This window comes from Gasterosteus aculeatus, chromosome 4, assembly GCF_964276395.1.
Source record: "Gasterosteus aculeatus chromosome 4, fGasAcu3.hap1.1, whole genome shotgun sequence".
In the NCBI taxonomy this organism is placed as follows: Eukaryota; Metazoa; Chordata; class Actinopteri; order Perciformes; family Gasterosteidae; genus Gasterosteus; species Gasterosteus aculeatus.
Window position 1 is genome coordinate 17,846,666 of NC_135691.1, and position 71,348 is coordinate 17,918,013.

The 71,348-nt window shown below is 44.6% G+C and overlaps 3 protein-coding genes and 1 pseudogene across 9 annotated transcripts in view; 2 read left to right on the forward strand and 2 right to left on the reverse strand.

Moving 5' to 3' along the window:
• Window positions 1-14,039: 14,039 nt before the first annotated feature.
• Window positions 14,040-14,740, reverse strand: LOC144406158 (uncharacterized; annotated as a pseudogene).
• Window positions 14,741-25,308: 10,568 nt separating this feature from the next.
• irf2b (interferon regulatory factor 2b) lies at window positions 25,309-35,141 on the reverse strand. 4 transcript variants are annotated; one of them, XM_078102103.1, is made up of 9 exons: window positions 34,894-35,141; window positions 32,901-32,993; window positions 32,720-32,819; window positions 31,712-31,888; window positions 31,547-31,593; window positions 31,055-31,175; window positions 29,477-29,629; window positions 28,663-28,700; window positions 25,309-27,968 (listed from the first exon to the last, which is right to left on the reverse strand). In XM_078102103.1, exons 2-9 carry the CDS (start codon window positions 32,985-32,987, stop codon window positions 27,702-27,704), a joined length of 990 nt encoding a protein of 329 aa, XP_077958229.1. In that variant the 5' UTR covers window positions 32,988-32,993; window positions 34,894-35,141; the 3' UTR covers window positions 25,309-27,701. The 4 variants fall into 4 exon arrangements, with proteins under 4 accessions (XP_077958229.1, XP_040030501.2, XP_040030502.2 ...); XM_040174567.2 differs by lacking the exon at window positions 34,894-35,141 and adding an exon at window positions 34,317-34,613; XM_040174568.2 differs by lacking the exon at window positions 34,894-35,141 and adding an exon at window positions 34,368-34,548.
• Window positions 35,142-47,354: 12,213 nt separating this feature from the next.
• On the forward strand, window positions 47,355-53,988 carry LOC120818253 (caspase-3). 3 transcript variants are annotated; one of them, XM_078102111.1, is made up of 7 exons: window positions 47,355-47,511; window positions 47,612-47,771; window positions 49,147-49,268; window positions 50,840-50,968; window positions 51,611-51,789; window positions 52,696-52,816; window positions 52,887-53,988. In XM_078102111.1, exons 3-7 carry the CDS (start codon window positions 49,151-49,153, stop codon window positions 53,102-53,104), a joined length of 765 nt encoding a protein of 254 aa, XP_077958237.1. In that variant the 5' UTR covers window positions 47,355-47,511; window positions 47,612-47,771; window positions 49,147-49,150; the 3' UTR covers window positions 53,105-53,988. The 3 variants fall into 3 exon arrangements, with proteins under 3 accessions (XP_077958237.1, XP_077958235.1, XP_077958236.1); XM_078102109.1 differs by lacking the exons at window positions 47,355-47,511; window positions 47,612-47,771 and adding an exon at window positions 48,020-48,176; XM_078102110.1 differs by lacking the exons at window positions 47,355-47,511; window positions 47,612-47,771 and adding an exon at window positions 48,087-48,203 and having other exon boundaries at window positions 49,145-49,268.
• Window positions 53,989-60,312: 6,324 nt separating this feature from the next.
• LOC120818408 (caspase-3-like) overlaps window positions 60,313-71,348 on the forward strand; it is a 21,597-nt gene continuing 10,561 nt past the window's right edge. Inside the window, exons 1-7 of one of the 2 annotated variants that reach the window (XM_078102104.1) lie at window positions 60,313-60,449; window positions 60,550-61,114; window positions 62,095-62,216; window positions 63,714-63,842; window positions 64,425-64,600; window positions 65,083-65,203; window positions 65,274-66,154. In XM_078102104.1, the coding sequence (XP_077958230.1) occupies window positions 62,099-62,216; window positions 63,714-63,842; window positions 64,425-64,600; window positions 65,083-65,203; window positions 65,274-65,512 (783 nt within the window). In that variant the 5' untranslated portion in view covers window positions 60,313-60,449; window positions 60,550-61,114; window positions 62,095-62,098 and the 3' untranslated portion in view covers window positions 65,513-66,154. Of the gene's footprint in view, window positions 60,450-60,549; window positions 61,115-62,094; window positions 62,217-63,713; window positions 63,843-64,424; window positions 64,601-65,082; window positions 65,204-65,273; window positions 66,155-71,348 lie in introns of those variants that run through there. The other variant, XM_078102105.1, reaches the window with a different exon arrangement.

A 71,348-nucleotide genomic window follows, 5' to 3' on the forward strand; every position in this document is an offset into this window, starting at 1 on the left:
GGTGAAGGTGTCAAGGTGGGTCGACTTTTTTGGCAGGAAGTGCTCCCCGGGGGGCTGCTGGCGGTCTCTGTACAAGCCTCCTGTGGACAAACGGACAGGGGACCTCCAGTGGAGGGTTGTGCATGGAGCCATAGCTACCAACAAATATCTGGTACACCTGGACCCGGGAGGGGGGGACAAGTGTCCTTTCTGTCCTCTGCCAGAAACCGTCTACCACCTGTTTGCTGAGTGCTCCAGACTGAAGGGACTATTCAAACGTTTACAGGCATGGTTTCGGGGCTTAGGGGAACAATTCTCTCTACCTCTATTTATTTACGGACCAAAATATTCTGCTCGCAAGAAGAACGTTCACACTCTGCTAAACTTCCTTTCAGGAATGTCCAAACTGGCCATTTGGAAAACGAGACAGAACCGTGTGCGTGGTGGAGGGTCGGAGGACGCAAATCTGATGCTGACAGGGCTGCTGGCCACTCGGCTCAGGGTGGAGTTTGGCTACTACAAACTGACCAACAACACCGAACTCTTTGTTACCATTTGGGGTCTGAAGAACCTCCTGTGTTCAGTCAGCGAGAACGCTCTGGTCATCCATCTGTGATTTATGTTGTTCTCTTCACATGATTTAGGCTTGTTGTAGATCCTCATTGACCGTTTATATGTAACCGTTTAATTTTAACCGAAATGATGTAATAAAAGACCCTTTGAAAATCAAAAATCTCTCTCTCTCTCTCTCTCTCTCTCTCTCTCTCTCTCTCTCTCTCTCTCTCTCTCTCTCTCTCTCTCTCTCTCTCTCTCTCTCTCTCTCTCTCTCTCTCTCTCTCTCTCCCTCTCTCTGAGAGGGTGCGTGCAGGTGGTGAGCTGAGAGCGTTAGCGTGTTTCATGTCGGTTTTTTTCGCAAATAATTGACAGCTAAAGTCAACGTTGTGTACGCGTTGTGGGAATGTGCAATTTGAATGTATCTGCAGCGTTTCGGAGTTTGCAGGACGGCGTTCTGCACGCCGCCATGGATTTCGGCAGGCTGACGCGGAAGCACGGCGTGAGGATCGCGCTGAGCCCCTCGTACTCGGTGGAGGACTGCAGCCTGGCCGTGGGGAAGCTGGTGGGCCACCGCAGCGTGAAGTCCGCAGCGCGCATGAACAACGCGGTGGTCATCTTCCTCGACAGCGTGGAAAAAGCGGACGCGGTGGTGGTCAGCGGGATCGCGGTGCGCGGCGCGCTCGTGCCCGTTCTGCCTCTCTCCACGCCGGCGGTGAGAGTGACGGTGTCGAACGTCCCCCCGTTCATCGGGGACGAGGCTCTGGTCAAGGAGCTGTCAAAGCACGGGAAGGTGGTGTCTCCCGTAAAGAAGGTCTCTTCGGGGTGCAAGTCCCCGCTGCTGAGACACGTGGTGTCACACAAAAGGCAACTCCTCATGGTCCTCAACAACAGGACCAAGGAGCTCAACCTGATGTTTGGAGTCGAAGTGGAGGACTTTGTGTATGTGGTGTTTGCCACTTCTGACAATATGAACTGCTTCAGGTGTGGCAGAAAAGGACATCTCGCCAGGACATGTCCGGGAAAGGACTCTGCAGAGGGTGCAGGAGAACGAGGTGTGGAGGATCGGGACAGTCAGGGAAGACAGGAGAAGACAGGTGGGGTACAACAGGAGGGAAAGGAGGCACAGGAAGAGACAGGTGGGGTCAAGCAGGCGGCTGAGAACGGACAGCAGGGGACTGGTGGGGTCCAGCAGGGTGGGGAAGCGAGTGATGGGGGCCAGGAAGGGACAAGTGGAGGACAACAGGTAGGGCGAATGTGTGGGGAGGGGCCAAGGGAAGTTCAGCGGGAGAGTGAGGTGTGTGAGAGGGGAGAAGATGGAGGGTGTGGTGGAGTCCAGCCGGCCTGCCAGGGGGGCGACAGAGTGACTGAGGGGCTGATTGAGGCCCAACGGGTGGGCCAGGTGAGTGTGGGGGTGAATGAAGAGACAGGTGGTGTCAGACGGCTCAGCCAAGAGAGAAGGGAAGGTGTGAGTGGGGTTCAACAAGTGGTTCTGGGGGGTGAAGAAGGGCAGGAGAAGCTGGAAAAAAGTCAAGAGACACGTGCTGAGGAAATGCGGTCTGAAAGCAGCGCCGAGGACATGGAGGGGGAGGAGGAGGAACGTAAAGCCCCCCTGAAGAGAAGGAAGACGAGGAGCAGCGGAGGAGCCTCTCGAGCCAAGAAAGGGTCAGAAAACAGAAGGAGCACAAGAGGGAAAGCGGGTGAACCCGGGTCCTCTGCTGACTGGGATTCCACTGACAGCGCCTCTTCTGGTGGGACGGTGACCAGCAGGTACGGGGTGGGGAGAGTGAAGCTCTTCCTGAAGGTAACAAAGAACATGAAGGGGGTGGACATGGAGGAGTATTTCTCTGACCTAGAGAAGTTCTCTCGCACTGCTCGGAACGGTGTGAGCAAAAAGGGTAGTGGGAGATACACCCAGCAGGAAGTCTTCCGGATGAGGAAGATCATCCTGAAGATAAACAGGGGAAGCGAAGGTGCTTCTGTGGACTGAGTGCGGCGTCCATCCGGTGGAGGAGGATCCTGGCCGGCTGACGCAAGAGGAGATGCTGGTGGGGAATGACTGAGGAGTGGAGCCAGCAGCCAAATCGACGGGCAGCTCAAGCTTTTGAATCTTTCAGCGTTGTCGTGTATGTGACATGTTTGTGCGTTTTAAAGAAAATAAAGGTTTTTCAAAAAATCAAAAAAATCTCTCTCTCTCTCTCTCTCTCTCTCTCTCTCTCTCTCTCTCTCTCTCTCTCTCTCTCTCTCTCTCTCTCTCTCTCTCTCTCTCTCTCTGAGCGGAAGGAGTGCTGAGTGTGCGGAGCGTGAGGTGAATTGTTTGGATGTGTTTCCTATCTGTTATCTCGTGTATTTTTCGGCGTGGTTTCTGGTGTGGTTCGTGGGGTGAATGCGTGTTGGTGTGTACGTGTGACTTTTCTTTCTTTTTATGTGTTTTTGTCTGCGTTTGTAGCCGGTCGGCATGTCGGACCTCACGGGGCTGACGCGGAAGCACGGCGTGAAGCTCGCGCCGGGCTTCGCGTGCTCCGTGGAGGACTGCGGTCTGGCCGTGGGGGGGTTGGTTGGGCACGGGAGTGTGAAGTCCGCCGCGTGGATGAACCGCGCGGTGGTCATTTTTGTAGATAGTGTCGAGAAGGCGCGCGAGGTGGTGGCGAGCGGCGTGGTGGTCCGCGGGGCGCACGTGCCCGTTCTTCCGCTCGCGGTGCCGGCCGTCAGGGTGACGGTGGCGAACGTTCCGCCGTTCGTCCCTGACGGAGTGCTGCTGGAGGAGCTGGCCAAACATGGGAAGGTGGTGTCCCCGCTTAAAAAGCTGTCCTCGGGCTGCAAGTCGCCTTTAATGAGGCACGTGGTGTCTCACAGGAGACAACTCCACATGGTCCTCACCAAACCCCAGGCCCTCGACCTGGTGATTAAGGCGAGGATCGAGGGGTTTGACTCGCCACATCGGACGATGGGAGGTGTTTCCGTTGCGGCGGAGAGGGACACCTGGCGAGGGGTTGCCCGGAGAGGAACCCCTCGTCCGCTCCGCTGGATGTGGGGATGTGTGTGAGAGGGGGTGAGGCCGAGCCGGTCGGTCAGGTGGATGAGGGGGTGACAGTAGGGACGGGTGAGGGGGTGAGTGTGGCGATAGGTGAAGCCCAACCGGTCGCTGAGGGGGTAAGTGTGGCAACGGGTGAGGGTCAGCCTGTCGGTCAGGTGGGTGAGGGGGTGACTGTGGGGATGGGTGAGGGGGTGAGTGTGGGATTGGGTGAGGGCCAGCCGGGCGACCAGGTGGGTGAGGGGGAGACTGTGGGATTGGGTGAGAGCCAGCCGGTCGGTCAGGTGGGTGAGGGGGTGACTGTGGGGATGGGTGAGGGGGTGAGTGTGGGATTGGGTGAAGGCCAGCCGGGCGACCAGGTGGATGAGGGGGAGACTGTGGGATTGGGCGAGAGCCAGCCGGTCGGTCAGGTGGGTGAGGGGTCAGAGGGGATGAATGTCGGAGTGGATGGGGGGTTGAATGTAGCCCAGCGGGCAGGTGTGTGTGACCGAGTGAAAGAGGGGATGGGGGCACTTGGTAGTGGGGGAGCTGTTCGAGGTGGAACCTCGGACAGCGAGGAATATATGGAAGAGGGGGGGGTGGACTTTAAGGCCCCCCGCCTGAAGAGGAAGACGAGGGCCAACAGGGGAGGCTCTCGGGCAAAAAGAGGGGGGCGCAGAGGAAAGGTGGGAGGTGTGGAGTCAGGGTCCTCTTCAGGGTGGGCCTCTGAAGACAGCGTCTCCTCAGGGGGGACGGTCACCAGCAGGCACGGGGTGGGGCAGATGAAAGCGTTCCTGCAGACCACCAAGAACCAGAGAGGAGTGGAGCTGGAGGACTACTTCTCCGACTTGGAGAAGTTTGCGCGCTCCGTTCGACATGGCTGCACGAAAAAGGGTGGGGCAGACTACACCCAGCAGGAGGTTTTCCGACTAAGGAAGATCAACCTCAAGATCACCAGGGATGGAGGAAATGGGACTGAGTGAGGCGTCTGACCGGCGGAGGAGGATCCTGAGCAAGAAGACGGGCAAATGAGATGAAATGATTGTAATTGTTTTTTTTATATAAAATAAAGGTTTTTCAAAAATCAAAAAAAAAAATCTCTCTCTCTCTCTCTCTCTCTCTCTCTCTCTCTCTCTCTCTCTCTCTCTCTCTCTCTCTCTCTCTCTCTCTCTCTCTCTCTCTCTCTCTCTCTCTCTCTCTCTCTCTCTCTCTCTCTCTCTCTCTCTCTCTCTCTCTCTCTCTCTCTCTCTCTCTCTCTCTCTCTCTCTCTCTCTCTCTCTCTCAACACAAGACCATGAGAGAGGACACCAGCGAGCCACCAGAAGCGCTCTGCCATCAGAGCTGCAATGACAGGTCTTTATAGACCTGCACCAGCTGCATCCAATAATGAAGGGGAGGAGTCCAGGTCGGTCGTCTCCAATCGGCTACACCTTGGGTGAAGGGTAGCCATCTTCCCTGCAGATTTCCTGTACATGGAAAGACAGGACACAAACCAACACAAACACCCCCAAAACGTAACAGAGACTACTGTTTGACTTCCATCTTGAACTTAAATGAGTCTGACTCTACGCACCAGAGCAGACCCAAAGCTTTTTCAATGGGAAGCTTGTGTCTGTCTTTTAGATCCTTCCTAATGCTCTGCGGCACTGAACGACTTACTTATCCACTTCTCCGAGACAAATCCACCTCTCTTACAGAGAGCACCGAGCTCTTTGACTCGTTGCTTTGCTCCGTTTGAGCTCTGGGGAGACCGCAAACAGTCATCCACATAAACGTTTTGTTTAACCAATTGAACGGTTTCTGCAGAAAAATCAGAGCTATTATCATCAGCAGTTTTCCTTAGTGCATAGCTAGCGCAACAGGGTGAGGACACTGCCCCAAACATGTGCATTGTCATCCTGCAGACTTCTAGTTCTTTGTTGAGGTCTCCCTCCGGCCACCAGAGAAAGCGCAGAAAGTCTCTGTCTTGTTCTGCCACATTCACCTGATGGAACATTGCCTGGATGTCACCCATACATGCCACAGGTTCTTGTCTGAAATGAGTGAGGACTCCAGACACTGAAATTCGACTCACCACAACAGAGGAAAGCTTCATTTCATCATTACTGCAGATTCCATTTAAAGGCCCATTGATAACCCAGCCCAACACTGTTCATATACCGAATGGACCGTATCCACAACTGTTCACCACTTCCCATGGTTCCAGTAGCGAATGTAAGAGTGTTTCATTAGTATGCGTAGGAGTGTCTCAGTAGTGTGCGTGAGAGTGTCTCAGTAGTTAAATCCTAAACGGCCCCTCGTAACAATGGCCCCTTCCACCACTACACCACAGTAGCCTCACTCACATAATTGGGGACTGAATGGTCTAATGAGTAGGAAAACAAAGAGGAATCATGACCATCTGAGCCACCAGTTAACAACTCATTTGTGTACTCAAAGGAGAAGAAGAGCTTTCCACCAGGATCATCAAAGCATATTGTGCCATTTCAGGCAATTTTAATTTATATCATCGTGGGATAAAAGCTGTTGGGTATAGGCCAGTGGTTCTCAAAACCTTGGGGCGCTACCCTCTGTTGGGGCGTGAGGGACTCTGGGAAATGTCGATTTTTTTATTTTTTTTTATGTAAAAGAAATTGAAATTATTTATTTATATGGCTTTATTAATCCCTCATGGGGAAATTATTCTCTGCATTTCACCCATCCTTAGTTATTAAGGAGCAGTGTGCTGCTGTGAAGCACTGGGGCACCGTGTTCTCTCCATAGTTTGCATGTCTCAGTGTCCTTGAGCAAGTGCATGCTCAAGGACACTGAGACATGCAAACTATGGAGAGAACACGGATCGATTCGCACTGTAAATCATCACAGCCCTGTTTAGAGGGCTGTGGGCATTCTGCTTCCCTTTGCCACGTCCTACCTCCATGAGATCGACTTTTCTGCTGTGGCCTCTCTCAAAACAAAGTATTGATTAAGGCTCAACATTGAGCATGAATGGTCGATGAATGAATGGTTGAGTGGTTGTATCACGTCTACAACCCTTTTTTACAAAGATTTGTAGTGGAAAGCAGGCTCATTTCAGCCACTATTCAATACAAGACATGTTAATTAGGCTATTTTTGACAAATATTAGTTCTTTTTTTGCACAACTTTATTTGCTTTGTTCCAACAATTTATTTAGCATTAGCATTTTATTTGTTTTTGACTGAGCAATCTGGTTTACATGAAATTGACTTAAATTTTCTTTATTCTTTTATTAATAAAAGCACACACAAAATCACAAAATGTCATTATTTCAAGAAAAATTCAGCATGGACCATTTTTGTTGGGGCGGTGGGGCCCTAACATTTTTCTTCCTCAAGTGGGGCCCGACAGAAAAAGTTTGAGAACCACTGGTATAGGCAGACAAATAACCAGTCATGAAAGTATGATTTCATGTATCATGCTCTCTCCCTTCTCTCGTCCTACCTCGACAGCCGCACCTACTGGGTAACCTGGCGAGGATCAGTGTCGGAACCTTGTCCTCTTACTACCAGAGTTCCTCAAGGTTCCGTCCTGGGTCCCCCTCCTCTTCTCACTCTACACCAACTCTCTCGGCGCTGTCATTCGCTCGCATGGCTTCTCCTACCACAGTTATGCCGATGACACACAACTAATTTTCTCCTTCCCTCACTCGGACACTGGTGCACTCTCTGACTGACATCGCTCAGTGGATGTCCGCTCACCATCTGAAAATCAACCCAGGTACAGATTCAGGCTCTTGTCATCTCCCGACTGTCCTGGCAGGTCTCCCCGCTACCGCCATTCGACCTCTGCAGCTCATCTAGAATGCAGCAGCTCGACTGGTCTTTAACCTTCCGAAATTCTCCCCCACTCCTCCGCTCTCTTCACTGGCTACCGGTGGCTGTCCCCATCCAGTTCAAAGCATTGGTGCTCACATACCATGCTCTGAATTGATCAGGTCCAGCTTACATCCAGGACATGGTCAAACCCTACATCCCGACCCGCACTCTCCGCTCTGCAAAACTGCTTGTCCCTCTCTTACTGAGAGCAAAACACTCGACTAGATCACGACTCTTTGCGGTCCCTGCTCCGAAATGGTGGAACGAGCTCTCTGAAGACACCAGGACCGCAGAGAGCCTTCACATCTTCCGCCGCAAACTAAAGACACACCTCTTCAGACTCTACCTCGACTAAAAGACTAACAAATTGTCGCATTTAAGTGGCGTTATAAGTACAATTTATCTATAGCAAATTGTAAATTGGCTTATTTGAGGAAATTGCACTTTGTTTCTTGCTCTTCTGAGTTTGTATCCCTATGGTTGAATGCACTTATTTTAAGTCGCTTTGGATAAAAGTGTCAGCTACATAACATATATAATGTAATTTCAGGAATCAGGAAACATTTATTGGCAAAATATGTCAAACATACAAGGAATTTGTCTTGGCGGTTGGTGCGTGACAGTAGACACAAAACAGACAATAGACAACAAGACAGCAGTGCACAAGTAATAAAATAAAATGAAATGCTAATGCAATGGGTAAGTAGGATAAGGCTATGGGTTAGTATAAAATGAGAATAAAGTTAGTTAAAAATTTAAAATATTTAAAAAGTTAAATATTAAAAATAACTATCGAACAAGTGACAAAGTGACGACAATTTGAATATTGTACTACGGTATTTATTGTGCCTCTCATTCATGGACACTTTCCTTTCAGCTTCTGTTTATTCATTTTGTTTATTTTTTCTTCTCCACTTTGCTTTTCTCTGCTTTAAGCTTTGCCAATTCCATTAAGTAGGAATATACTGTAGTTTCTATGGCGACCAGTGGCGAGGTATAATTGATAGATCCATGGTCTAAGGACATCAGCTCCATTTTTTTCCAGTCCGTCTTTCAAGTCCAGACGAGAGTATTTATAGAGTGCCTTTAGCAGGTGTGCAACATCACCAGAAACCAAAACATGCGCAGCAAATCAGTTAGGATAATTGATTCCAAATACAACAGATCTGAGATTGATGATCAATGCTATAGCCTAAAAGTTGACCATCAACATTTTTTTTGTCATAACAGCTGTAGGGATGACAGCTTTGGTCGGTCTATTGTGTAATGCATCACAGGAGACAGGAGTCGACCCAAGCGCAGATTTAATGAAGAACAGGTGTACAGGGGTTAGGCTTAGTCGTATCCAAAAGACAGACGGGAGGTCGATATCCAGGAGCACGGAGAAGGGCAAAGGTACAGTCAGGGATCAGGCAGGAGGCAACGAGGTCTGGAACAAAAAGGGGTCTTCAACGAGAGTACAAAACAGGATGTCCAAATAACGCTCAGAATGTGATAACAATTACACGAGACTTGGCAGAGAACACAGAGGGATAAGGGGTATATAAACAGACCAGCTTGATGGGGAACCAGACACAGGTGTAGGGATGATATTTATTTATTTATTTATTTTATTTTTTATTCTTTTGCTGCAGTGCTCTCCTTCCTTTCTCTTTGCCAGATGGGTGCACTGGCTTTTAAGCCCTGCCGTAATCAATTGGCTTAAACACCTACAGCTGGGTGTTCTGTGAGGCATTCTGGGAGCTGTAGTGAGCGTGGCAGCGGCCGTTTTGGGGCCACCGATCCTGGGTGGGAATGAAGCAGCCTTCCACCACGTGTCCTCTTGTGATGCCATACTCTATTTAGAATCAAATAGACCATAAAGCATGGTATGCTGTGATTGACAGGTTGCTACAATAAAAAAAACATACTGCGTCACTCGTTTCAAATTCAAAAGTGGTCTTGTCTGTTTTCTGGTTGTAAAAGCCACCAGCAAAAGTACATAGTATATCTTATGTAACAAAAAATGGACAAATAAGTCCTGTAGCTTTACAGTAAGGCAGCGGTCCCAAGTGAGTCCTCATTTTGGGATTTTAACGTGGCCAGGTTTGCGCTGCCTGCCCGGACATACAAGTGTCTTACTCTGCTGGGAGTCTAGTGAGTCCAATTATGGGTTAGTCCTTTTTGTTGCTACACTCCTGTGATGGTGAATGGGAGTATGTTTTGTACATTTTACCTTAATATTTAAGTTTGCATCACAGATTGACAACTTTCACTATACACAGAAATGCAGTTCTGACAGGCCAGCGTCAGCATCAGGTCGAGCTGGATGTACTGGATCTAAATCATATTAATGGGATGTGCGTCATTACAATGGGGAGGAGAGTTTGTATGGCCTGGCACACTACCACAGGTAAAAAAAAGTGCTGGTCTGAACCCAGAAATCATTGGATCAAATTTATACGATGTTATGTAGAATGGAATCTTACTTCAGGATCTCAGTAGAATCTTTAGAATCTGCCAGATAAACGGGACTCAAAATATGTTTATTCTATTCTAACAAAACCCAGTGCAGTGAAAAGTGTATCACAAACAAATATTCAACTGAACATGTGGTCTCCTCATGCTGCCCAGTTTGCCCGCAGAGACACCTGAAAATGTCAAAATACCGTGATTACCTTAAATGATTTTAGCAGTCATCTTCCTGTGTATCTATTTTTATACTACTACTATTCCACACAGCAGCTAGGCCCTTTAAACTGCACTTCCACACTTTGTCATAAATGTGAAACATAACTCGAATAACCCTGATTATTCAAACAATGGAACGAATAAATAACATAAATATTATTATTAAAAGTCCCTAATTTATGTTCTGTCAGGTCCGTTGAGCAGCAACATGTTCACTATGTTACGTTGGACAAGGCAGTCATAACCACAAAACAAAAAGTGAAACAAAACAACCACAGAATAAGACTCATATCTGAACTAGAGGCCTATTTTTTCCTTGCCCTGTCATTAAATACATTTTCATGTTTACTTATTGCAGCCAACATGCGTACACCCATGTAGGATATGCTAAGTAATGAATAGGGTTTGATATTGTCGCAAAGGGACGAAGGACATTTTATGTGACCCAAGTCTCTGCTATGTCAGCACTGTTCTTGCGAGTATGTCTGTTTGTGTGTATGGTACGCGACTGTGAAAAAAAATTACAGATTTTAAGTTGTGTTTTGGATTGAGTTTTTAATGGCCAACCACATACATTAGTTTTCCTGCGGAAGTCTTATCTGTAATAAGAACATTGAAATTAAAATTCATTAACTCAAACATGAAAACATTGTTCTCCACTTTGGCTTGCTGACCTAACCCACATTGACGAGGTAAAAGTGCACAGCTAACCTCTGACTTGAGAGAAAAGTGGTCAAAACCTCGATCTGAACAAGCAGCCGTGCAAAGCCAAAAGAATCAGATTAAATCAAATTAAAATCAAGAAGGATTTAATAACCAACAGAAGCAGGTAAAATTACAAAATGAATGACGTTATTGATAGTGCTATGTTCCGGATCAACCGCCCAGTCTGCCACACTCTCCAGTCTGGTCAAGAACTCCAGTTGAAACGGCCGATTGTCCACGAAACAGTGGCTGGCTTTGAATTGTCAAGTTTGCTTAGGAGTAGTAAAAGTATGAGGAACAGAGGAACAGCTCGGGTTAATGTTTGCTGTGATATATGACAGGGACTAAGGGGGGAAGACAATGGAATCCAACTGCTTTCCTCCAAACACGCAATTCAAGCCAAAAAGGGGATTTGATACTTAAATAAAAGAACAATTAAAGAAACTAAATGAAAAATGAACCGAAAGTTGGTGTTAGTTTAACAATTTGGCTTCTAACTGCAAATCTGAAAAGCAAAGCTTTAGCTGTGCCTTATCCACGGTAAGTGCTAGATCCCACACCAGTAGACCCATCCTCCGCCAGCTCTTCTTCTTCATGCTTAAACCCACAAAAGCTCAACCTTGGCTAGCAAGCAGACTACTGTTGTCTTCCCCAAACAGCCTTGTTCTCACTCCAGGGACACACACACACACACACACACACACACACACACACACAGAGTTGACGTTGAAGGCCCTGTTTCTAATGAAGTGTGCTTGCTGTGGCGAGAGCTGAGGGAGGCTATAATTACCTGCCGCTCTTCAAACACTGCTGTTTGGAACACAAAAGGTGCACGTACGCTAATGCACATTAGTACACATTCAGAGACACAAACAGGCTAGCAGACACTTTATACTTCTACTGGGTGCATCAATCTCTAGATAAACTGCAGGGGAAGACAGTGCTTCACACTGTAAGTACTGTATTTTTGGCTTGGATATAAGAAGGTTGACGTCCATCCTATTTATCCAATTTGAGTAGAGTAGTTCTTTTGAAATTAAAACTTACACTCATGTTCATGTTCATATTTCATTATGACAACAGTTTGCACGTCAAAAGATTTTAATGTTAACCATACAAATAACTACATAAATGTTTTCCAACCCTTTTGGTAAAGTGCCTTAGGTCACTCCTGCATTTCTGGGATTGGTGTTTCACACTTGTATACAATACTCTGCTTCATTTGGTTCAGGTCAGGTGGGACGGAAATAAGAGATTGGTGCATTTTAGTTTTGGTCTGCTTCCTTGACACACAAACATTTTACAAACAAACACGAGTACATAGTAGTGGGTATGAACTCCTACCGGCTAACAACTAACTGATTGGTCAGTTTTCGCGAGAGTCATTCTGCGTCATCACGGACTCATGTTGGTGGATCAAATTCTAGTAACCGCATTTGAATGTTTCTGATGAATACACTATGCTCCTCACAGTGAGAGGTTCGCAGAGCCTTGAGTGTGTGTGTGTGTGTGTGTAAACCCTCTCCCTGCTGTGCCCGAGGGAGGACACGGTGGCTGGGAGTTCTCTTGGGGGCGGCCTAAAGACAAGCCGGGACATGAGCTCAGGAAGATCGCAGATGGGCTGTGAATTGCGTCCGTTCATCTGAGGAGGAGGGGAGCTGGAATCAGCGGTCCAGGCGACAGGAGACTGGGAGCCGGACTCGGGGGCACCGGGGTTGGGAAGCAAGGTGCCCCGGGGGCACTGGCGACCGGAGAAGGGGTGTCGTCACTCTGCTTGTAACAACAAGTGTTAGTAGACAAACTATGACACTCCAAGTGTTCCAGCATAACACGTAGGAAAACAGACCAACATCAGTATCTGCCATGCACTGCCCTGGAATTATACATCATATCCATGAGCCCTTTGACCGGTCAGCTCCTTTACAAACTTTGCAAACTACATACGTCATTCCCATAGTCTTACAGAAAGCTCATCTGCTATTTAAATTCAATCCTTTCTTCTATTTTAACAAACTGCTGCAGGCTGTCTATACCCTTGATTTAAGGCTGTTAGCTGTCAATTATATATCATTCTGAATGCTAAAGTGGCATTTAGGAGACATATCTCAATCCAGATAAAGGGAGACAGACACGCACACAGATGGCCTTGTTCTGTAATGCTGGTGCCTTCTGTCAGATGAATAATGCTCTCCTTCTCTTCTCTCTCTGTCTTAGTCAATATGACATGCTTGAAATCCCTGTTTGGTGTTTCAACAAAAGAGATTTTTCTGTCAACAATGAGAAAGGAATTATATGCTTTACAAATGTAGAGCCAAAATGCTTCTTTGGAGCGGCAGTGACTTGTATCACTGAGGGAGCAGCCGGTGGCACAGGAATGTGCAATGTTTCTGGCTGCCTGAGTGTGTGTGGGTTTCGTGTGTGTAGGTTATAGCTTGACAGGTAGGCCTTAATGGTAGTCTTGCTAACTTATGTGATTTGAGCCAGTGGAATAAGTGAAATGCTAGGAATTTAGGATATGCTACCATCACATTGATATTTGTAAAAGATCTAGGGAAAAAGTCTGAAACATGGTTCTCCTCTGCTCATTTTCTCTGGGAGGTGAGCAATTCACTTCTCAACCCATTATACGTATATCCGCACCAACTATTTTCTATGTAGAACTACACACACACACACACACTCCAGATGCATCTGCTTTTCTGTATTGACGAACTTCAGCCAGCCTGCAATGAAAGATGTGGTGGGGGAAGTGTCAAGAGGAAAAGTAGCAAGTAGTAACAAGTAACTTGTAGCCACAAAAAGTGGTTAGAAGATCAAGACAGACATAACGAACAAAACACGCAAATAAAGTGCAGAAACAATTTTTTTGTTTTGTTGTTTGGTGTCAATGGAGTGATTCAATTGAATTGACTTTGCTGTTTTTTTCCAAGGCTCTAATGGAAAACGATTGAAATTTGCCAATGACCAACAAAGTCAGTATCTGGTGTGGCCACCAGCTGCTTAAAGTACTGCAGTGCATCTCCTCCTCATAGACTGGACCAGATTTGTCAGTTCTTGCAGTGAGTTGTTACCTCACTCTTCCACCAAGGCACTTGCAAGTTCCTGGACATTTCTGGGGGGAATGGCCCTAGCCCTCACCCTGCGATCCAACAGGTCCCAGGCGTGCTCAATGGGATTGAGATCCGGGCTCTTCGCTGGCCATGGCAGAACACTGACATTGCTGTCATGCAGAAACTCACGCACAGAATGAGCAGTATGGCTGGTGGCATTGTTGTGCTGGAGGATCATGTCCGGATGAGCATGCATAAAGGATACCACGTGAGGGAGGAGGATGTCTTCCCTGTACCGCAAGGCATTGAGATTGCCTGGAACGACAACACGCTCAGTCTGATGGTGATGTGATATACCGCCCCAGACCATGACGCCCCCCCCACCTCCAAATCAATCTCGCTCCAGGGTACAAACCTCGGCGTAACGCTCATTCCTTCGATGATAAACACGAATCCGTCCATCACCCCTGGTGAGACAAAAACATCAGTGAAGAGCACTTTTTGCCACTCCTGTCTGGTCCACGAAGGTGGGTTTGTACCCATAGGCGGCGTTGTTGCTGGTGATGTCTGGTAAGGACCTGCCTTACAACAGGCCTACAAGGCCTCAGTCGAGCCTCTCTCAGCCTATCGCGGACAGTCTGAGCACTGATGGAGGGATTGTGTGTTCCTGGTGTGACTCGGGCAGTTGTTGTGGCCATCCTGTACCTGTCACGCAGCTGTAATATTCGGATGTACCGATCCTGTGCAGGTGTTGTTACACGTGGTCGTCCACTGCGAGGATGATCAGCTGTCCTTCCTGTCTCCCTGTAGCGCTGTCTTAGGCGTCTCACAGTGCGGACATGGCGATTTATTGCCCTGGCCACATCAGCAGTCCTCATGCCTCCCTGCAGCATGCCTCATGCACGTTCACGCAGATGAGCAGGGACCCTGGGCATCTTTCTTTGGGTGTTTTTCACAGTCGGTAGACAAGTCTCTTTAGTGTCCTGCGTTTTTAGAACTGTGACCTTAAATGCCTACTCTCTGCAATCTGTTAAGGTCCTAACGACCATTCCACAGGTGCATGTTAATTGATTGATTATAATTAATTGAACATGCATGGAAAACATTGTTTAAACCCTTTACAATGAAGATCTGTAAAGTTATTTGGATTATTACAACATTATTGTTGAAATACACAGTCCTGAAAAAGGGACTTTTTTTTTTTGCTGAGTTTATAACCTGCAGCTGTTTGATGTTTCGTTGACCCATGCTGATTCAAGTGTTTTTGAATCTGAGGTACTAATAGCGTGCAATAGTGTCTCTTCTTTATTTAGGCCAGGTACTGGGTAAAAAAAATATCTGGACTCTTTGTTGTTGCAGCCCTATTTCATTACGGCTGATAAGGTGCGATACAAATGAACCAAATAGACTCATGCATATTTAAATGTGTTAAACACAATGTGCAGAATCCCAGCCGAGATTGACGTAATTATTGCCTGAATGAGTTCTGTGAAGCCAATCTGCCAGCTATCTTGGCTAAGTAGCGCACCGCCGAGTATTGTGTTGTCCATACAGGTGATAAAAGCTTATTAATGTAAAACCACACCGGCCAAAGCATGCTGGGTAATGGGAAGAGACAGGAGTAGAGAAAGTGAGGCGGATAAGAGTCACTGAAGAGACAGACATTTTTCTCCGAGTTGAAATCGGTTTGTGATTGCCCGCTCATCGGTGTGTTAGTGAAGTGCCCCGTGTTGCCGGGGTAACAACAACGGCCATCACCTCCATTACTCAGAACACTTTAGGGGGAGGAACACACACGCTCACATACACACACATGACTTACTGAGCTGTTCACCCACCAATCCAAGCTATCAAAGGACGCCAAATCAGTGTCTGCCCAGGGATGGGGACTTTGGGACTATTTTTGGAAACTTCCTGCCTCAAATTTAGCCCGAAACGGTGTCAAGAGAATAGACTCAGAGAGCAGGATCATTAATGAGTGAGTCAATGACTCTTCCTGTGAGACGGTCTGACTCACACCTCTGTGAGCATGGTGATAAGATTTCAGCATCGTGAAAGGTTGATGAAAGGTTTCTTTTCTTCATTATCCAACAAAGAAGGCCTGTCTTACAAAACACAAACAAACATTGTTGACGACTAATTAATAATGATTAGTAGCTTAAAAACTAAAGCCGGTACTCCTCCAAAAGATGCTTTGAGGTAAAAAGCAAATAGTGTGAAGGGTTATGAAAACATTTCCAATGGCTGTGTTGAAACTAAAGCCCATTTTACGTTCTTTACATTTACACCTGATTGCTTTATATTGTTTGGATACATCCTCTTTTTGCAATACCCGGTTCACAATAAAGGTGCCACTTGTTATCAATCATACAGATCGCAGCCGCCAGCTTATGTAATCAACCTGCTTATTTGATAAAATTACTTTTTGTGGTGAAAAAGAGTGGAAACGGCAAACAATTTAATTATTATATTAAGATTCCCATCGCTAAAAAGCATTACTGTAATAATTGATCATTGATCAGAATCTGGTCATTCAAATAAATATTATTTAAAGTGAATTTTAGAAGGCGGCACGGTGGTGTGGTGGTTAGGACTGTTGCCTCACAGCAAGAAGGTCCTGGGTCCGACTCCGCCCAGTGGCCTTTCTGTGGGGAGTCTGCATGTTCTCCCTTGCGTGGGTTCTCTTCGGGTACTCCGGCTTCCTCTCACAGTCCTGCGGGATGCTCTGTGGATCAGGTTAATTGGTATTGTTAAATTGCCCGTTTGTATGTGAGTGTGAATGGTTGTTTGTTGGCCGGCGACCAGTCCAGGTTGTACCCTGTCTATCGCCCAAAGTTGGCTGGGATAGACTCCAGCCCCCACCACAACCCTGTTGTTCAGGATAAGCGGTTTGAAGATAGATGGATGGAGAATTTTAGAGTGAACCTGGCATAATCCCATGGTCTGTTTTCTCTGCATTAATAATACAGCTGCCAAGAAGGTCATGCTTTCAGTTAGAGAAGTTTTCTCAAAAAGTAATCTACAGATATTTATTTTATAAATTTCCTGCAAAGTTGTTTCCTGTAACAACAACAGACTTGAAGACCAATTCACCAAAAGGATTGAGTTCGGAACCAAGCACGTCTCAGTGCTCCAGTGCGATTTGCAGGTGTTTATTTCAGCTAATATGGAGACATTTGTTGTAAATTAACCCTTTGCTACGTAAATCAGCCTCAATGCAAAAACTCTCATTATATTATTAGTATTTTGAAATCCGCTACAAAGAAGGGGGTTTCAATTTCCTTTCATAATTGGTTTCAATCATCTGACAGAAATTCACAACTATGGTAAAAACGGGGACCCCGCAGAGTTACATCCACCACTCCACAAGTATTTGTGGAGCTGAACACAGACCGGTGTTGTGGACGCCATGAAAATACCCTCCATGTTTTATGAAGCTGGTTTATGTTTCACGGGCAATTCATTAGAGTGTAAAAGTCACAACAAAGACTTTATGACCCTGGACACCTGTCATGATCTGTATTCACATCCATGCACACACCTGAGTCATTACTTCCTGGCCCAGAGACAGTATGCGAGTTAATGAGGCAACTAGGTTTACTACCTAAGCATACAGACAAAAACACACACGCACACACACACAGCTGGGTGCATAATGTGCCAGATGCCATTGGCTAAACAAACAGTGTGCTGAGTAGGAATGGAAACCAACTTGAGCTCAGTGGCATTAGTGTAATTGATGGCCCCCGCTCTTTCCAAAACGGGATTTGCTCACAGGGTTTCCTGTCTCTGGAATAGAATCTGCACCAAACAATACTAAAAAAAATCACACTTGTTGCAGATTGTTAAAGATGAATTTTAATTGAAATAATGTGAGTGGAGATGTGGAAACCAAATTCAACTAAAGTGAAAGAAAGGAGAGATTTTGAGAGCAACAACTCCAAAAGTAGGATATCTCAATGGCGTCAACCATGTTCTGAGGCCTCTAAATAGTTGCCCAATAGAAATAATCAGTAATCCGACATGTAGGAACAAATGTTGCCACCAAATCTTCAAATTGAACTGACTATTCTGAACCAAGGCCAGTCACTGCCCCCTCCACTCAATGTTGACTGACAAGCCCTTGTTAGATGAGACATGAAAAACCAGCCGGTTCTCAAATACAGCAGCGTGCATTTGAGAACTGGCTGGTTTGACTGTGGTCTGACATGTCACACTACAAGACTCTGCTTGGCGGTAGTTATGGTTAGGGTGAACAAAGTGAAACATAGAGTATAAAAAATAAAGTCCACTGAAAATCAAAAAAAAAAAAGAACGGTGTCTTTACTGTGTGAAATCAGTTCGAATTACTGGCGGCAGCTCGCCACAACCTCGCCGCCGTCCTACGATGTGAACGGCAGCTCGCCACAACCTCGCCGCCGTCCTACGATGTGAACAGCAGCTCGCCACAACCTCGCCAGCGTCCTACGCTGTGAACGGCAGCTCGCCACATCTTCGACAGCGTCCTATGATGTGAACGGCAGCTCGCCACATCTTCGACAGCGTCCTATGATGTGAACGGCCGGTTTTATTAGAACACCTGCACATACACGAGAAGGGAAAACCAAAATGATAGTGCCCAACAAATATTGATTGAATTATTCTAACAAATATGTCTTAGAAATGATTCGACAACATTTCATTAATTGTTGTTACCACAGCTATCCTTGTTCACCACCTCTACTTCTGGATAGTTGGTACTAAAACCATTCTCATTCTTGTCTCCCTCTGTTGGTAACAGTCAGTACTATAACCGTTCTTCCTGTTACCCCCCTCTGCTGTAACAGTAGGTGCAGCAACCATCCACTCACTTACAATCTCTACTGTTTATAGTCAGTACTACACCCATTCTCTCTCCTACCCCCTCTGCTGGTAGTTGTCTGTACTACAATCATTATCATTTTTGTCTCCCTCTTCTGGTAATAGTCGTCTCTATAACCATCTTCTCTCACGCCCTTTGTTATCAGTCCCTAATAGCTCACAGTGGTGCCCCATCATTTATTTATTTTGTGAATTATCTTACTGATTATTAATAATTCTATTGAATTCTATTCTCCTGCAAAATGAAACTTTACATTCAAAACGATTATTTCTTCTCAAAATGGTATTTTGTTTTCAAATGAAAAACACAAACCATCATATAAAAAGACGTTTATAAGAACCAGTTGAACACTGATGTGCTCAATGTAAAACACTATGATGAATGGAAAACACTTCTCCGATCATCATAATGACTTAGGCTTTTTTTTCGTTCAGTGTTACACTTGCTACAGACAGTACATAAGTGTTGTAAAATATTTGAGAATATTGTTTTATACTCAGAACACACAAATACATAGTAAGTAAGTAGATGGAAGGGGCACAAACAGGTTTTGTCCGGGGTGAGAGGGGTCAGCTACAATCTTTTTAGCTCGCTTCAGAGACCTGGAAGCGAACAAGTCCTGCAGGGACGGCAGATTGCAGCCGATCACCCTCTCTGCAGAGCGGATGACACGCTGCAGCCTGCCCTTGTCCTTGGCTGTGGCTGCAGCGTACCAGACGGTGATGGAGGAGCAGAGGACGGACTCGATGATGGCCGTGTAGAAGTGGACCATCATCGTCTTTGGCAGGTTGAATTTCTTCAGCTGCCTCAGGAAGAACAACCTCTGCTGAGCCTTCTTGGTGATGAAGCGGGTGTTCAGGTCCTACTTGAGGTCCTGGGTGATGATGGAGCCCAGGACCACAGCGGCGATGGGGGAATCACATAGGGTGATGAAGGATTATAGACTGTTTGTTATGTATAGCAACTGTCTGATATTCAAAGCACCAATCTGTTATTCATTGCAGCAGGGTGTTATTTGTTGAACAGTCTGCTATTCATAGAAACAGTCTATTAATCATAGCAACAGTCGAGTCACAAGTCCGGCATCAAAGAAACGGTCTGTTATTTAAAGACACAATCTGCTATGAACAGCAACAATGTCATTCATTAGTGCGCTATTTACAACAACATTTCTTTAGTCATGGCAGTCGGAAATTAATTGAAACATCTTGTTATTTACAAATTGATTTATAATAACAGTCTGTTATTATGTACTTATAGCAATTATTTGTGTTATTCTTAGCAAAAATATTCTAGTCAGCAACTGTCTATTATTCATTGAACAGTCTGTCATTCATGGAAATGGTTTGTTATTCATGACAACAGTTTGTGATTCATTGAAAAGATCTAGTATTCACTACAGCTGTCTGTCATTCTACATAACTGTCTGCTATTCAGATGTTAATGAGCCACGGCAAATGGAAATGATAACTCTGTAAACTGAGTACCAGTTTGATTTTTAAGTCCATTAATGATTGTAATACCAGGTGTACTGTATGATGTGAGTGGAAGTCTGGGAAAATTAGTTCCTACATGTTGCTACTTACTAGTGAACCCTTGTAACCCCAATGCACTTTCATTCAAACTCTTAATGGGAATATGGTGGAGTGTGTCAAAATGAAAACAATTTCTACAAAGAAAAAAGGCTGAATAGAACAGAAAAGGAAAGAAAGAGAGTCAGCGGCTGGATTGATGGATAAATGGATGACGCTAAACAACCGTCTGTTCCACCTGATCTGAAAATGTAACCCACACAAACACCTTCCGTGCCATTGGTGCCCGTCTAATATGAGCTGGCAAATCAAAAATGGATGACAATTTTTTGTGACGGCCGTAGAGCCTGGGAAGTGTTTTCTGCCGTCCCTAATGTGGCCATTCGGGTTAGACAACCACTATACAGAGTGTAAAGGCATATGGATGCCTCTGTGCCGTTAGTACTCGTCTAGCATGAGCAACCTGGTAAAAAGTGCTCATTCTAGAATGACCTTCTGTGAAGGTCGCAGAGACTTGTAAGTGGGCTTTGGGTTTGCCCGTCCCTTTGGTACCATCTGCGAGCAGTCTCTGGAGTCTTCATGAGACTGTGCCCTTCAAGCTGGTCCTGTGGTTGCAAAGAAGGTCAACATGCTAGCCTGTAACAGCCAGAGCCTCGTGGTCTTTCCTCGAGCTGGGGCCTCGTCAACATCGAACCCCGCGGGTCAAACTTGGTGAGGCCTATCGGCTCTTTTTGATGGCCTGCAAAGATACGGGCATCTCTGCCAACAAACGGAGTTTTCAAACTGAGATCAGAAGATGCTCCTGAATAAGCATGTGTTATGTTATTGTTCTTCATCAGTCTTCGAGAAGACGAAGCTAATGTGGGTCAGCGTTAACGTTCTCCAGAAGAAGGAAAAACAACATTAAAGAAGCAGCAATGATGCCAGGTTTTGTAGTTCAGCAATTTTCTAACCTTCGACCAGTTGGTGTTAGCCTTCTGGTGAAAAATGTGTGTGCTCCCATCATGCCTTGGCGGGTGTAATATAGGTTTTTTTCTCGCAGCATAGACCCTCCATTGTGTGAATATTACAAACACATAATTTTGAAGCTCTTGTTTGCCACAGATGAGATTTTAAGTTTCTTAAAAATAAATCATTCTGCGTGAAAGAAAGCATGGAATAATCCACCAAAAAAGAATCAAAATAAATGAGACCCAAACACGAAAAAGCTGAAACCATATCTGATATATGCACCGCCTCTGGCGAGCGGAAGCACTCACATGCGGATCGGCGAGTCAGAGGGAGACAAACTGCTCACATTTACTCTGATGTGTTACAGGACTTTTCTGTTTTGCGGTTCTCTTTTTATGCGCCTCCTTCTCCGCCTCTTTCCTCCCTGCTCTCGTTTTCTTTGTATCTCATTTTTACAAGCTGTGGTTGCCATGGTAACTCACATTAATTCATACGGACGTCAAATCAACGCTCTGCTTATTACTACTTACAGTACCGCTCCCGGCCTCTCTCTCTGTCTCTTCCTCTGTGTGTGTTTGTGCGTGTGTAACCTTTTTGACCTTTATTTGTGTCTTGCTTCATATTTAAAGCTGATGTTTGGTTCTTCCATGTTTCTCAATGCAGCTTTCCAGCTAGTGTACACACACACACACACACACACACACTAACTGATGCACATATGTGCTCCTATGATGCAGCAAACACACACATACACACAGAGTGTAGTAAGTCCCCATCCTCTCCCTCAACACACGCACACCTGACTTCATTATCTGCGCTGTACGATCTGGATGTCAGCAGCAGCAACCATGGTAACAAGTCAAAGAGATAGAGAGAGATTCACAGCCACTTCACACCGATGCATCATTAATGTCATTTAACTTGGCCCTCGGTGACACGTTCCATATCCCGTCTGTTTTCTCCTCTCGCTCCCCGTCTCCCCGCTTTCTCTGCAACCCTTCTCTCCTCTTCCGCCTCCTCATCTTTTGCATGGCTTTTCTCTCCCCGGTCTGCGTCTCTCTTCTGATGACTCCTGATTTGTGTGTGTGTGTGTGTGCCGGGACATGTCCTACTGTGGACCCCCAATGAGGCTAATAACTAACCATCTATAAATTGAGTCGACACATTGATAATATTCACTGGTTTCAGACGTGCGCAGTGGAAGAGGATCCTCTCACGACAAATGACTGAGCCTCACATTCTGCACAGCACGTGGAATCCATGATTATTACTTTTTTTTTTCACGCAAATCCATTCCTGCTGGGCCCCTGCACTTCCCTGCATTAATTGCTTTTGGTCTTCTCACATCAATTCTGTTATGATATTTCATTAATGGTGAGATGAGTAAGAGAAGGGAAGAGAAGCACTTGCAGAGTGTGAAAGTCTAATTAATATATTAGAAAGTTAGAAATGCTCTTTTCACGAATTCTTTGATAAATTCTTACAAAAACCCAGGAGTCTGGGCCTTAATGAAAGCCAGCTGTTTCAAATTCAAACATCAATTAAAGTAGCAGACACACAAGAACATATTAGACTATGTTTAAGTTTTTTATAAACTGCATCAGTTTGAGGCTTTGAATGGACAATAAAGCCAGTACATGCGTGTGTCCATGTAGTTTCTCTGATGACGACAAGGAGAGAAGATGAGAGGAGCTTGGTGGATAGATGGTGTTACAGTGCCACCTGCTGGTCACCGGTTGTACTGCAGGAAAGATCAATGGCATGGAGAAGAGAGGGTGAGCCGGGAACTTCAGGGTTGGTGGTTTGAACCCTGGCTGCTCCCTGTCCCATGTCGAAGTGCCCCTGAGCAAGACACCCTGCTGGCAGGCACCTTTACGGCATCCCACTGCTCGCACCGTGTGGGATGAGAACAACCTGTATGTGTAAAATAATACTCGGCAATGAAAGTGGCTTCTTCTTCTTGACGGACAGGCAGGAAAATAAGCAGACAGGAAGTAAAGTGATCGGTTGGGGATGAATCTGTGGTTTACAAAATAAGACGTGAATGAACACTGGGACAGGTTTAGAATTCTTCTGGTATCTCATATTTGTCAACTTGGTTTTACTTCCTTGCATTGTTTTGGGATTGTTGTTATTGACAATTAATTTGTGTCATACTGTCTGTATGAGATGCACCCGGCTTTCAACTTAAAACCATCAGGCTCAATATTAGACGGGCACAACAACTGACCTGGTATCAAAACAGAGTCCCGGCGGGATTTGTGGGATTTTTGTAAAACAACATTTATAACACCCAATGCTGAATCACAGAATGGGTTAATAAAGGGCTCGAAATGTCTTCCTCAGAGCCTCAAACACTCAACGATTTGACAATAGGACAGAACTAAACCCTCACGGAGAGAGCAGGAGCCCACTTCAAGATTTTGAGTCCGTAAGGGATTGAGCCTTGGTTTTGTTGTAAAATCTGAGGTAATGCCAGTTTTGTTAGAAATTCATAGTTTGAAGTGTAGACGACCGCTGACCGAGTGTCTGTATCTAGTGGTACGAATGTGTTGCACAGCTCGTGAACGTATTGTTTCAGCACGTGGGCCGTTTAGAGGAGGACGGCTGCTGGGGGTGAGACTAAAGGTTTTTTTGGAATGGTACACATGTATTAATATATGCACATGTAGACGACACCATGTTATAGAATGAGTTTTTTCCAATTCAAATAAGACAAAACTTCCCTGAAGTACTTACGGATTGTGGATGAGGTATTTGTGCAGGAGAAAAACAGGAGAAATGATGATGCAGGTAACATAATAGAGCAGGGGTCTTCAAGGTTTTTCAGGCCAAGGACCCCCAAACTGATGGCGAGATGAAGCAGGGGTTTGGTCCGCCATCTTTTATTTTTGCGCTCTTTAGACGCGAGCATGAACGCGATCTGATTGGCTGCTGCCTGTGATGTCGTATTTACATGATAGGTGCTGTGAGTGAGCTGCTGTGGGAAGATGAATGTGTGTGTTGCGGACTGAAAGATGACGTCTCCTCCATCAATTTATCCGTTCACTACAATATGTTGGATTCATGTTAATGTGTATTTAAAGACAATAAATACAACTCTGATGCTGAAGACATTTAAATTTGACCCCCCTGCAGTACCTGTGCGGACCCCCTGTTGAAGACCTCTGTAATAAGAGGATTACATTTTAAGATGCAGCTCACATAACCGCAGTGTCTTTGAGTGCGCTGTTCCCGTGGGTCGCTTTGTTTCATACCCAAATTAACCTTGATGTAAATACCATCGTGTGAAGCCCTCCCAACCTAACTAATCTTTTTCTTTATTTATTTTCATATGTTAAAATAAACAGGACTACCTTTAGGCCATTCATGATCAAATAACCACCTGATTACTTGGTAAACAGCGAATTAAAGTGCTACAGGTGCTGAGCCGCAGGTGCATCAGCCTCAAATGTGGAGCTATAACCATGTTAGCAGCCTCGTCACCCAAAAACACTATTTTAAATCTGTATTATCATTATTGGATTATGGTGACAATGATGACAAAATAAATTGGAATACAACTGCAGTTTCACCCCTGGACACTAGACGTCTCTGCAGAGCTGACTCCCGGCTGTTTGGTGAACCATCTATTAAAATACGAGAAAAAAAGAATTAAAAAATACACAGCGATATCGTCCACTGAGCGATACTGATTTCTAAAGTAAGACCCACATGTAAAGAACTCGTGCTAGAAGGAGTAGAAATCAGAGCAGGGACTTTCTGAGATGACTCACTGTTTGTGGTCAACAAGACTGCAGAAAAGGAGGCATGTGGAAGGGGAGCCGAACACAGCAGATATATAGCATCCAAAACACAGACTGTTTACCATGACTAACGGCATGAGAAGGGCAGTCGCCAAGGCAACTGGGAAGCCCTCTGCTGAGGCCTCAGGAGGCGAGCAGGAAGCCGAGTGAGAACTGAGAACAGCAACTGAAACTGAAACAGCAGCTTCTTGGTGCTTTGGATCAACCGGAGTGAGCTCTGTGTGTGTGTGTGTGTGAGTGAGTGAGTGAGTGAGTGAGACAGAGAGAAAGGAGGACACAACTGCTCTGACAGCACACGCACAAATAGTGTTTCGCACTTAGGTCTGTTGGTTCTAAGACATGATCTGTTGTCATTTCTGACTTAGAAACAAGGCTTTATTCGTAATGTCCTTAACATGCACGCTTTGTTCAGATCAGATGTAAAGATTCTCATGAGCAATGAAACTGGACTCGTTTCCCGTATAAACCGTCAGCAGTGATACAGCACAGACACCGGAGAATAAAAAAAAAAAAACGTCTTCATTATTCAGATGTACATGTTGATTCACTAGTAGTTTCCATTGCATACACAGAGCAGCGAGTGGCTGAGCGGTTCGGTTGTTTCTGTGAACTGAGCGCGTTTTCCTCGGAGACGCCCGCGGCCCTTTTACTGGCTGCTGATTGGCAGAGAGCAGAAAGCAGGCCGGGACTACACCACCAGACACTTTTTCTCTAACCACATCATTACACCTCGTCAAGCTCGACCTTCGGCTGCGACGCCGTGCCCTTTGCATACGTGACAAATGGGAAACGGACTCGACTTGAGAAAGAGCACTTGAGTGATTCCTTTAAAGTGAATCACAGAGCGGGTCTGGAGCCGCGGCCCCAGACTTCCATATTTGAAGCGTTCTGTTTGTGTGCACAGCAACACGTAGAGCCTTTAGTCTTCAGGCACATTGGATTTTTACTTACAGTTAATGGCATGGGGATTCACAAAAAAGAAAGAAAAGCTCATTAGGATAAAAATGCATTCGTAAGTAGAAAAAAGAAAAGGCAGGTGTTCACAAAACAAAGCACAACAAAAATAATAAAGAAGTGCAAGCACAAGGAATAAAGAAAATCAAAAAGGCACATGGAGAGAAACGCCCATTCCAACGTCTGCCATGGAATGAGGCCACGCCGCCTTCGGTTCCACCAGTGCACGTCGCTCTAGTGGTTGGCTTCAAAACATTGGCAGATTCCTATTTGTCCTGCTCGAATTGTCCTGTGGCACGCTAGCTGCTAGCACACGTAGCCTTTCTGATACTCGAGTCATAACTTAACACTACATTTGATGCTTTTTTTTTTTTCTTCGTTCAGATGGATTCATACATCGCTAAGATAGGCTTGCGCTAATAATACCTTTGAAAAAAAAAAACTTGGAATATCTTCGATTCTGTAGCCATTGTTTGTCATTCTGTGCACACACTTGCATTGAAGGCCTCAAAATAGCTCTTAAAGACGTCAGGATGAAGGTGAGTGGCTAAGTGCTCCAAGTTAGAGAGGATCAGAGAAAAAGAGGGAGACGGGAGTTTAGAGCCGGACTAAAAACCGTCAGCACCACGGCCTCTGCTGATGATGCAGTCCCCCGGAGCCCCCACTCCATCCGCCGCTATCGCACAGGGACACGCTCACTTCAGGACGTGCACGATCGTCGGCAGATCGCTGTCAGGAAGTTAAAGTGGACGTCTAAACCCTGAGATTCAGCCTCCTTCCTCTAAACCCTCCGACGTGTGAGAGGATGTTTGTGCCGTTGGAACCCAGTTAACCGGGTCAGGACACGTTCGCAGTGTGTGTGCACGCACGCACGCACACAAACCTCTCCGCCTCCCTTTAAAAGAAAACACTGCCATTACATTCCTGGAAGCCTCCTGCGTGCGGCAGACTAAATCACAGATAGCTGGGATCCAGCTACACCGCTTCAACGACACACACACAGCTGACTGTAAGGTGCTAAAGCTGCCATACACACGAGCTATGTACATTATTAAGGCCAGGGGGCCGAGGAGAGTTATGTTGTCCCTGGTGACTCTGCTGCACCTCCGTGTGGGCCGCTCTCTGTACCAGCCACGGGCTCCGGTAAAGCGTTTAGTGTCATGCTGACACTGCTCTGAGACGGCAGGTGATCAGTTCTAATGCCTCACGGTGAGACGACATGTAAAAGGTGTTGATTCAGAAATAAAATACTTAATTAAGTACAACAACAACAAAAAAAGCTTTCTATGATGAACAGCGAGGAACCATTAGTTTGAATGTATACGGATAAAAAGCACAACACAGCTGATGGATGTAGCGTCACACTAAAGGCAATCCTGACTCAAAGAACAACTAAAAGACAGTTTTCTCTCATTCCATCAGTGGCAAATTTCCTTGGGCATGCTGTACGTTTGGGTGCACAAAGCAGCAGAGGACACGGTCTACCGGGGACATGTGACCCATCATGCTTTCCAAACAGTGGCCGGATAGTGTCCAAAACGGATGTGGATGACCGTGAACTCCACATGTACATCATTCTACCCTCGGCCACATTTACATCACGCAGACCCGCACATTCAAAAAGGGGCGGAGTAATAAATCACAGCATCACCAGTCAGAACACTGAGAGACGCCACGCAGTAGCGAGGTGAGTGCTCCACGCCCCTTCTCCCCCGATGGAGGTAACAAAGTATCTCTGTCGTTCCTACGCCCTTGAAGCAGCGACGACGCGCCCTCGCTTGGGGGTCGGAGGTCAGGAGGGCGTCACATCCGACGTTTTCATGATGACACTCGCGCGCATCTCGTGGGTGTGGCTGGCTGGCGACGCCGGGGAGTTCCCGCCGTAGCTCGGCGTCCAGCCGTCAGTGTGGTAGCTGATGAGCGGGGTCGGGTCTCGCGTGCTGGTGACCCGGAAGTTGGGCTTGCTGGCGCTGACGAAGCTCGCCATGCCGGGTAGGGAACACGTGGGAACCCTGAGGACTGGCGTGTTGTAGTCCCGCCTCCACCCCACGCCGACATCCTGTCAGTCAAAGCGAGGGGGGAAGAAGAGGTATGTTGGCAAAGAACAGTCAAGCGGCACAAAGCTTTAGCTGACGCATGTTGTGGTAAAACATGGAGCTAAATCAGCACGTCTGTGACCACAGTACAATATACTGTACGTCCACAGTAGTTGTTCTAAAATGCATCACATATAAACAGTCTCAGTGTGTCGGTTATCCACACCGGTGGGCCCTTCCCGGTTTTCACGTGGGAGAGGTTTCAGTTGGTTACTAACAGCATATGTACACATAAATATATTTATAATAGATTCTTTCTTTTACTATCAGGATTTAAAGTAACTGTTTCTACATTACAACATAGATAAGAACCCTGTACTCTGATAACAGGTACTGTGTGTGTGTGTGTGTGTGTGTGTGTGTGTGTGTGTGTTTCCACTCGTACAACGTACTACAAATGACAACCTCCGATCAAACTGTTAATGTTTGACAGCCACAGTCCCCGACAAGGTCCTCCCTTTTCTCAGTCTTGCTCAACATTACAAGAAAGAACACACACACACTAGCGCACGCACACACACACACACACACACACACACACGCTAGCACACCCTGTTTCAGCAGGAAGGTTGTAGAAGCTAAAAACCAGTTCCTCCAAAGATTGCAGCAGTGAATCCTTCATTCATTAGTTTGTAGGTGAGTACAATGGAGACTCACGTCTTTGTTGTCCTCTGTGTCACTGTCTGTGTCGCTCCCTGTAGGAATAATAAATATGTATAAAATGCAGGCATGAAAAAGCAGTTCATTCATAAGCATTCAGGGAACGTCCTAGTTTGTTCACATGGAGGCAGAATTAAGTAAATTATCAAAAGAACGGCAGATGGAATGATTGCAGGTGTGAATGATAGAACCCACTCTGCCGGAATGACTGGTTGGGGAGCAGAGGAGAGGAATACACGCCTAGATGTGAGATAAACACATGGGTGCACGTGTTTCCACTGAGCATGCATGTTATGGACTTCTATAACAGAGGGAGGAGTGCTTTCATGTTGGGTGTGGTACTTGCTCACTGCTAAAGGTCCATTTGTCAAGTGCCTCTCCCGGCCCAAGGCCGCTATATTGGCAGCTTGGCCGTTCAAGGAAGAGCAACAACTATACGAGAAAGAATGCATGAAAATGTAAATTGTAAATTTACTTAAATTGTGAGTAATTTGTATGCAAAAAATACATGAATGAATGAATGTATGTACTAAATATATTGCACTTAAAGATCAGATCTGTGGACTGTGCTTTATATTGATGATGCAATAGGGGATGATGTAAGGTATCAACAGTTCACGGGGTCATCGTCTCACTGTGTTTCAGATGTTATTAAAACAGCTGATTTGGGCTGGTGGAGCCCATAAGCACACACGTAGCATGAACTGCTTCGACAAGCCCGTTCCTAACCACCTAACCTATTTCTGCCGGTTACCGGAACATCAATGTGCTAAAGCACCGCGTGTAAGTGTGCGTGCGAGGGGGGGCTCACCGCCGCACGAAGACACCGGGGAGATCTGGAGCGGGTAGGAGTGGGAGGAGCTCACAGTCTGCTCTTCGTTCTCAGTGGTCACTTCGATGGTCTGACAGACGAATGGCAGCTGCTCGCTGGCGATCATGTGGTCTTCTACTGAACCGTGAATGGCTGTGAATGGACACATCGGATATGTAGTGACAGGCCGAACGCATGAATTATTGATCGCTCCATCTTCGGTGTGTGGAGAGACCAACACACACACACACAGCTGTTCGGGCGTGATTATTCAAGATATCAAATCAAAACACTGCTTTGATTTTATGTGAGCATGTGTGCACATACACATACCTTAAAATGAGATATGGAATATAAATACATTACATTACATTACAGGTTTAGCTGACGCTTTTATCCAAAGTGACTTACATTGCATTTTAAACCATGGGTTTCTCTTAGGGGTGAGGTGTCTTGCTCAGGGACACTTCGACATGGAGCAGCCGGGACTCGAACCACCAACCTTGTGGTTCCCGGTGCACTTTCTCTACCCGTGCGCCACCGTCGACCACAATACATTGCGCAATGACAGTCATTCTATCTAAATATAATGTTAATTTTAGTTCATGTGGATTTTTGTTGATTTATAACTTAACTTCTAACAGTTGTTTTTTAATCTTTTTTCTTCCCACTACGTTTCCTTTTCGCACTTTAACCTTTGCTCCTGAAAAGCCTGTAAATTTCCCCGCTGCGTGACTAGATCGGATCACAGATCTTAAAAAATTTCAAATCCTAGATTTTGATCTCCTTCATGTTGGATCTAGTTTCTCCCCAACACTACTTTTTAAGAGACTGTTACAAACAGGAATTCAAAGACTTAAATAGATGCATAATACTTTGAAGGTGCAAAATACCTTTCATTGTGACACAAACAATAGTGAGAACAGAAAAGTGCACTTGTTTGATGCATAGGTACCCAAGTCATTACTTGGTACTGACAGAACCCCCCAAGTCATCTGGGGTATGTGTCCACCTGCTTTGCACATGTACAGATGGAAATGTTTGTCCATTCTTCTTGGCTAATAAGCTGAAGCGGAGTCACATTGGATGGAGATGTTTGTAAACAGCACTTTTCAAATCTTGCCATAGATTCTCAATGAGATTGAGGTGTGGGCTTCGACTGGGCCATTTAAAACATGAACATGCTTTGATCTAAACCATTCCATGGTAGATCTGGCTGGATGTTTAGGGTCATTGTCATTATGTGACTTGTGAAGTCTATTAGTCGCACCCGATCACGCCAGGGGGGCGTGGCTTATCTCTGTGAAGTCTCCGTAAAGACAGTCATCATTTCCGCTCTCCACCATGGAAATAACCACTATGCACTGTAGTCTGTACTTGGAAATGAAACCACCGTTCCATGTCAGGATGCTCGATGCAATGATTCCTCGACTGTGCAACCAGAAACAATCAAATGTAACGAGCAATATGTTGGTGATTAAACTTGTCTAAGCAGCAATATGAAATAGGCCTAAAACCAGGTATGACTGTAAATAGCTTTTGTACGCTAGTTTAAGGTAAAGGTATGTGGTGTAGTACCTGAGGCACTGTCCATCAGAGTAAACTCTGGTGGTTCCTCTTTGATCACTTCCAGTTTGATCATGTCCTGCGTGGTGTAGGCTATCGGTCCCACGGGAGCGTCTGCAGACGGAGACGCTACCTGATGGGGAGAAAAGAATGTTGATGAATAAATCTAAAAAGGACAGCGGCTTTAATCTCACAGCAGCAGATGCAGACTAGGAGTCAGGTGTGAGCGCCACATGCGTGCATACACGGCGTTATTAAAGGTGGGGAAAACTGTTGTGGCCCTTTAGAGAAAATGAAATCAAACTAAATGAAGCGGACCTTCCGTGGGGGGGGGGGGATTTCTGTGATGCCTGACGGGTGATAAAACACAAGCAGGAGAATTAACTGCAGGACACCAGAATCGCGCTCTTCTTCTCTGGTGTTATTGCGTTGCATTCGTGCTGCTGGTGCTTCAGCAGTGTTTTTTAAAAGCCGTGTCCCGTAATCGAGCTGTTGAGCGTCTACCTGTTTATTTGCCTTTGGCCGACCCTCCTTGTCCGTCTTCTTCTTTCCTAAATGGACATGCAGACAGAAACACACACTCTTGACAAATCAATGTCAAAGCCACGACATATCGATATATCATATGGGAGGGGTGTGTTTTTCTTTTACCAGGGCCGCAGCACTCACCTTTCTTCATGCTTCTCTCTGAGGAGGACAGCATCTTATACACCCGGAAGGCGTTTGTTCCCTTTTTGATGCTTTTGTCCTTCACCTCCTCGATGTCCGGCAGGCTGTTCATGGCACAGCGGAAGTTGGCCTTCCACGTTTTGGGATCTGGACGGTCTGTGCCTGGCTGGTATTTACCTGCATGCACACACAGACACAAAATATCCCAAGATTGAAACAGTTTGCAATTTAAAATGTAAAAATATATTACAAAATACTGTCACCAAAGTAACTATTGCTTCCTGGTACAGAATTAATCCATTAGGGTTTTGTTTAAATATTCTGCAACTATTCAACCACTTTATTCTGCTGTGGATTTGACCAGTGGTCCCCAACCACCGGGCTGCGGGCCGCTACTGGTCCACATGCCATTTGGTAACGGGCTGCACAGATGGAATACATAACTTTTATTTGACTTTTTAGTCTAGTCCCATTTAGTTTAATGGTAAATCACCCCTCAGGAGACATAAGAGCCTACAACTTAAAAAAGAGAAAGCTTCATTTAACAGGCAGTCATACTGAAAATACGGGTTTATTGCCGGGCCGTGAGGCGGAAAACACAACATTTACCATTTTTTCTTTTGTGCATTTGTTGGGTATGACGATGCAGAGAATAAACTGTGACATGAGACTGCAACTTGGTTATTCTTATTTAGTTTGACCACAGCTTGCACACCCAAACCTCTATTCTTCCCAACCAACAAAAGAAGACTTTTTAAAACATTTTCCTCTTGACTGAAGCAGTAAGGAGTTTTAGGGCTATCTGCTCTTCGTGCTTCCTGACAGAGGACGCGTCAGAGAAGCTTTCTGTGGCCTCACTGAATATCAAACTCCTACAAGTTGGATCATTTAGTTTCCATCTGGGAATCTAAAGATTCTTTGATGTGAGACAGAGGCAGGTGTCTGGTTGGCATGATAAATGATAGAAAATGGAGACCGGCTGAGTGTGTGTTTACATGCGAGTGTTACCTGTGTGTATGGCCCATCTCATGAAGAGCGGAGCATCTTTCTCCAGGTCCCAGCCATGACGCGCAGCATGCATCCACGGGATCTGGAAAATTCGCTTTTCCTACAGACATTTACATTTTGTCAGTTCTTAAAAACCAATATTAGCCTGTGTGTGTGTGTGTGAGAGAGAGTGTAAACTTACTTTGTTAACCCATTTGAGTCCTGGTATCTGACAGGAATCGATCTGTTCCTCCAGCCAAGGCCTCATCCTCATCCTCTCTACCGGCATTGTGTCCTGTGAGCACACACACAAGTTTATTATTAATGACAACTGTATGTTTGATGACAGAATGACTGAATTCAACAAAACAAACAAGTCATTGTATTTATTTATTTTATTTCATAAGTGTCTACATAATGGTATACTAAATTAAAAGAAAGAACAAAACACAAAGGCTGGCTACTGTGTCCACCAATGTGTATGCATACTGAAGGCTCGCCTCACAATAAGAGCGGCTGTGTTTTTGTCAGTTTAAGAAGACCCATTCATATGTACATATGAATGGGTCTTCCCTGTACGGGCGTGCCTCTATGTTCCTGCAGTAGCCCAGAGGGAACAAACCAAACGCTGGCTCTCGATTGGGCCCTTCCCGGTTTCGAACTAAGAGTTCCATTTTATCTGCGTTGTAGAGATAAAAGTCATAAAAGGTCCATGACACTGAACTTAACTTAATATCTCACCTGCAGCCTCAAGATACCGACCATCTGTGTCCGACTGCAATCAACCTTAAATTACAGATCTTACAAGACAGGACAAGTGGGTGGACGATGGAAAGAACTATAACAGAAGACATGGAAGGCAGCATGTTGTTGCTGCAGCGTGTGACTTAAGAGCAGCGTTGTGATCCCTGCAGCAGCCTGATGTGGTCAAAGTCCGGTCAGCCCAGTGAGGCCGACGTAAGAGATCCCCCCCCCAGGTCGAACAGGGTGACATGGCACTGCGTCAAGTGCAGCATGTTATCACTTTTTATGAGCCGTCCAACTGCGTCCAGCTCGCAGCACGAGTTGACTGCGGTACAAAAAGGTTCAAATGACAGCGGTCTGTTGTTTTAAAGCATGAATAGTATGCAGTATATTAGTTATGACTGTTAAATATAAAGTTTGTCCAGCTGATGAGGATAATTCATCAGTGTCAGACCAATGCTGCTAGTTGTAACACTATGAGGCAATGTGTTCTTTTTTTCTAATGGCACATGAGTCATACTTTGTTTTAATAGGTAGGAAAATCACCCCGGTAGTGTGGATAACGAAATAAAACACGTTGCCAGTTGCAGATCGTGATACGTTACTTCCGTTTCGGTACAAATGACGTCCTCCTGACAGCACTCTGATTTACTAACACCTGCACGGACTCCTGAATACAGCATGAAGAATGCTCACGAGCCGATCCGTTTGTCCGCACGTCGCGGTCCAAACTACGAAACTTTTAAAATGTCAAAGCGGCACAACGCGGTCCGTTTGTCTCCGGTTTGCTAGCGCGCCGACCAGAAGCAGGGCAGAAGTGAAAACCAATGTAAACAAACGCAGAGCGAAAACTACAAAAACTACTTTCACTTACACGTCGAGCTAGCGAGCCGTCCGCAGCGCGAACGAGCTGACAGGATGTTACCTGCGGGGCCGCGGGGCGGTGCGTGCTGTACCGCGGGGCAGAAAGCAGAGCCCCCCCGCCGGTTCTTTCTGTTTCTGTTCGGTAAGCGAGGGGCTCGAGCTGGAAACCCCCTCCTGCTCTCGCGCTCTCGCTTTGGGTCGATCCGAGCGGCCTCGCGGAAGTCACCAGCGCGCGCGTGCGCGCCCAAAGACAGAGGGCTCACTCTGGTTCTTATTTCTCGGTGCCACTGAAGCCAGCTGACCCAAACCACTGCGCCTCTCATGGTTCCGCTAATCGTTTCAGTTAAAAAGCTAATTGCGTATCAATGAAATAATATTAGCAATAAGGATGTTTTGTCATCTGTAGTCCTGGTGCAGATGTTACTAGTTTCCCCAAATGTACATAACATAATAATTAAAATGAAATCACCCCGCGTAACCGTGCCCTGTATAGATTATACAACTGTTAGAAATATTCACACTTAATACGCTTAATTCGAAACAATCCTAATGTCAATGTCGGATTGTAGCGCTTGGTCTGGTCTCACCTCAGACAGAGACGATCTTTGAGCTCGATTTCATTTTCACTTCCTCTGCTGTATCGCCTCCTCGTTCCCTTATTGCGCGGTCGATGATGGAAACGAAACAAGTAACTTAAAGCGTGCGTGTGTGTGAAAGACCAGACGGCTCACCTGCAGCTATTTAGAAAGTACAGATTTTCCCTTTACTGGCCTGCACCGAACAGATGTGCTATCGATAGAAATGTGGGTTCAAAAGACGAGCAGAGTACACGTTCACACTGAACACACAAGTTTCAATCAGGAAGTTGTTTTATAGATTAGTCAAAACTCAATAGTATCGGAATACATCTGAAACAAATGGTTATATAGGCTTATAAAGATAATCAAAATGTATTACTAGTACATATTATATATTACTACTTGTTCGTCTGTTTATAGAATAGAAACCATAGTAAAGACCAGCAGTAGAGGATGTGTTTGAAAAAAGTAGAAAAATGTTATTTGAACTAAATATGAGTGAAGAGTGTCAGGATGAAGTTATGAACAGCCATACTGTCAGGTCCCCGCCGTCTGGGCCAGTCTGGCTTTTCTCCATCCAACAACACACATACACTAAGACACCTGCAGCCAAGAATGAGGAGTTCTGATAAACTGAGAGCTAGTGAACACTTTCCCAGAAATACTTGGTAAACAAGTAACCCTGGTTCAAAGTATTGAGATACACAGAGACAGGGTGACAGCTGGAATGAAATACGCCACCCGCTTGTCTGCACACTCACACACGTAACAAAAAATATCTGTATGTGATGCACATGATCTGTTTGTGCATCAAGGGGTTAAATGTCAGTTCCTGGAATGTGTCCCTCTGCAGGACTGCTGATTTGTTTCAGTGAAAGACGGCCCTCAGAAGCCCGCGGCGCGTCTCTCTAGCGTCCCCTAGAGACTTACAAGAGTGTCCTCTTATACTGTTCATCCTTCATGTGAAACTGCTTCTGGACAACACTCCAAAGGCAGCGCAGGCAAAGGCAGGTTCACGGCCTCTGTCCATCCAGATGTATGGACGGGAGGTCCAAGGTGTGGTTGATTTTGGAATAAAGTGAACGAATATGATGATGAGTCATGAAAAGCAGCCCTGATGAACAAAAACATATCAAATATCTTTACTGGGTGTTTAGTTTGATTATGCTGCCACGTCCTGGGACAGAACTCCTTCAATAATAACAAGAAAGTAAGTTTGGCAGGGTAGTACTTCATCTTTATACATTTTAGGACTCGCAAAAAACTTCCTTACAGAAAAAAGCTTGAAGTGAAATGGGTCTAAAGTCTGAAACGGATGCAGTTTCCGGTAATTTAAAATCAACTGATGTTTATTTTACACTTTAATTAAATTAATTTTATTTTGTATAGCCCAAAATCGCAAATTTTCCTTAGAGGGCTTTACAGTCCGTACACATACAACATCCTCTGCCCCGAAACCCACCATCGGCACAGGAAAAACTCCCCAAAAAAATGAAAAAACCCTTCCAAGAGGGAAGAAACCTTAGGGAGAACGTCAGAGGAGGGATCCCACTCCCGGGATGGACAGACTACAATGGATGCCATGTGTACAGAATGAACAATGTATAATACATGCAATTCCTATGACAGACATGATTCAAGTAATTGTGAGTAGTAAGCCAGGCGCACTTTTAGATTTAGTTGCATGGAAAGTAAACACTTTTTTTTTTATACATAGCCAGAATTTGAGGCTGCAGCAGACAGAAGTTAAATGGTTGAAAAATCAGTTTGTATGTTTTATAACATTCATTGGGAAAAATATTCTAAAATGTATGGCAGTAAATCTGTGTCATCGGATTTTGAAAGAAAAAGGTAATTGAATTCAAAGCACTGAATATTTACACATTGAAATTATATATCTGAATGTTATTCAACGTTAAAATATTCAACCGCAAAAAATTCAACCGCACCATCTGGGAATCCAAATGTTTTCTTCTTCTTCTTCTTTTTTGTTCACTGGCAGATCGCACCAACTTAAAGGTGCATATACCGCCACCTACTGCACTGGAGTGAGGCCGGTCACGGCCTCCCTTCTATATCCTGTTGTACAGCCCCGTGTTCCTAAGAAAAATAAATACTGCCTTCATTACTGCCTCCTTCCCTTTTCCACCCCCAAGCACCCCACCTAAGTCCCAGCCCCGCTTTGTCTCCCTGACACTACCATACAACACCACCCTCTCCTTATCATACCTCCCACAGACAAACAGTACATGCTCAACTGTTTCCACCACATCACATCCATCACACAAACCTGTGTCATGTTTTGCCACCAACCCTGTGTGCCCATACCTTAACCTACTCCACACTACCTCTTCCCTCCTGCACCCCATCATTCCCCCAACCTCCTTCACTGACCTATTTATACCCCGGAAGTGCCTCCCTTTACCACCTTCACCCCACTGTCTCTCCCACTCCGCAATCCCTGCTTCCCGTATCAACGACTTAACCTCCCTGCGCCTTAACGACACCCTTACATCCACCTCAGTCCTCCTTACAGCACTCTTTGCCACCATGTCAGCCACCTCATTACCCTCCACTCCAGCATGCGCAGGAACCCAGCAGAACCTCACCTCTACTCCCTGTCTCTCCAACCCCAGCAATATCCCCATCAATTCTCCCAGTAGGTCTTCCCTGTCAGACCTACCATCCATAACACTGCTTAACACTGCTGCTGAGTCTGAACAAATCAGCACCCTACATGGTGTCACATCCTCCACCCATCTCAACCCAATGATCATAGCCACCATCTCTGCTGTATACACCGACACATTATCAGTGACTCTTTTACAGATACTCACACTGAACTCAGGCACATGCACTCCTGCACCCACTCTACCCCCATTCACTACCTTAGATCCATCAGTGTACACCCTTACAAAACCATAAAACCGTTTACAGACATACTTCTCCACACACACACTCACGTCCCCCTTGCCCCACTCCCTCCTCTCCTCCATCATGCCTACATCCACTCTTGGCATCGGGAACATCCACGGAGAGATGGGCCCCAATGCAATCGCTGGCCCTATCTCTATCCCCTCTAAGCCATACTCTATCACTTTCTGCCCTATTGTCCACCCATACATCCTCAAACTACTCTTGTCCCTCTCCCAACACTCCCTCGTTGCCACAACCGCCGCGTGGCTTTCAGCACACCCCTTCAGCCTGCCCCAATACGCCAGCGCCAACTTGTCCCTCCTCAAACTCAGTGGCAATTCCCCTGTATCCACCTGCAACACCACTACTGGAGTGGTCCTGATAGCCCCCACACACAGCCTCAGTGCTCGTGATTGCACCCTGTCCAATCGCTGTATCACCCTCTTGGCCGCAGCTCCATAAATAAAACACCCATAGTCTATCGTGGATCTTACCAGTGCCTGATACATACACAACAGTGTCCTCCTATCTGCCCCCCCAGTCTACACCTGCCACAGCCCTCATCAGATTCAGCACCTTCCTGCACTTCTGTTCTATAAACTCCACATGTTTCCTCCATGTGAGCCTTCCGTCAAACCATAATCCCAAATATTTAAACTCTAACACCCTTCCCAATTCTTGGCCATACATGTGTAACCGAACCTCCCCCACCCTCCTTCTCGAGTACACCATGAAACACGATTTAGTCACCGACATCCTAAAACCCCATCTCTTGGACCATTCCTCCACCACATCCACCGCCTCTTGCATCTTCCTCATTACAAACTTTTCATTCTTACCTCTCTTCCACAAAGCCCCATCATCTGCATATAGTGCCCTACCCATACCTCTCCCTACATCCCTAAACACATCGTCGATCATGATTGTAAACAACACAGGGCTAATCACACTGCCCTGTGGGGTGCCATTAGCAACCTCATACCTCTCTGACAATATTGTCCCAACCCTCACCTGTATGTACCTGTCAAACAAGAAATCCAGAATCCAATTATACATTCTGCCCTCAACTCCCAATGCACTTAACTTCATTAACACCCCCTCTCTCCACATAGTGTCAAACGCCTTCTCTATATCAAAGTACACCACCACCATCTTCTCCTTCATAGCAAGTGCCTTGGCTATCTCTGTGCTAACCACCACCAGTGCATCCATAGTAGACCTTCCTCTCCTGAACCCACTCTGTGCTTCACTCATCAATCCCTTACTTTCCAGGTAGAATATCAATCTTTTCACTATCATCTTTTCCATCAGTTTACATAGGTTTGAGGTCAACGCTATTGGTCTATAGCTATCCACCTTCCCTGGATCTTTTCCCGGTTTAGCAAACGGCAGTACTACCAAATCCAAATGTTATGTGCCTTGTTTGTGTTTGTACGTGTGTGCGAGTGTGTGTGTGTGGACGAGTGGGTGTGATTTCCTTCAGGTGTGCTGCCGACGTCACTGCTGCGGCTGATCAGAGGGGACACGAGTAGGGAAGGACAGTGAGTGGACAAAGGCTGGGAAGAAGGTACTCAAAAGAAAGAAAAAGAGGGAAGCTAGTCTAGGTGAAATGGAGAGTGAAGACAAGGAAAAAATGCTAAATGTAGTCAATCAATCAACTTTATTCCAGACACAGAGGTCCATAGAGAATACATACACATAAACAAACAACAACAATACAAACAACATTTAAGAATGATGCAGACGAGGCATCATTTATAAAAACTTATACAGGCTTCGGGTCCAATGTTTCCAAAAGCAAAATGTATACCTTGTGTCACTCTTGGAGACATCCACTAAGGACACAACAATCATATTCTTAGACCCTGTCAATCTGCACATGAATCTATAAATACAATTTCTTAAAACAGCTTTAAAAGTGGGCACTTTATTGGACACAAACATTTCACTGGCACTATTCCACCTAGGGACTTTAAGCACAATTCTCAGTGAATCATTATAAGCCACTTGAAGTTTTCTCATCGTCGACTTACTAAAATTACACCACAGGTGGGCAGTATACAGTGGGGTGCAATAGGTTCTGAAAAGTGCAATTTTAACATCAGAAGTGCACATGTGAAATTTGAAATCATCATCACACAGGCCATCTCTGATCACATGTCCTAGATATTTGACTTTCTTTACAACTTCTAGTGGTTCACCTGCCAATGAGAAAGAAGGATAGACACTTCATTTCCTCCTTGGTTCTGGCAATCACCACCACACTCTTCATAGAGTGAAATTTTATATCAAACATTAGTCCATATTGAGAGCATATTCTAAGAAGTTGCTGTAGGCCAGCACTGGAGGGAGACAGTACCACCAAATCATCAGCATAAAGCATATGATTAAGTAGACTATCCCCCACCAAGCAGCCAGTTCTACAGCCCTTTAGCTCCCTAGATAAATCATCCATGTACAGATTAAATAAGAGCGAAGACAGAATCCCGCCCTGCCGCACACCATTGGATACATAGAACGGGGTTGACAAACTCATCCCCGACCTGACTTGCATAGTTTGGTAAGTGTACCAGAACTGCAGTATCCTAATTAGGTCAAAGGGAACCCCACGCTCATGTAGTTTACCAAACAGTCCAGTCGATCTCGTTCCTCTCCTCGTTTGCACCCCGCCTGCTCGTCCGCTGTCTTGCCGTCCTTTTGCTTGATTTCACTGTGGCTTCCCCTGCCCGTGGCTTCCGCTTTCATGCCGTGCTTAGTGTCCTTTATAAACCCATGCTAAATTGCAAAACCAAACCATGCTAAAATATAACAAACCAATAATTTACAGAAACCACAATGTCCCCCTGGTGACACATCCAGGAAACACATAAATACTGTGCTATTGCGTGATCTGTACCTATGGACAATTTCTTTAAGTGCATAAATACCCAGATCAGTTCCATGATTGCTCTTAAAACCAAACTGATTATCTGTTGATGCTATGTATTCTGCAATCATATCCATAAGAATCCCTTCTAGTACCTTGGATAGTATACTAGCAAGAGCAATAGGTCTATAGTTATCTATACTAGTTAATTTACCAGTCTTATTTTTAACTACAGGCACCAGCAAAACAGACAACATGGACCCAGGAAGTATGCCATGTTTCATCAACCCAGAAAAGCACAAAGCAAGTAAAACTGAGATACTTTGACCAGCATATTTCAGATGTTCTGCTGTTATTCTATCCCGCCCACAGGCTTTATTCATTTTAAGTTTGTCAATAGTTCCTCCGGCTTGATAACTACACGTTCACTGTAAGGTATCTCTCCTATGTTGAGCACTTTTGAACACTCTTCACACAGTTAATGCAATGTCTTCAGGTTCAGTAATGCCATCAATACTAGAAGGCAGTGGCATTCTGCTATTATTAACTTTCACCTCCTTCCAGAACTCATACACGCTAGTTAGCTAGTTAACTAAGCCGTATATGCACGGGGTTGTCGTCGTCGTGGCGCAGGGGTTAGAGAAGATGAGCTGGGTTGGTGGTTTGAGTCCAGGCTGCCCCATGTTCCATGTTGAAGTGTCCCTGAGCAAGACACCTAACCCCTAATTGCTCCCCAGGCAAAAATGTAAAAAAAAAGCCATGGGTTTAAAGTATAATGTAAGTCGCTTTGGATAAAAGTGTCTGCTAAATGACCTGTAATGTAATAATATACACAAGAATGTCTGTGTTAGGAAGTGGAGGCTGGTTAACCGCAGCAATAACTACAGTAAGGAGACACAACCAGAACGAGGATAAAAACACACATTTTATCCAAAATAATTCATTGTGTGAAGTTTTGTGGGGCTTTTAAGTTGGTCTTTCCCAACACACTGATCCGGTGTTTTCCCAACAAACTGGGTTCATAGGTTCATCTCAGTGACGTGCAGGCAGCCAAAATTCTAAACATAAAAATGTTTATTAAATCATTTAATTTATTAAACTTTTATTTGTATTTTTACTATTTATTCTTGTAATTATAGATTATACATTGTTTAGACGTTACGATGACAAATGATGACAAAGAACTAGAATAAGCAGTGCTTTTACCGTCTGTTCATTGGGGACGATAAGCGAAAAGCCCCTTCGATCTGCTGTGCCTTTGCACGTAAATGGTTAAGCCAAAAATAATAGCTCAAAAATAGGTTATGCCAGTAATAATCTACGTTACGTATCAAACATGGACCAATTAAAATCGAGATAGTACTGGACATTTGACGTCACTACACCACCTACGTTGTAAATGTGATCGCTGCGAAATTCAAGTCAAACTGACGCCAGCGGTGTCCGGCGACATCACAGATTTTAGACGAGTTTTAAAGTTGTGATTGACGTCTTCACGAGGAAAAGGCGGCGGGTGGATTTTATGTACAAATAATCTACCGATTGGTGAGTCAGAAACTATTTTGGGCTTAATATTGAATTAATACGTGTTGAATGAATGCTGACTACAAGCCGTTTGCCTTCATATTCAGCAGTGTGTGTTTTCATTGATGCTGACTGACAAATATAATTGGCCCCTGTGCAATAATTAAGCATTACAGTCCGAGAGGTTGTAATGCTTAATATATAATATATATAATGTAATGCTTATATATATACAGTGTATATTTAGTATATTAATGAATATGTATATATATATATATATATATATATATATACATATTCATTGATATACTGAATTCTTTGAGTCCTTATTATCTTAAACTGTTATATATGTTATACATTTAACTGCAAAGAAATAATGCTCAGTGATCCCTGTGAATGCTGCACACTGCTCCGTTTAAGCGGTTGCTTCCTTTCACATTGGTTGACACAGTAGCCAGCCTTTGCCTTTTGTTCTTTCTTTTATTTCAATATACTATTATGAATTCCAAGGGATCTGTCGTCAAACATACAATTGTCATTAATAATAAACTTGTGTTTGTGTGTGCACACAGGACACAATGCCGAGAGGATGGGGATGAGGCCTCGGCTGGAGGTCAGATGCTGAACAAAGTGTCAGTTTAAGGGTGTGCATATTTATTGTTGTGGAAGATTTTGCACAGACAATCGGTAAACACAAATAAAGGCTCTGAGTCAAAAATGTCTTTCTCTGTTTATTTCCTTGCAAGGGAAAAAAGGTCACAACACCTACATGCTCAGTAGACTGCCGAGAACTTTCCTCCTCTCACAACAGGGCCAGGCAGTTCTTATACCTACTGGGGGCCTCCAAACCAACGTGTGCTGTCTCTACAGCCAGGAGACTGGCATCTTATCAGAGTGAGACACTCAATTCTTTATCATGGCCACACCATCCCACCACTTGCAATTTATAACCTTGTTCCCTCCATGAAACATTGTAAGTACTGTAAGTTCTAATCTTTTATCTTTTCGCACTAAAATAACTCTTGTTGTTATTCAACTGAATTGTTTAGGATATAGGTCACATTAAAGGTTTGGACATGATTTGTCTTTGTCTCATTTTTAAAAATAACAAAAACCTTTTTTTCAATAGGTCTGTGTAGACTTTTTATATCCTTTGTAGGTACATTTATTTGCTCAAGTTGACCACATTTAACATCATCACTGTTGGCAAATGTTTCCCTTTCACAAAAGCATCTTTGTTCACAGTTCACTCTGATATCAGACACTGTTCCATTGGTGTAGGTTTCACAACCCATATGTATGTAGGAACTGAACAGAAGTTGGCTCATGTATGACATTCTTACAGAAGTTATCTCTGAGTGACACTATGAGGTGATTACTATCTACCTGAAGTGGAATTATTATGTATCTATGGGCCATTTCCTTTTAAATGGTTCATAGTTGAAATTCAACAGAAGTTGGCTCGTGAATGACATTTTAAAGGAAGTTGGCACATGTATGACATTCTGACAGGCTGTTGGAGCCTCTGAGTCGTGCGGGGTCTCTGGCGGCCTTGCCAAACCTGTATTTTGACTCTTTAAACAAGTTTCTGTCCCCACTTCCAAATGCATGATTCTTTTGTAATCGAAGCCGTCGGAGTTCAGCGGTAAACCAGGGCTTGTTGTAAGTCACCCTGGTGCATTATGGGCCACAGCTGTCTTCACAGAAGCTAATGTATGCCGGCACAGCCTCTGTGTACTCATCCAGACTACAGTCCTGAAAATATCGCAGTCCGTACGGTCCAGTCACGCCTTGAGGTTCTCCTCAGCCTCACTGGTCCACTGGTCTATATAATTGTTTATACATATAAGCATGTTGTGGTAACCAACAGGTGTGGGTGGAATCACCGGACTCAGATACACGTCTCTTTGAACAAGAAACGGGTACAATTTATTGTAACGTACAAAGTAACGAAAAAGGGAAAATTAGGTTCCTCTTTTGAGGGTGCGGTTCAGCGGGTTTGTTCGGCCTTCAGTCTCCTTCCTGCAGGAAGCACAAAAAAACGGGCTTTAACACTCATTCAAACAAACCCCAGCGTGAAGCCAGCTTCTACTCACGTCTTGTCTGCTGGGCTGTTGGACTGGTTGATCTTTTAATCAATTCAATTTATTTTGTATAGCCCATTATCGCAACTTACAAATTTGCCTCAGAGGGCTTTACAGTCCGTACATATACAACATCCTCTGTCCTGTACCACCATCGGTACAGGAAAAACTCCCCATCCATCCATCCATTGTCAAACCGCTTATTCTGCACACAGGGTCGCGGGGGGGCTGGAGTCCATCCCAGCCAACTTTGGGCGATAGACAGGGTACAACCTGGATTGGTCGCCAGCCAATCGCAGGGCTACACAGAGACATACAACCATTCACACATCTACGGGCAATTTAAAGTCCCCAATTAACCTGATCCCCAGAGCATGTCTTTGGACTGTGGGAGGAAGCCGGAGAACCCGGAGAGAACCCACGCAGACACGGGGCGAACATACAGACTCCACACAGAAAGGCCACTGGGGGGAATCGAACCCAGGACCTTCTTGCTGTGAGGCGACAGTGCTAACCACCACGCCACAGTGCCGCCAGTAATAATCGAAACCCACCATCGGCACAGGAAAAACTCCCCAAAAAATGAAAAAAACCCTTCCAAGAGGGAAAAAAGGGAAGAAACCTTAGGGAGAACGTCAGAGGAGGGATCCCACTCCCGGGATGGACAGATTACAATGGATGCCATGTGTACAGAAAGAACAATGTATAATACATGCAATTCCTATGACAGAAATGATTCAAGTAATTGTGAGTAGTAAGCCAGGCGCACAGCAGGACCACTGCAGGGGCAACCACCATCAGATAGAACCACCATCCACAGAAGCCTGTGGGGAGGGAGAGCAGAGAGACTTTAGGAGAGGGTAATGTTGGTTTACGAATACACTAATATGATTAATATCTAAAATAATAATGATGATGATGACAGCGGCGACGGCAGGCAGGCAGGCAGGCAGGCAGGCAGGCAGGCAGGCAGGCAGGCAGGCAGGCAGGCAGGCAGGCAGGCAGGCAGGCAGGCAGGCAGGCAGGCAGGGCCACAGTAGGTGTCAGGACCACGGTCCCAAAGGAACCACGCTCTTTTATAGTGTGGCCAACCTTCATCAGCCTTATGAGCTGCACCTGGGCCGCTCGTTGTTGCCTGAGGGGGCGGGGTGTTTCCCCTTTTGGTCACCTGACCTCTTGCTCGTTGGTGCCCCTGCTCTTTGTGCTGCTCTCTTGAGGCGCTGTCCAGAGTGCTGCGCCGTGGGTTGCCACAATGTTTATACATATATTAGGCCTGAACACGTATTCTTACACTGTCAATAGATTAAAAAAAACTAATCTCAAATTTTGAAATGAATTCATTTACATTAATAGCCATTTAAAACTTTGTTTTTATTGTAGAAACTGAATCTGAGAAGTGAACGAGAATGAGTGTTTATTTTAGACACTGTTGTTTAATTGTACACATATGTGATCATCAAGGAGGTGGAACACGTTGAACTAGCCACTCTTCCTGCTGTCATCGTGGACTCTGCTCTCAACTCGCCATCATTTAACGGCTGTGTTTGAAGTGCCAACATCTCCCAACATTTAGCCTGGATGTTTTCAAACCACTTTCTTTTAGGGACACAGTGGTGGTCCTCTGCAGGTAGATATTGAGATGGAAGTAGCCTAGCAGCTACCACCATGTTCCAGGCACTGTCAGTGTGTGAAGTGGTCCGTTTGCCACTCATCGCCCTTCTGTTTGACACTTGGAGGAATTCCTCTGCACAGTTCTCCACTGTATGTCACGCTGCTGCTTGTTTGACTTCTGTGGCAGAAATTTGTGGATTTAGCCCATGTGAGACATACAGAAATCATCAGCACAAGTCATAAGCACAGACAGCCTGGACTGCCTTAAGTCACCGGCTCACATCAACGGTCACATTCCTGAGAGCTTCACCCTATGCAGGCTCACCAATTCTCCCCCAACAACTTCATATGCAAAAAGCTCTCTCCTTCTTGATCCACCGTCTCGGTCTCATTTATTTACAAATGCCATTTTAAATTCATCTCATAGCACTTGGTTGTTTTTTAGCTGAATGCATTTACTTAACTTGCACTACAATGATGGTAATAATTTAATGAATATGCTTCAAGTGAACATGAGGGTGTGTTCGTGAGTGTAGTATAGAGAACTAGTTCTGACGAATTTGAGGTTCTGTTTTAAAATAAAGGGTTGGAAATTAAAGCTTTTTAAAATCCGATTCATTGATTAATCGAAGAAATAATCGATTATCAAAATAATTGTTAGTTGCAGCCCTAATGTAGACAATCATCTTTGGCACCACAAGATTCTAAACATCTTGATTATCAGATGACCCAGAACATAATGTACCTCTGAGTAAAAGAGCACAGACTTTCTGTTGTACTAACGTGTAACATTATTGCAGTTTTTCCAACAAATGCCATCTGAAATTGAACAGAAGTTGGCTCGTGACCGACATTTTACAGGATGTTGGCTCATGTATGACTTTTTGACAGAAATGATCTCTATCTACCTGAAGTGGAATAACTATGCACCATTTCCTTTTAAATGGTTCATAGTTGAAATTCAACAGAAGTTGGCTCGTGAATGACCTTTTAAAGGAAGTTGGCTCATGTATGAAATTCTGACAGGCTGTTGGAGCCTCTCTGAGTACAGTCGTTCGGGGTCTCTGATGGCCTTGCCAAACCTGTATTTCACGCACTGGCTGCCAAACACCAGCATGTCGACGCTCAAAGCCCCACTGTGAGCTGACACGTGTGCACAAGGACGCCTCACAGAGCCCCTTAAAGGCTGGCGCATGCGTCTGCGTCGTTTTGTCGACGCACTTGTTTCAATTCATGGTTCTTAAAGTCTTGCGTGTGTTGCAGAGCAACAATAAAAAAAACTGCTTGACGTGCAATAAAATAATTGTTGGTGTTAATTATTGAACTTGTTTATGCATAACCTCTCCCAACTGTAATGTATAGCCATTAAAACCTCCACATTGGTGCCCATTAGATGCACTATTGAGCAACGTTCCCCAACTTACTTCAACATCCTCACCATGTCTTTTTGCACACGTGTGATTGGTTAGGGCAGAGCGGGCGGCGTGGCTGCTGGAGAAGGAGAAAGCTGAGCTTAAAGTCCAGTTGGCCGACCTGAGACGAGGCCAAGCCTTTCTGCTGGACTTCAGAGAGCTCAACCGACTTTACCTGGACCACCGATGCAAGCGGCCCAAAGAATAAGAGACGGTATTTACACATTAGTGACAAAAACTACATTCTCGTGATCTGATGCTTCCGGATATCTCCAAAAAGCGTTCACAGTGACGTTCTGCTTCCTCCCGTCCAGTACGGGGCGGCCAGCTTGCCTGCTCTGCTGCTGGAGACCAACAGGTCAGGACCGCTGAGCACCAGCTGTAAGGGAGCAACCAGCAGCCCAGAGGGAGGCGGAAGAAGAACCCGACCGAGGAACCGTGTGTGGAATGAGAGCCAGCACAGAACGTGCACAGGTGGAATACTTGGAGGCTACATGAGCCACGCTGAGGCTGTATGACTTCTGTAGTGTTCTCTGATAGATGCAATAAACATTTGTCAAATACTGTGCTTTCTTTTACATTTACTGTGTTGTGTCTAAACATATGGAGCTAAATGCAGTCTAATAATTAGGATTATTTGAAAGAAACTAAAAGTTCACCTGAAAAAAAAGTAACATCTGAACCTGATGAATAGAAGACCTCAAATAACCAAATACATGTAATTGAAAGTGAAAAAGAACAACTGAAACTGGGGCGGTGCCACTGAGAGTTTCAAGACAGGTATTTTAAAAACACTTGACATTTCCTTGAAATGATAGTCAGAACTGGGACTTCATAACACCACCACAGAGCCTTTTCTACCACCGTCTCTAAAAACAGGTACCTATCTTGGAGCAGGTCGTGAAAAGGAAATGTTCACTAGGTTGAATACGATTCTGTTTGTTAGATACAGTAAGAGTTTTTACCTGTAAGTTAAGGTAACTTAACCAGCGTTGGGCATATTTGGACTTTAACGCTAAATGGATGTAAGATAACGTTAGCTAGTCATTGATTTTTCGTTTTAATTTAATCAGCATTTGTGTGTTGGACGGTACCGGGAAACAGCTGTATGACCGATGTTGTTGTTATGTGTCAGGCAAAATCTGGCTTGACTAAACACTGCTTTCCTCACTTTGTCAAAACTAATTGAAGACATAAATACCAGGATTATAAATGTGCTGATTGAGTGACATGTTTATCTGTAAAGCTGTTATACAAGACAGAAACGAGTGTTCACATCACATTTGCTGAGTGTAGGAGGTTAGTGAAGGACTCATGCTGTGCAACTGCCTGTCAATCATCCTAGCTACCTGTAAGTCGTGCAGTGCATTTAAAGAATTACTTCTCCAGATTGCCTCCTGCTGCCCCATCAAAGGGGATAGATATGAATGATATAGAAATATGTGTTTACTCTGGATAAAACGTTATTTCATGAAGCAAGCGCTGCATGATGTCAGTTCGCCCTCACCTAGGCTTCTCTCTCGGACGAACCTGGCTAGCTTTCGTAAAATGTTATTTTTCTCCTTGTTTTCAAATCCTTATTGAATCTTTATAAGGTAGTAGACAAACACAAATCTAAAAAGAACAAGATAGTGGATCATGTGATTAGTTTAATGTTCATGAAAAATATTCAGATCAATATTTCAGCATAATTATTACAGTTCTGAGTGTTCAGTACTCAAACAATACAAATAGAATGTTTTGTATGGCATTAAGAGTTTGTTGATGAACCCTGAACTGTGTGTTTTATGTTTTGTGTCTCCGCTTTCACCAAATGTTTGTCACATGTTCTAACTGTTCACGCCTGCAGGATAATGGATAAGCTCCACAGAGATGTACAGAGTGGAGAGGACAAGTACCGCTACAAGATGGACTATCCCTGCATGGGAACCTGTGTGATCATCAACATCAAGAATTTCGACCTCAAAACAGGTAGCTACACCCACTGATGCACACAAACACACACCTGTCATTTTATCATCACGTGCAAAATATTTTGTTGAAGATACAACTTTCTAAAAAGACATTCGTCAATACATGATTTCTTCAGCGAATCCACATTTCTTCTTCATGTTTCTAAGTCCGCCCTGTGGCGAGGACTCGGCCGCATCAGTTGTACACAGCAGATTTCAGAGAGATAAATTGTCTCTATGAGATTCAATTTGAACTCTAAGCGGGTGTTTATATTGTCCCAATCTTGTCAGTGTTAAATCAACACTCAACGTTGTGTGAACAAGTTAACTCGGAATAAGTGTCAAAAGTAAATCTTCCCAGTGTTAAATACATTACAGGTCATTTAGCTGTTTAGCATTTTTAACCCATGGTTTTTACATTTTAGCCCGGGGAGCAATTAGGGGTTAGGTGTCTTGCTCAGGGACACTTTGACATAGGTAGCAGCCATGGGTCGAACCGCCAACCTTGTGGTTCCCTGCTCACCCTCTCTACTCCATGCGCCCCAGAACGTAGAGTCAAGCCAAATACCAAGAAGTGACACTGTACGGTTACATTTCAAACCTAGCAAAGACTTAATTTAACTCTATTGAGTGTCGCAAATGAATCTGATCAAACAATCTCAATTTTCAACCGATTTTTAAATGGTTTGGTTTGTTATAAACATCAGAGATGTAGTTATGACACTGCATACATACTATGAATAATTATGTTATGTTCTAAAAAATTGAATAATGTTCTAAAATAGGTACAAGATTTCCCTTTACAAGTATACATCAAGAAATGCTGCATGTTGAAATTCGACACACTGTACAGCGATGTATTTATGACACATCCTACTTTATACCGACCCACACCCTGCGCTCCGGCCTTCGATAAGCGAGACAGATCCGACAAGCTTGGTTGCTGTCACGCAGACTGCCTGCACTCCGTACGACCGCTGGACCTTCTCTGCTCAAGGAATTGACAACTTAACTTGCCTCTTTTTCAATTACTTTACTTAAGTATTATAGGACTCACTTGGTACTATTGAATAGTTTTCCCACAACATTTCCTCACTCCTTATGTTGTGTCCGTCACATCTGTCATTTACCTCCACAACGCCTTCCGTGGAGGTGGAGGGGAAGTGGTTAAGAAAAGATATAGGATCATTCTTTTCTAAAAACTCATTAGGACATTTGGACATGGAACAGTAGTAAAATCCCAGGTTCAATAGACCATAATAAAATAAACAAAGGGCAGATTTATATATAGCTACTTCACATTCATTATCCTGGTATGGATCTCTGTCACACTGTGGCGGGTTCCTGGGACTCTGGAATGGAACCGAGCCATCGTTAATGTTATCAATAATGTCTGCCACGAGAAAGCTTCTGATCGGCGTACTCCAGGATCTACTCAAAAGCCCCAACGTCGTCCTACCACCATGAGTTTCTGCCTTCTTTCACCTGTGTTTTGTTATTTCAGAGACTCTGTTCGCTCTGCAGAACAAATCATCATGTTGTGTTGAAGCCTGTGCGTTTCTACCTCTTCTTTTCTGCCTGTCTCTCCAGGCATGGAAACTCGCCACGGGACGGATGTGGATGCTGCCGAACTTGAGAAGACCTTCTCGAAACTGGGTTATAAGGTCACTCTGGTCCACGATCAGACCGCAGACCAGATAGTGGACCTGCTGAGGGACGGTAAAGGAAACGTGCAGCTTTTCATTCACTTGATTTGTTCGATGTTGAAGTACAAAGCTCAACCGTCTGGCTATTTTGAAATGTATTTGTTTTTCAGTACATCTAAAATAAATGAACACAAACGATATTATCACACGGCAAAGTAACTTCATAGCGTATTTAATAAACCATTAGATAGAAAGATAAAAAGAATAAATAATTATATTAAAAAGTTCCCTTCAGTGACCTAAATAAAGCTGGCAGTACAGATATGTAGCCTTTTACAGTTTTCCCCAGAAAATATTACATTTTTATTGGCAAACTAGTTATGCTTGAGCTTTATGTACTAATATTTTAAAATTAAAGATTTCCACTTTAAGACTAGGGACAATTTTCAGTTTTTAAAATGACATTATCAACTAATTGAACTGATTAAATAAGTGTATTAAGTGTGTATTGCTGCATTTACATAATAAACAGCGTGACCGTAGTAACATGCGGCAACCTCTAGATGTCAGCTCCTGACACTGGTTTCTCTATGATGTCAAAACGCACCCATGAGCTTCACAAATGTCTGTGCAATCTGCTCACAAATCATCTATTTACGAACATACAGCATCTGCGCTATTAAAACAACAGAACATCTGTTCTGTGTGTCTCCAGTGTCCACACAGGACCACAGAAAGAGTGCGTCGTTCGTGTGTGTGCTGCTGAGTCGTGGGAACGAGGGTGGGATTTACGGCACCGACGGCAGCTTTGTGAATTTAGATGAGCTGAAGAAGTTCGTCGATGGAAATGGCTGCAGGAGTCTGGTGGGGAAACCCAAACTCTTCTTCATACAGGTGAGATAATGGTCCATGTAGCCAACTTCATTCCTCGGTGCAGGCTGCAATGACGGAGGAATGCCTACATGTACCACGATGCATTGCAATGAGGAATTTACTGCTGCAATTAACAACATTTCTAATTATCACTGTGTGTCATAATTGATATGCCGTTAGTTTGTTTGAGTGAACGAGAAAAACCACCGCTGCTGCTGCTGATGCTGCTGCTGCTGCTGCTGCTGCTGCTGATGCTGCTGCTGATATTCCTTTAATGATCCCTTATAGGGGGAATGTGGGGATTGTAGCAGCTCAAGCACAGGGAAACAAATAAAGATAATAAATAAAACACATACAGTAAATAGAAAATAGAAATGTACATTTGTATGTATATATACATTATATATACACAGTGCCTTGCGTAAGCATTAACCCCTGTTGGCCTTTTCTACATTTTGCCATGGTATAACCACAGGTTAAAATGTACTTCATTGGGATTTTATGTAATGGACCAACACAAAACAGTCCCTCATCTGGAAGTCGGGGGAAAGTTTACATGAATTTCTAAATTATTCACAGATAAAAATGGAAGTGTTGTGTGCGTATGTATTCATATGTAAATTAAACAGACGCAACCAGGAGTCCCATGGCAACTCTGTCCACAGGACGACTATGAGCCGTGAACTACACAAATGTGGCCTTTATGGAACAGTGGCAAGAAGAAAGCTGCTGTTGAAGTAAACCATTAAAAACCCCGTTTGGAGTTTGAAGCCTTGTGGGAGGCAGAAGTAAACAAAGTTGTGTTCACAGCATTCAAATATTTGATCTCGGCCACAAATATATATATAATGTGTGTGTGTGTGTGTTAATGTGAGAGGGGTTAGCATGACACCATCACGTGTCATGTCGTGCTTGTCATCTCTAAAGGCGGCACGGGGGAATAAGCTGGACGATGGGACCCTTTCCGAGGGTGACAGCATGGACGGGCAAACGCCGAGCAGGATCCCTGTGGAAGCAGACTTCCTGTACGCCTATTCCACCACTCCAGGTAAACTTGCATTGTAGCCGTTAGATGAAGGCTGACCGTGAGTAGTTTAATGCAGCCAACTGTCCCTCAGGCTTCAACGCTTGGAGAGACACCCAGAATGGCTCGTGGTTCATGCAGTCGCTGTGCGAGATGCTGCGACGTTTTAGCGGCCAGCTGGAGCTGATGCAGATCATGACCCGGGTCAACAACAAGGTGGCGCTGGAGTATAAGACCACCCCCGGGCAGAGCAGCAAGAGGCAGATGCCATGTATCGTGTCCTTGCTGACCAAAGAGTTCTACTTTCCTTAGATCTCCATTTGACTTTTGTTCTCTTTTACCTTTTTTAAGAGCGTTGAATAGTTCATGTAGAACACGATAGCATTAACGTTAGTTCTGTTTTGTCTTAGAAAATCTAGACCAGTTTTACGTATACTGCATGTTTGATTATCGGGTGATGCAGAAAATATACTCGGGGTGGTGGGACAGTTTCCAGGGATGTATTTCCAATCAGCCTGTTTCAGTGATTCCACACATACACGTTAGCAGAGGGTGTGGATGTTATTTTAATAATTCTAATACAGAATGCTGTATATTCAAAGGGTGAACAGGCTTGTTCACACACCGCAAACACACACACCGTGTTTGCCTTTAACAGCTTTTCGAATGCAATAAATGTACAAGTGTCATAAAATATCAAACCATGCGTATGTGAATGTATGTGATGAAACTACCTAAAGTAAGCTGAACAGACTGATAATTATCCTAATGCTGATAAACAGCCCTAATTACATTACAGGTCATTTAGCAGACGCTTTTATCCAAAGCGACATACATTACACTTTAAACCCATGGCTTTTTCACATTTTGCCTGGAGAGCAATTAGGGGTTAGGTGTCTTGCTCAGGGACACTTCAACATTAAACATGGGGCAGCCTGGACTCGAACCACCAACCTTGTGCTTCCCAGCACACCTTCTCTAACCCCTAACCACCACGACAACCTAATGTGAGTACTGTGGTAGAATATCTAGAAAGCTTGTTTCCTTTTTCAGGTGGTCACAAATCTGCTGTCAGTGTTGTAGGGCTCTGTACTCTGGGTGTTTCTATACGTCTCACTGGGATTGATGGATTGATTCAGCAATGGTAAAGGGATCATTCAACTACAGACAGTTATTGGAATAAAACCTAAAGTTTGTTTCCACTGTGGTCCTCGTTTTGTCCTGTCCACTCAGACCGTCACCATGGAAGCACCGACACAAAAGGCTGTTATTGTGAACTCACTTTATAATGTTTGTAACGATGAAAACTCAATTATTATAAAACATACAAACTCTATTACAACCTATTTTCCAAATATTTTCAACTTCCATCTGCTGCAGCCTCAGATTCTGGAAGCTATGTATGAACATATGTTTAATTTCCTTGGAACTAAATCTAAAGGTTTAAAATAAACGTAAATGAGGTAATAAATACATAAAAATTAAATGAACGAATGCAGTTTCCGGTAATTTAAAATTACTTTAGAAAACCCATGTTGATCGATTTGATCTGCTAATGCTAGCATGCTACCTCGGAGCCCACCGATGTCTTCCATTATGTCAACACTCACGTACCTTTGCCAGCCTTCTTTTGCGCACGGCTCTGTTGTCTGTTCTGAATGTTAGATGTAGCCACGCCCCCTGATTTGCCTATAAGAACGTGAAATGTAAAACGGCATTATGAAATAAGTCTCTGGAAATGAAAAATGGCATTATGAAATAAAAGTCTCTGGAAATGTAAAACGGCATTATGAAATAAAAGTACCATGAAATGAAAAGTGGCATTATGAAATAAAAGTACCATGAAATGAAAAGTGGCATTATAAAAATAAAAGCACCATGAAATAATTAAATGTATTTAATATTTATGTTTTCATTACCTCATTTATGTATTTCATGATGTATTTCAAATGCATATTTCATGTATTTATTCATTTATTTAATTTGGACTAAAACGGCATTCTGTGGAGGGTGAAAAGTGACGAGACAGGAGATGGAGATGCGTTGAGTCAGCTTTACTCTCCAATTCAATAATAGAAAACAACACGTGAGAACTACCGCGGACACGCACGTTAACCTCACATCAAAACACTTTCCCTTAAAGGTACAGTCCCTTGGTGAATGTCTCTCCAGCTTTACTTGTGGGTCACCACAATTCCATAGTTTCAGACTAGACCCCTTTCACTTCAAGCTTTTTTCTTTCCACCGTAAGGAATTTTTTTGCGAGTCCTGTATTAAGATGAAGTACTACCCCACGAGGAAAAGGCGGCGGGTAGATTTTATGTACAAATAATCTACCGATTTGTGAGTCAGAAACTATTTTGGGCTTAATATTGAATTAATACGTGTTGAATGAATGCTGACTACAAGCCGTTTGCCTTTATATCCAGCAGTGTGTGTTTTCATTGATGCTGACTGACAAATATAACTGGCCCCTGTGCAATAATTAAGCATTGCAGTCCGAGAGGCTGTAATGCTTAATATATATAATGCTTATATTAATATATATATATATACATATTCATTAATATACTGAATTCTTTGAGTCCTTATTATCTTAAACTGTTATATATGTTATAAATTTACTGCAAAGAAATAATGCTCAGTGATCCCTGTGAATGCTGTGAAAGGAAGCGTTTGCTTCCTTTCACATTGGTTGACACAGTAGCCAGCCTTTGCCTTTTGTTCTTTCTTTTAATTCAATATACTATTATGAATTCCAAGGGATCTGTCGTCAAACATACAATTGTCATTAATAATAAACTTGTGTTTGTGTGTGCACACAGGACACAATGCCGAGAGGATGGGGATGAGGCCTCGGCTGGAGGTCAGATGCTGAACAAAGTGTCAGTTTAAGGGTGTGCATATTTATTGTTGTGGAAGATTTTGCACAGACAGATCGGTAAATACAAATAAAGAGACTCTTTCCAGGAGACTGGCATCTTATCAGAGTGAGACACTCCAGCTCAATTCTTTATCACGGCCACACCATCCCACCACTTGCAATTTATAACCTTGTTCGCTCAATGAAACATTGCAAGTACTGTAAGTTCTAATCTTTTATCTTTTCGCACTAAAATAAATCAAAGCAAATGTTTCCCTTTCACAAAAGCATCTTTGTTCACAGTTCACTCTGATATCAGACACTGTTCCATTGGTGTAGGTTTCACAACCCATATGTATGTAGGAACTGAACAGAAGTTGGCTCATGTCTAACATTCTTACAGAAGTTATCTCTGAGTGACACTATGAGGGGATTACTATCTACCTGAAGTGGAATTATTATGTATCTATGGGCCATTTCCTTTTAAATGGTTCATAGTTGAAATTCAACAGAAGTTGGCTCGTGAATGACATTTTAAAGGAAGTTGGCTCATGTATGACATTCTGACAGGCTGTTGGAGCCTCTGAGTCGTGCGGGATCTCTGGCGGCCTTGCCAAACCTGTATTTTGACTCTTTAAACAAGTTTCTGTCCCCACTTCTAAACGCATGATTCTTTTGTAATCGAAGCCGTCGGAGTTCAGCGGTAAACCAGGGCTTGTTGTAACTCACCCTGGTGCATTATGGGACACAGCTGTCTTCACAGAAGCTAATGTATGCCGGCACAGCCTCTGTGTACTCATCCAGACGGGTGGTGGGCTGTTGGACTGGTTGGTCTTTTAATCAATTCAATTTTAATTTTATTTTGTATAGCCCATAATCGCAACTTACAAATTTGCCTCAGAGGGCTTTACAGTCCATACTCATACAACATCCTCTGTCCCGAAACCCACCATCGGCACAGGAAAAACTCCCCAAAAAATCCCTTGGAAAAACCCTTCCAAGAGGGAAAAAAGGGAAGAAACCTTAGGGAGAACGTCAGAGGAGGGATCCCACTCCCGGGATGGACAGATTACAATGGATGCCATGTGTACAGAATGAACAATGTATAATACATGCAATTCCTATGACAGAAATGATTCAAGTAATTGTGAGTAGTAAGCCAGGCGCACAGCAGGACCACTGCAGGGGCAACCACCATCAGATAGAACCACCATCCACAGAAGCCTGTGGGGAGGGAGAGCAGAGAGACTTTAGGAGAGGGTAATGTTCGTTTACGGATACAGTAATATGATTAATATCTAAAATAATAATGATGATGACAGCAGCGACGGCAGGCAGGCAGGCAGGCAGGCAGGCAGGCAGGCAGGCAGGCAGGCAGGCAGGCAGGCAGGCAGGCAGGCAGGCAGGCAGGCAGGGCCACAGTAGGTGTCAGGACCAGGGTCCCAAAGGAACCACGCTCTTTTATAGTGTGGCCAACCTTCATCAGCCTTATGAGCTGCACCTGGGCCGCTCGTTGTGGTCTGAGGGGGCGGGGTGTTTCCCCTTTTGGTCACCTGACCTCTTGCTCGTTGGTGCCCCTGCTCTTTGTGCTGCTCTCTTGAGGCGCTGTCCAGAGTGCTGCGCCGTGGGTTGCCACAATGTTTATACATATATTAGGCCTGAACACGTATTCTTACACTGTCAATAGATTAAATAAAACTAATCTCAAATTTTGAAATGAATTCATCTACATTAATAGCCATTTAAAACTTTGTTTTTATTGTAGAAACTGAATCTGAGAAGTGAACGAGAATGAGTGTTTATTTTAGACACTGTTGTTTAATTGTACACATATGTGATCATCAAGGAGGTGGAACACGTTGAACTAGCCACTCTTCCTGCTGTCATCGTGGACTCTGCTCTCAACTCGCCATCATTTAACGGCTGTGTTTGAAGTGCCAACATCTCCCAACATTTAGCCTGGATGTTTTCAAACCACTTTCTTTTAGGGACACAGTGGTGGTCCTCTGCAGGTAGATATTGAGATGGAAGTAGCCTAGCAGCTACCACCATGTTCCAGGCACTGTCAGTGTGTGAAGTGGTCCGTTTGCCACTCATCGCCCTTCTGTTTGACACTTGGAGGAATTCCTCTGCACAGTTCTCCACTGTATGTCACGCTGCTGCTTGTTTGACTTCTGTGGCAGAAATTTGTGGATTTAGCCCATGTGAGAAATCAAAAGTATCTTGAGCTTGCTTTGTGATTAAGTATTTATTACTAACTAGAATATAGAAAAAATATAAAGAATACAGAAATCATCAGCACAAGTCATAAGCACAGACAGAAGTCAAATGACTACAATTCAGCTGAAAAGGGACAGATGTTCCTTCCCCCAAAAGGAGCAGGAAGATCTGACCAAGTTAAAGAGAAGAACAGGAGGTTTTATACACTTAGGGGGGTTTGTGCTGCCTCAGGACAGGACAGCCCACCCCTCAAGAGGAGTGTTGGAAAAGTACCAGATGATGTAGGGGTGACCCCGTGACCCTCCCTTTATGGACCCAGACAATCAACAACATCTAAAAGGTCAGTCAGGGCACGTATGATTTCATCTGTGTCTTATCTCACCCTGGACTGCCTTAAGTCACCGGCTCACATCAACGGTCACATTCCTGAGAGCTTCACCCTATGCAGGCTCAACAATTCTCCCCCAACAACTTCATATGCAAAAAGCTCTCTCCATCTTGATCCACCGTCTCGGTCTCATTTATTTACAAATGCCATTTTAAATTCATCTCATAGCACTTGGTTGTTTTTTAGCTGAATGCATTTACTTAACTTGCACTACAATGATGGTAATAATTTAATGAATATGCTTCAAGTGAACATGAGGGTGTGTTCGTGAGTGTAGTATAGAGAACTAGTTCTGACGAATTTGAGGTTCTGTTTTAAAATAAAGGGTTGGAAATTAAAGCTTTTTAAAATCCGATTCATTGATTAATCGAAGAAATAATCGATTATCAAAATAATTGTTAGTTGCAGCCCTAATGTAGACAATCATCTTTGGCACCACAAGATTCTAAACATCTTGATTATCAGATGACCCAGAACATAATGTACCTCTGAGTAAAAGAGCACAGACTTTCTGTTGTACTAACGTGTAACATTATTGCAGTTTTTCCAACAAATGCCATCTGAAATTGAACAGAAGTTGGCTCGTGACCGACATTTTACAGGATGTTGGCTCATGTATGACTTTTTGACAGAAATGATCTCTATCTACCTGAAGTGGAATAACTATGCACCATTTCCTTTTAAATGGTTCATAGTTGAAATTCAACAGAAGTTGGCTCGTGAATGACCTTTTAAAGGAAGTTGGCTCATGTATGAAATTCTGACAGGCTGTTGGAGCCTCTCTGAGTACAGTCGTTCGGGGTCTCTGATGGCCTTGCCAAACCTGTATTTCACGCACTGGCTGCCAAACACCAGCATGTCGACGCTCAAAGCCCCACTGTGAGCTGACACGTGTGCACAAGGACGCCTCACAGAGCCCCTTAAAGGCTGGCGCATGCGTCTGCGTCGTTTTGTCGACGCACTTGTTTCAATTCATGGTTCTAAGTCTTGCGTGTGTTGCAGAGCAATTCACCGCCAGCACAACAGGTGGAGAAACACGTTTTTGTCGAATACAACCTAAAGAGTGACGTCTTTGTGTGTGGAAGTCGTTGGTTTGTTTGTTTATCTATCATAGACTTTATTGCCCCGTGCATCGCCACTGCTGCGTTTCATCGCGGACACATTTGTCCCATATTTCCCTCCACAACTTGTGTGCACTTCTCGACCGGCAAACCGGCGTTTGCGGCGATCTCCCTCCGTGAATCAGAGGCCATCCGCGCGTCCTTATAGTCCGCCACTGACGGCTTGTAGAAGTGGTCATATTTACGCATTTCTTCCGACAAAAGTTATTCAATCTGATCCGTTCTCTCGTAAACATTCTTCGTTTTAATAATGGCGCTATCGGGCTATGAAAGTGGAAATGTGAGACTCCGTAAAGGATGTAGTTAGCAGACCAATCGCAGCCTTGTGCGCTGCGGTAGAAAAATGGGTCGACGCACGCAATGAGGTGTGAAAAGGCACGCAAGGGGGTCTTGCGTCTGCGTCGCTCTGAAAACGCAGAAGGATAAACTAGGCTTAAGTCATGTCACATAATCCAGGCCGCCTCGTGGCACTGACCTCTACTTTCGTGTCTGTCGGGGTTTGTTTCTGTGTGTGTCAGGTGGCTTCTTCCATCCACGCAAAGAATGAAACAGAGACTACTGGATGCCAAACGCGAGCTGATGAGACGGGCATGCTATGATAATACACACACACACACACACCGGGTTTCTATCACGTCACTGTAAGCTATCACGTCACCGTAAGCTATCACGTCACTGTAAGAGGTCCACCGTCTTTAAACAAAACGGCCTTTTTTCAAATGTTGGACCCGTCTCCAAATGCTCTCGTTGGTTGAGTGATAACGCCCTCCCAATCCCATATGCATCAACATCCCCCCTCCTGTGAAATATGTTTCGTCTGTATGTGTATTCAGAGGCAGTAAGCATCGTTAACAACAATAAAAAAAGCTGCTTGACGTGCAATAAAATAATTGTTGGTGTTAATTATTGAACTTGTTTATGCATTACCTCTCCCAACTGTAATGTAACGAGCTTAAAGTCCAGTTGGCCGACCTGAGACGAGGCCAAGCCTTTCTGCGGGACTTCAGAGAGCTCAACCGACTTTACCTGGACCACCGACGCAAGCGGCCCAAAGAAAAAGAGACGGTATTTACACATTAGTGACAAAAACTACTTTCTCGTAATCTGATGCTTCCGGATATCTCCAAAAAGCGTTCACAGTGACGTTCTGCTTCCTCCCGTCCAGTACGGGGCGGCCAGCTTGCCTGCTCTGCTGCTGGAGACCAACAGGTCAGGACCGCTGAGCACCAGCTGTAAGGGAGCAACCAGCAGCCCAGAGGGAGGCGGAAGAAGAACCCGACCGAGGAACCGTGTGTGGAATGAGAGCCAGCACAGAACGTGCACAGGTGGAATACTTGGAGGCTACATGAGCCACGCTGAGGCTGTATGACTTCTGTAGTGTTCTCTGATAGATGCAATAAACATTTGTCAAATACTGTGCTTTCTTTTACATTTACTGTGTTGTGTCTAAACATATGGAGCTAAATGCAGTCTAATAATTAGGATTATTTGAAAGAAACTAAAAGTTCACCTGAAAAAAAAGTAACATCTGAACCTGATGAATAGAAGACCTCAAATAACCAAATACATGTAATTGAAAGTGAAAAAGAACAACTGAAACTGGGGCGGTGCCACTGAGAGTTTCAAGACAGGTATTTTAAAAACACTTGACATTTCCTTGAAATGATAGTCAGAACTGGGACTTCATAACACCACCACAGAGCCTTTTCTACCACCGTCTCTAAAAACAGGTACCTATCTTGGAGCAGGTCGTGAAAAGGAAATGTTCACTAGGTTGAATACGATTCTGTTTGTTCGATACAGTAAGAGTTTTTACCTGTAAGTTAAGGTAACTTAAACAGCGTTGAGCATATTTGGACTTTAACGCTAGATGGATGTAAGATAACGATAGGTAGTCATTGATTTTTCGTTTTAATTTGATGAGCAATTTTTGTTGGACGGTACCGGGAAACAGCTGTATGACCGATGTTGTTGTTATGTGTCAGGCAAAATCTGGCTTGACTAAACACTGCTTTCCTCACTTTGTCAAAACTAATTGAAGACATAAATACCAGGATTATAAATGTGCTGATTGAGTGACATGTTCATCTGTAAAGCTGTTATAAGTGTTCAAGACAGAAACGAGTGTTCACATCACATTTGCTGACTGTAGGAGGTTAGTGAAGGACTCATGCTGTGCAACTGTTAAGCCTGTCAATCATCCTAGCTACCTGTAAGTCATGCAGTGCATTTAAAGAATTACTTCTCCAGATCTGCCTCCTGCTGCCCCATCAAAGGGGATAGATATGAATGATATAGAAATATGTGTTTACTCTGGATAAAACGTTATTTCATGAAGCAAGCGCTGCATGATGTCAGTTCGGCCTCAACCAGGCTTCTCTCTCGGAGGAACCTGGCTAGCTTTCGTAAAATGTTATTTTTTTTGTTTTCAAATCGTTATTGAATCTTTATATAAGGTAGTAGACAAACACAAATCTAAAAAGAACAAGATAGTGGATCGTGTGATTAGTTTAATGTTCATGAAAAATATTCAGATCAATATTTCAGCATAATTATTACAGTTCTGAGTGTTCAGTACTCAAACAATACAAATAGAATGTTTTGTATGGCATTAAGAGTTTGTTGATGAACCCTGAACTGTGTGTTTTATGTTTTGTGTCTCCGCTTTCATCAAATGTTTGTCACATGTTCTAACTGTTCACGCCTGCAGGATAATGGATAAGCTCTACAGAGATGTACAGAGTGGAGAGGACAAGTACCGCTACGAGATGGACTATCCCTGCATGGGAACCTGTGTGATCATCAACAATAAGAATTTCGACCCCAAAACAGGTAGCTACACCCACTGATGCACACAAACACACACCTGTCATTTTATCATCACGTGCAAAAATATTTTGTTGAAGATAGAACTTTCTAAAAAGACATTCGTCAATACATGATTTCTTCAGCGAATCCACATTTCTTCTTCATGTTCCTAAGTCCGCCCTGTGGCGAGGACTCGGCCGCATCAGTTGTACACAGCAGATTTCAGAGAGTTAAATTGACTCTGTGAGATTCAATTTGAACTCTAAGCGGGTGTTTATATTGTCCCAATCTTGTCAGTGTTAAATCAACACTCAACGTTGTGTGAACAAGTTAACTCGGAATAAGTGTCAAAAGTAAATCTTCCCAGTGTTAAATACATTACAGGTCATTTAGCTGTTTAGCATTTTTAACCCATGGTTTTTATATTTTAGCCCGGGGAGCAATTAGGGGTTAGGTGTCTTGCTCAGGGACACTTTGACATAGGTAGCAGCCATGGGTCGAACCGCCAACCTTGTGGTTCCCTGCTCACCCTCTCTACTCCATGCGCCCCAGAACGTAGAGTCAAGCCAAATACCAAGAAGTGACACTGTACAGTTACATTTCAAACCTAGCAAAGAGTTAATTTAACTCTATTGAGTGTCGCAAATGAATCTCATAAAAACAATCTCAATTTTCAACCGATTTTTAAATGGTTTGGTTTGTTATAAACATCAGATGTAGTTATGACACTGCATACATACTATGAATAATTATGTTATGTTCTAAAAAATTGAATAATGTTCTAAAATAGGTACAAGATTTCCCTTTACAAGTATACATCAAGAAATGCTGCATGTTGAAATTCCCACCCTGTACAGCGATGTATTTATGACACATCCTACTTTATACCGACCCACACCCTGCGCTCCGGCCTTCGATAAGCGAGACAGATCCGACAAGCTTGGTTGCTGTCACGCAGACTGCCTGCACTCCTTATGACCACTGGACCTTCTCCGCTCAAGGAATTGACAACTTAACTTCCCTCTTTTTCAATTACTTTACTTTAGTATTATAGGACTCACTTGGTACTATTGAATAGTTTTCCCACCACATTTCCTCACTCCTTATGTTGTGTCCGTCACATCTGTCATTTACCTCCACAACGCCTTCCGTGGAGGTGGAGGGGAAGTGGTTAGGAAAAGATATAGGATCATTCTTTTCTAAAAACTCATCAGGACATTTGGACATGGAACAGTAGTAAAATCCCAGGTTCAACAGAGCATAATAAAATAAACAAAAGGCAGATTTATATATAGCTACTTCAGATTCATTATCCTGGTGTGGATCTCTGTCAGAAAGCTTCTGATAGGCGTACTCCAGGATCTACTCAAAAGCCCCAACGTCGTCCTACCACCATGAGTTTCTGCCTTCTTTCACCTGTGTTTTGTCATTTCAGAGACTCTGTTCGCTCTGCAGAACAAATCATCATGTTGTGTTGAAGCCTGTGCGTTTCTACTTCTGCTTTTCTGCCTGTCTCTCCAGGCATGAGTCCTCGCAACGGGACGGAAGTGGATGCTGCCGAACTTGAGAAGACCTTCTCGAAACTGGGTTATGAGGTCAACCTGGTCCACGATCAGACTGTGGACCAGATGGTGGACCTGCTGGCGGGCGGTAACGGAAACGTGCAGCTTTTCATACACTTGATTTGTTCGATGTTCAAGTACAAAGCTCAACCGTCTGGCTATTTTTAGATGTATTTGGTTTTATTTTTCAGTACATCTAAAATAAATGAGCACAAAATGATATTATCACACGGCAAAGTAACTTATTTAACAAATTTAATAAACTATTAGATAGAAAGATGAGAAGAATAAATAATAATTATATTAAAAAGTTGGCAGTACGGATATGTAGCCTTTTACAAAAAAAATTCCCAGAAAATATTAGATTTTTATCTGCAAACTAGTTATGATTGATCTTTACATTTGAATATTTGAAAATGAAAGATTTACATTTTAAATCTAGGGACACTTTTCAGTTTTTAAAATCATATTATCAACTGATTTTAGGACTGTAAATAAGTGTTCCAGTTGGATCTTGGCTGATTTGCTGCCTGGCAGCGTCTGATACTGGTTTCTCTATGATTCCAAAGCACACTCATGAGCTTCACAATCTGTTCACAAATCATCTATTTACGAACATACAATATCTGCGCTATTAAAACAACAGAGCATCTGTTCTGTGTGTCTCCAGTGTCCAATCAGAACCACAGAAAGAGCGCGTCGTTCGTGTGTGTGCTGCTGAGTCATGGGGACGAGGGTGTGATTTACGGCACCGACGGCTCCGAGAAGTTAGATGACCTGACGAAGTTCTTCAAAGGAGATCGCTGCAGGAGTCTGGTGGGGAAACCCAAACTCTTCTTCATACAGGTGAGATGAGGGTCCATGTAGCCAACTGCGATGACGGAGGAATGCCTACACGTACCACGATGCATTGCAATGAGGAATCTACTGCTTTGATTAACAACATTTCTAATTATCACTGTGTGTGATAACTAATTAGATTAATGAATCTCAAAATGTGAGATCAATTAGCAAATTCCCTTCTATTTTACACATGGCATAATTCCTCTGCACTGTTCTCCGCTGTATGTCACGCCTCTGTTTGTTTTACCTCCAATACAAAAAGCTCTCAACTACCACCCCGGTCATTCCGATCTAACTGACTGCAACTGTAAACAAAGCCGTTAACTGCATTACAAATATTTTTTCTCGGCCACAATTATTTGATGGATTAACAGGTTAACTTTGACAGCCCAAAACCTTTCTGTATGTGTGTTAATGTGAGAGGGGTTAGCATGATGCCAAAAAACACCATCACGTGTCAAGCTCATGCTTGTCGCTCCCTAAAGGCGTGCCGGGGGACGGACAGGGACCGAGGGGTCACATTCGATGCCGACAGCACTGACGGGCAAATGTTGCAGAGCATCCCTTTGGAGGCCGACTTCTTGTACGCCTATTCCACCCCTCCAGGTAAATTTACGTCGTAGCCATTAGATGAAGGCTCACCGTGAGTAGTTTAATGCAGCAAACTGTCCCACAGGCTACTGCGCTTGGAGGGACAAAGAGAAAGGCTCGTGGTTCATGGAGGAGCTTTGCAAGATGCTGCACAGTTTCAGCGGCCAGTTGGAGCTGATCCAGATCATGACCCGGGTCAACTACGAGGTGGCGCTGCACCATGAGTCCTCCTCTGAAACACCCGGGTACAACGGCAAGAAGGAGATCCCATGTATCACGTCCATGCTGACCAAAGATTTCTATTTTCCTAAGATCTCCGATTGACTTCTGTTCTCTTTTACCTTTTACCGTAGAACACGATTAATGTAAGCATTAATGTTAGTTCTGAGGGGGCTTTGAGTAGAACCCAAATGCATTGTCAACATTAGGATACCGGGGAGCAGATCAGTTCATGGTGATCCTCAATCAGGGGTTTTAATGATTTTTATTTTTCTGTTTTTTCTTTTTAGAAAATCTAGACCAGTTTTACGTATACTGCATGTTTGATTATCGGGTGATGCAGAAAATATATAAAAAAGGGATGTATTTCCAACCAGCCCACTACAGTGATTCCACACGTACATGTTAGCAGAGGTTGTGGATGTGATTTTAATAATACGTATACATAATGCTGTATATTCAAAGGGTAAACAGAGGCTACACCATCTAAAGTAAGCCGAGCAAGACTGATAATTATCCTAATGCTGATAAATAGCCCTAATGTGAGTACTGTGGTAGAATATCTAGAATTGTTCTAGAATTGATCTTGTTTCCTTTTTGAGGTGGTCACACATCTGCTGTCAGTGTTGTAGGGCTCTGTACTCTGGGTGTTTCTATACGTCTCACTGGGATTGATGATGATTGATTCAGCAATGGTAAAGGGATCATTCAACTACAGACAGTTATTGGAATAAAAACTAAAGTTTGTTTCCACTGTGGTCCTCGTTTTGTCCTGTCCACTCAGACCGTCACCATGGAAGCACCGACACAAAAGGCTGCGCTACTTAAGACGCTGTGTTGTGCCAGATTCTCAATAAAGTTAGAAAAAAACATTTACAGCAAACCCATGGTCATGAAGATACTGATTTAACGTTAAATGGAATTTGCATGTCGGTAAATACCCAACGGAGATCGGCTTGTGCTGTTCTGAAACAGATTCGACCACCGGAACCAACCGACTGTTGCATAGGCTCAGTCAAGTAAACAGAAATGAGTCTTTGGATCCTTTTTCGCGTGACCTGCATATGCTCAGTGCTGGTAGCTAGAGGAAACAAATGATTCGTTCATTTCCCGACTGGGTCTTTGTACGAGTCTTTGGATCCTTTTTTCACGTGACCTGCATTGGTTTAGTAGAGGAAACTCTTACCTCATTCCATTTTGCGTGACCGCTGTTTTAGAAAGACGTGAATGATATTCGTTCACAAGTCATACTGACTTGTCATACTGGTTTTGTTATTTCCACTTTACATTACAGTTCAGTGCAGCGTAATTGTTTGCCGTGATAATTAAATGACATTGTGCGATAATAAATTACCATTTAAAATCATCAGTAATGGGTTATACACGTAAGTATGACTGTTCCGGGATTGCGGTCCCTTTAAATATTCTGTTGAGGTTTATGACGTCGAGCCCCATTCTTGTCAGATTACAGGGCTGCGCCATTTTGTCATTTCATTCGTTTTGACATGTAAAACTAAACGAGACACACGCTTGTGTACTCAACTTGAGGAATTGCCTTTTGTGTTTAAATGCAACTTTCACACTGGTGACTCCGACGTTAGTTTGCTTGACGTATTCACAAACACGACTCGACCATGACCGTGAACACTGTCACCCTCAAACTCAGTGTCGGCATGGTTTGCCCAGACTGAAGAGCAGTTCGCTTTGCGGGAGATAACCACAGATACAACACGGTACTACTACGTTGTGTCAGCTCTCAGTACCTCAACAGCAACCTGAGTGGTGGGTCTCCTTAAACGATTCTCAGCGATTCACAAAGTGTGGGTACTGCAGGTGGGCCGCAAGAGGTCATTTACAATAAATAAATAAAATGTTTTTAATTTTCCATTTTGAAAAGTTGTAAATTAATATCAAAATATTTATGATGCAGCATTAATGATGAAACATGAATTGATGAAGCACAAACAAATGAAACACAACAGATTAATAAAACAATAAGGCTCTCGCTCGAAACGGCTGCTCTTGTCCGCCTGTCGTTATTCAACAAAAGGTGCCGCCAAGCAAAACAATGTCAAACGGGGCGCCCTCTTGTAGTATTAAAGTAAATATAACGCATTTTCCGCACTCCAAGGCGCACTTAAAAGCCTTTCATTTTCTCAAACGGCAGTGTGCCTTATAATCCGGAGAGCCTTATATATCATCTTATATATCATCTGGCTGTTTTCCCAATTCTCTGAAGGAGGAAAGAGTCAACCCTCTCCTGAAGAAACCCACCCTCAACCCTTCTAAAGAAAACAACTACAGACCGGTCTCTCTTCTTCCCTTTTTGTCCAAAACCCTTGAACGTGCTTTCTTTAATCAACTCTCCTCTTATCTCCACTGTAACAACCTCCTTGACCCCCACCTGTCAGGTTTCAAGGCAGGCCACTCCACAGAGACTGCTCTCCTTGCTGTCTCTGAGCAACTCCACACTGCTAGAGCCGCCTCTCTCTCCTCTGTCCTCATCCTTCTGGACCTCTCTGCTGCATTTGACACGGTCAACCACCAGATCCTTATTTCCTCCCTTCAGGAACTTGATGTCACAGGCTCTGCTCTCTCCCTTCTCTCGTCCTACCTCGATGGCCGCACCTACCGGGTAACCTGGCGAGGATCTGTGTCGGAACCTCGTCCTCTTACTACTGGAGTTCCTCAGGGTTCCGTGCTGGGTCCCCTCCTGTTTTCGCTTTACACCAACTCTCTTGGCGCTGTCATTCACTCGCATGGCTTCTCTTACCACAGCTATGCCGATGACACCCAACTAATTCTCTCCTTCCCTCACTCGGACACCCAGGTGGCGGCTCGGATCTCTGCCTGTCTAACTGACATCTCTCAGTGGATGTCCGCCCACCATCTGAAAATCAACCCCGACAAGACTGAACTACTTCTCTTTCCCGGAAAAGATTCGCTTACCCAGGACCTGACAGTCAACTTTTAACGCCCACCTTGACCGCTAAGAACCTCGGCGTCACACTCGACAGCCAACTCTCCCTGACTCCCAACATCACCGCGACAACGCGATCCTGTAGATACACGCTCTACAACATCAGGAGAATACGTCCCCTTCTCACTCAGAAGGCAGCGCAGGTACTGAGACAGGCTCTTGTCATCTCCCGCCTGGACTACTGCAACTCCCTCCTGGCAGGTCTCCCTGCCACCGCCATTCGACCTCTGCAGCTCATTCAGAATGCAGCAGCTCGACTGGTCTTCAACCTTCCGAAATTCTCCCACACTACTCCACTCCTCCGCTCTCTTCACTGGCTACCGGTGGCCGCCCGCATCCAGTTCAAAACATTGGTGCTCACGTACCATGCTGTGAATGGATCGGGTCCAGCTTACATCCAGGACATGGTCAAACCCTACATCCCAACCCGTACTCTCCGCTCTGCATCTGCAAAACTACTCGTCCCTCCCTCACTGAGAGCAAAACACTCGACTAGGTCTCGACTCTTCGCTGTCCTTGCGCCGAAATGGTGGAACGAGCTCTCTGAAGACATCAGGACCGCAGAGAGCCTTCACATCTTCCGCCGCAAACTAAAGACACACCTCTTCAGACTCTACCTCGACTAAAGACTAACAAATTGTAGCACTTAAATTGTACTTGTAACGTCACTCATCTATAGCAAATTGTAAATTGGCTTATTTGAGGAAATTGCACTTTCTTGTTTCTTGTTCTCCTGAGTTTGTACCCTATGGTTGAATGCACTTATTGTACGTCGCTTTGGATAAAAGCGTCAGCTAAATGACATGTAATGTAATATATGGATCAGTTGGGGAATCTGTTGATCCATACTGGTTGTACAAGGCGCTCAAGGCTCTCTGCCAAACATGCCAAAGCTCGGTCTACGACGGCAAGATGCTGAGCGGCGCTCAAGCGCGGTAGATATGGAGCTTGTTTCAGGGCGCGTCGGAGAAACAAAGCGTTCGTTCTTGCCGAGCACTTCATGAGATTAAAGAGCGGGAGACGATTCCCTTTTCTTTACAGTAGCTGAACCATCTTAACGGGGAAAATAAGTTATTCCAAAAGGAGCCCTTGGCAGGCGGCGTGGCTGGAGAGCAGCCGAAGATTTGAGGCGTGGATGGCGAGGGGGGCAGCGGGAGCGGACGCACCTCGCAGAATCGACTGGCCCCTGAAAGCACCATCTCCACCTGGACTGAGGGCAGGTACAATGCTTTTGCTGACACTAAGGCAGCCCTGGCGCAGGCCACCATGCTGGCACATCCTTCAGCCACAGCTTCCATCGCCATCACCTCGGACTACGCTGTCGGTGCCGTCTACAAGCAGAGGGTAGGCGGGGCCTGGCAGCCGCTTGCTTGCTTCACCTGCCGCCGCTTGCTTTCTTCAGCCGTCAGCTGCGCGCTAACGAGCGTAAGTACAGCACTTTCGACCGGGAGCTGCTGGGTCGCTACCTCACCATCCGACACTTTCGTTTCCTGCTGGAAGGTCGACACTTCACCGCCTTTTTCGACCACAAGCCGCTGGTTTTCGCCATGGCCAAGGTGGCCGAGCCATGGTCCGCCCGCCAGCAATGTCATCTGTCCTACATTTCCACGAGTTCACCACGGATTTACAGCACGTGGCTGGTAAGGAAAACCAGGTGGTGGACTGCCTGTCACGGGCTGTGGCAGGAGCAGTCCATCTTGGTCTGGATTACAGCCGCATGGCAGCGGATTAGACCACAGACCCAGACGTGCTCACCCTGAGGACCTCGACTACAGGTTTGAAAATAGACGATGTGGTTTTTGGTGAAGCCGACACCACGCTCATGTGTGACGTTTTTACAGGCAGTCCTGTAAAAGACGCGTCTTTGATCGAGCGTCACAGAGGCTGGTGGCAGCGAAGTTTGTTTGGCACGGTCTCAAAAAGGACGTAAGAGACTGGGCTACCACTTGCCTTGAGTGCCAACGGGTCAAAGTACACCGGCACACTAAAGCTCCGTTAGAGTTGTTGCCGGTGCCAAAGAGGCGGTTTGACCATGTTAACGTGGATCTGGTTGGCCCTCTGCCCTCCTCTCATGGTTTCACCTACCTGTTGACCATGGTTGACAGGACCACCTGCCAGCCTCAGGACCACCCGAGGCTGTGCCACTGACATTGTTGGCATCTGTTGAGATGAGACGGGCATTTATCCTCTGACCGGGGAACGCAGTTCACGTCTGAGCTGAAGAACGCGGTGGCCCATAGCCTCAGAGCGAAACTCCACCGCACGACTGCATACCACCCGCAGGTTAACGGACTCTGTGAACGATGAAGGCTTCTCTTCGTGCCGGCCTCAAAGACAGCAACTGGGTCGACAAGCTCTCGTGGGTGATGCTTGGCATCAGGACTGCACCGAAGGAAGACCTGCAGTCCTCGTCCGCGGAGCTTGTCTATGGCCAGCCACTACGGGTTCCAGGGGATTTTGTTCCTGCTCCAACCTTCCCAGGCTTCCCACTACTGGACAATGCGAGGCTTTTTGCACCTGTCCCTACTTCCCGTCACAGCCCAAATGAGACCCCGCAACGCTCTGCCTGTTGTTGGGACCGGAGCTGTGGGCAGTCAAGACCAAATTGGTGAGTGTCTTTGCTACCAGGCTCTCACCAGATCTAGATACTTTATCAGTGTAACTCAACAAAAAACTAATTTAAAGTGACTGCAATGAGGTTGATGAAATCTACTCCCCAGAGCTAAAGTCTCACAAAGGAGGACTTTTTAGCCTATTATGCTCTCACAGATAAATCTGTAAGTAACATTCATCTTCTTCATCTACCCAGAGATGCAACTATGGACTATAAGCCCTACTACAAACATAAAAATAATACCCATAACATCAGACCTGGTTGTAACGAGTATAGCCGAGAACCACCTAAGAAACTCAATAATGCAAGATATAAGAATGGCATTTGATTAAATTGTAAAAATGAGC

Excerpts from the sequence above, each read along its gene's own strand:
- irf2b (XM_040174566.2), bottom strand. The coding sequence starts at position 33,463 with ATGGTCGGTATCTTGAGGCTGCAG. Across the intron at positions 31,594-31,711 it reads AGAGAGAAGCATGAAGAAAG|GAAAGAAGAAGACGGACAAG; the intron begins GTGAGTGCTGCG and ends ATGTCCATTTAG. Across the intron at positions 29,630-31,054 it reads TCTGATGGACAGTGCCTCAG|CCATTCACGGTTCAGTAGAA; the intron begins GTACTACACCAC and ends GTCCATTCACAG.
- LOC120818253 (XM_078102111.1), top strand. The coding sequence starts at position 49,151 with ATGGATAAGCTCCACAGAGATGTACAGAGTGGAGAGGACAAGTACCGC. Across the intron at positions 49,269-50,839 it reads GAATTTCGACCTCAAAACAG|GCATGGAAACTCGCCACGGG; the intron begins GTAGCTACACCC and ends CTGTCTCTCCAG. Across the intron at positions 52,817-52,886 it reads CGCCTATTCCACCACTCCAG|GCTTCAACGCTTGGAGAGAC; the intron begins GTAAACTTGCAT and ends ACTGTCCCTCAG.